The sequence below is a fragment of the Monodelphis domestica genome, chromosome 4 (assembly GCF_027887165.1).
Source record: "Monodelphis domestica isolate mMonDom1 chromosome 4, mMonDom1.pri, whole genome shotgun sequence".
NCBI lineage: Eukaryota > Metazoa > Chordata > Mammalia > Didelphimorphia > Didelphidae > Monodelphis > Monodelphis domestica.
In genome coordinates, this window is record NC_077230.1 from 241,433,460 (window position 1) to 241,505,548 (window position 72,089).

Consider the following 72,089-nt stretch of genomic DNA (forward strand, 5'->3'; position numbering starts at 1 on the left):
CTTTGCTTCTGAGTAATTCAGCTGAACTCCCAGAGCCACTCCTTTCTGTAACTCTCTATGCCAAAATTAGTTGTCCTTTGAATAAATGGCGACCTCTTTTTTGATGCCAGGGTTGTGTTTCCTGAATCTGTCGCCTCTCTTGAGTGACCTTCTCTCTGTGTCCATATCTTTCTAGATATCATGTGTAGACTCTCTCCAATAGCTGACTCCTGCTTGGACCATCCTGAAACAATAACCTCTTGAACTGTTGGATAGAATGCCTCCCCCAATGCCCTCTGGCACAAGCACAGGGGTCACACTGCAAAATTACTCCTATCCTGGATTCACCCAAATTAAACAAACTCTCAGATTATTTATTTGATGTTCTTTTAAGGACTACACAATGGCATGGCCAATCATTTTCCCAGCCAATGGCCAGGATCTATTTGTCATTTAATAGAGGAACGTATTTCCTAAAGGGATCACAGGGCATGGCCAAGTCATTACAATTAGTTTAATACCTATCTTTTACTTTTTGTGATTTCATCTTGGCTTTCTTTATTGTGAACATGTTCAAAGCCCAAATCTCTTGTCTATATATAAAATAACAATTTGAAAAACCAATACCATTTCCTAACACAAAAGTCAAAGGTATTCCTTTATGGAGATGTGCAATTATCTAAAATACAGAGGAAGGTACCAGGAGAGCTACTTTTCTCAATTTATTTTGATAAGAAGAAAAAATGGATGTTGAAGCTGTGGGTTTAGATAAATATTGTCCCATGTTCTGTAGCATGTTGATTCAGTGCTTTGCTTTTTTAAACCCTTACTATCTTTCTTAGAATTGATCATGAATATTGGTTATAAGGCAGAAGAGCAGCATGGGCTAGGAAATCCAGGTTAAGTGTCTTGCCCAGGGACACATAGCTAGGTAGTGTTTAAGGCTAGATTTGAGCCCAGGTCCTCCTGTTTCCAGGGCTGGCACTCTATTTCAGGGTCTCTGCCTCTATTTCAATTTTTTGTTGGCAGCCTGGCATAATGATAATCACCAGAATTTATACAGCATTTACTCTGTACCAGGCACCATACTAAATATTTTATAATTATTATCTCATTTGATCTTCACAATAACCCTGAGAGGTAGGGACTTTTATTTTCCCCATTTTATGGATGAGGAAACAAATAAACGGAGGTTAATTGACTTGTCCAGGATCACACAGCTAGTAAGTTCCTAAAACTGCATTGGAACTCAAGTCTTCCCAACTCCAGGCCCATGGTCTATCCACTGTGCCATCTAGATGCCTTAAAAAGTAATCCTCAGAACCAGGACAATCTGGGTTCAAGTCCTGTCTCTGAAACAAATTACCTATGTGATCCTGGATAAGTAATTTAACCTATCAGTGGTATCTAGACATCTCTATAAGACTATAAATTTTACAAAAGGAATCAACATATCCTGATGGTTTCATTTCTCATTCCTGCCAAGAAATCCCAAATCTAGTATCCATCTTGTCCTTTCTTGGCAGTTATTATGCTTTTAAACAAAACATTTTCCACAAAGAGCAGAACAATTCTATAAGAATAACATCAGAGGTACTAATCATATGTTAGTTACCTAAGCATGAACTGAGGTAAGGAACTAGGTAACAAAGTGAATAGAATGCCAAGCCTGGAGTCAAGAGGACCTGGGTTTGCATCTAGCCTCAAACGTTTTCAATTTCTGTGACTGGGTGATCAGTTCTCCCCAACTGCCTAGCCCTTGTCCTTCTGTCTTAGGGTTGTTACTAAGGCAGAAAATAAAGATTTAAAAAGTTAACTGAGGCTGGAGATGATTGCTGAAGAAAATAAGAAAGGTTTTGGAGGCCATAATGGGAGAAAGTGAAAGATCAAAGGAAGGTAGAAGACTACAGCTTGGACCAGATGGAAAAATGAAAGAAATTAATGTAGAGTCAGCATAACCACTTTTATTACTTTCCATCTGTTTTTTCCACCAAGATAATAAATCTTTAGACCAACAATAATAGAAGAAAAATAATTAACAAGGTATTAAGTATCTCAGCTAAAGATATAATATCCAAGATACAAAGGAAACAGAAAGAAAATAAATATTCAAAATCTATTCTAGTCAAAAAACCATTTGGAGTATTTTTCAAAAGAATTATAAATTAACAACTCTATGAAAATTGCTCCAAATAACTAATTACTAGAGAAACTAAAATTGGGCTTCACCTCACACCCAAAAAAATTGGCATAGATGGCAAAAGATAGAAATACTCAGTGTTGGAGAGGCTGTAGAAAGATACCATATTAACAAAAATGACAGACCATACCATTTGACTCAGAGACTCCCCACTCCTAAGCAATTACCCTAAGAAGATCAATATAAATATTGATAGCAACTCTTCTCATAATAACAAAAAAATATCCTGAAAACAAAGTGAATGCCCATCAATCAGGGAATAGCTAAACAAATTGAGATACGTGGATGTAATGGAATATAAATGCACTATTAGAAACAGAGAATGTGAATATAGAGATGAATTGGAAAGAGATGGTGAGCTAAATTTATTTACTTTTTTTGATGGAGTCACCAGATCAGTACAGTTGACAGAGTCTCTCCCATAATTCCCAGGGAGAATATGGAAGAATGTGAGCCAGAGAGATGATAGTTCAGTTAAATGAGTTGGGAACTGCTTAAGTGATCAGTCACAAAGTAGAGTCAGTGATGAGCTAATGCCAGTTTGAAGGGAGGAGTCTATTTCGTTATTTGTGGAGATCATCCATAAAGGGAAGAGCACTGAGGCTGCACCTGGAAACTGGAGTGAAGCATGGCAGAAGATAGGAACAAACTATTGAATATTCACTGTGGCTCAGTGGGAAGGTACAGGTGTCAGAATTCTTAGTTATAGATCTTGGGGTCACAAAAGTGAAAAGGAAATTGCTCTTATTGCCTTTTATTCATTTATATACTATGAGTGATTCTATTAGAGTAGTTTGATAAGTGGTAACTTATAGTAAGAGATAGTTCCAGTTATTGATTGATTGAATAATTATATAAGAGATAATCAGAAAGAATAACAAAGAAATAATCACAGATAAAGTGTACTGTGTTAGTAATTTCTTAAAAACTTGTACTCTCTGTTTTGGAATCAATACTGTGCAAAAGAAATGATAAGGGCTAGGCAACAGGGGTTAAGTCTGAAGCTAAATTTGAAACCACTGAACTCCCTTCTCTAGGCCTGACTCTCTCCCACTGAGCCATCTAGCTGCCCCCTGTTTCTTTCATTGAAATAAGATTAATGCTCTGGGTACTTTTGACCCTGAGCAGTGTACTCTCAGAATCGCGCCATAGGGTAGAAGGGGCAGTAGGAAAAACTCAGGCATCTTACCCTATGCTTTTTTTAACCCTTACCTTCTGTCTCCATAGCAGTACTGCATATTGATTCCAAAGTAGAAGAGCAGTAAGGGCTAACAATGGGGATTAAGAGGCTGGCCAAGATTCCACAGCTAAGAAATATCTAAGACCAAATTTGAACCCAAATCCTCCTGTCTGTGGATGAAGGGTTCCAGGTATGAACGAATCATGAAAGTATTAAAGATGTATTCAAAAGCTGACTCTGATGAGCAAAGTGTTCATGGACCAGCCTTATAAATATATTTCTGTATTTCACATGATTGATTTCTGGATCCTTTCATTGAATTGGGGGCTCAAATTTTGTGGAACTCAAAACTCTCTCCAAGTCTGCAGTCTTGCAGGCTGGCATACAATTTCTGTAGCTTCATTGTGATGGCAAAGACACTCACTCAGCATTTGTATGAGAGAGTGCTAGACTTATGGAGGAAGTGGGACTTCCAATTTAGCTTCTGGTCTGGGAACTGGCTGGGCCAGTGTGTTGGGTTCCTTTCATTTGTCTTGTTGTTGATTGCAAATATGATGCCACTGTTGCTACCACGCCACCTATTTGATTGACAATCCCATGTCCCCCATTCCTTGAAACCTCCATAAAATTCAGTTCTCCTTTCTGACTCTAGATTCTCTCTCACCATCAGAAGAGGATCTGACAGGCTGGACATGATGCTGTAGAATGCAATGTCTCTGTGTCTATTTTCTCTCTTTATGTCCTTCCTATCTTAATCTTTAACCCTTCCACCCATATTCCCTCAGTCTCCAGCTTCCCGTTCAGGTGCTGAACCCACACAAGAATATCTTATAGCTGCAGAACAGCTACAGTGGACTTAGCTCTCAATCCACTGAGCCACTAGGCATCCCCAACACTATGGTTTTAAAACTCAGTCACTGGCTTTTTGTTACCCAAAAAGGGGAAGCCCCCACAGTGGCCCCCTGATCAAGAAGGGTTGACTCAGGATCTGTTGAACCTGCTCATATCATCACTGCCCTATTCGTCTATTTATGCTGCAAATATCTGTAAGTTGTAAGACTTGGGGTCTCATACCACACTGAGTGTGTCTGCAGACCTCTGACTTGTGTAAGTTTTGCACTCTCATCATAAAGTCAGACTTGCTCAGAAGATCTCTGCCCAATCATTTTTTCCTTTAAACAAGAGTCCATGAGCTATGCACGAAGATGCAGAGAGCACGGTCATTTACATCCCCTGCTTAACCTGTAGGATGATTGTTCCTGCAATATTCTTGTTCTACTCTGTTTTCTCTCAAGCTTTTAGATATATGGAGGAAATACCAACCATCTTTTTTCTTCTTCCAGAAACACTGAGACAATAAGAAGAACCTGGATTCATAGAATGTTAGAGATGAAAAGACCTTAGACATAGTCCAGTCCAAAACTCCAATTTAATGATGAGCAAACTGGATCAGAAAGGTCGTAAAATTATTGAATTTATGAGCTGGAAAGGACATTAGTTATTCCAATCCATTTCTCTCATTTTACAGATGAGGAAACTGAGTCCCAGGAGGGAAAGTATCTTTGCCCAAGATAATAATTAGTGGAAAAACTTAAATAGAATCTGTTTCCTGGGTCCAGTGTGTCTTCCACCATAACCATCTGAAAAAAGCAGTTAGCAGGCAAAATAGAAATATGAACTACTAAGAAGGAAGAAGTACATCTGTTGTTTCAGTGAGGATAGTCAAGACTGTATGGATTATTTGGAAATGCAACCCACCTTGCCATGTCTCTTCACAGTACTTACTAGTGGTGTGTCAATTTCCTCATTTGTAAAATGAGTATAAGAAAAGCACCTTCTTCTCAGGGACGATGTGAGAATCAAATGAAGTAATTTTTCAATTCAATTCAAATTCAAAAATAAATTCAAATTATTTTTCATATACTATATAAATTGAGAGAGACTTTTGTGTATTTCTGGGTCTGGGTTCTGGGTCCTGGGTCAGAGACTCTGCTTTTTACATTTGTTTTGTTTTGAGGAATTCCAAAGGATGTCCTTCTTTTAACAAAATTTGACTAATCTATGAAGAGGACAAGGATTCTTTCGAGCCCCACCAGATGAGGATGGAGTAGTGGATAATTTGATAGGCAACCTTGTCATTAGCTATTTACCAGTAAGAGGATTTTGAATTTGATCCAAGAGATTATGGAGAGCTACTGGAATTTTCTGGGGGGTGGGGGGGGGATAGGGTGACATGTTCAGATGTGTGCTTCAAGAAAATCACTTTAGAAGCTAATTGGAGGGTGGGGGGAGTAGGGAGAGACTTAAGGCAGGTAGACCAACATCACACTATTGCAATAGTCTAGGCATGAGACATAAAACATTCTCTAAAGTGTTGTGTGGATCGTCCATTGCAGTTGAGAAGACCTGAATGTGCCAAATATCAATAGGAAACTACAAGTGATGGGCTTGCCTGTATTTGCAAGCTATATTAAGAACTAGATTTGTGTGTCGACTTGCATTTCAATCACGATAATCTTTCATGTTTAAGTCTACAAAAATGCTCCAATAAAAAACTGACATCTTAAAAAAATAGTCTAGGCATGAGGAGATGTGGGCCTGCACCAGAAGGACGGTAACATCTCGAGGCTCTTGGCAACCAACTGGATTTGGGGAAAGGAGTGAGGAGTCCAGAATAACAACTCAGGCACATGCAGAGAGTTAGCCTTGGCAAACAGAAGGGACAATTCATCCTCAGAGTGTGGAACAAAGGAGAGGAAAATGGAAAATGATTTCAAGGAGCTATTTGATGAAGAGGAGAAGAGGAAACTCATGGGGAATGACCTCTATTTGCTTAATAAAATAAGAAGTAAGGTTCTCAGCTGAGGAGCTTAAGGAGGGAGAGGTATGAGAGGTTTGAGGAGAGAGGAGAAGGCCTGGAATAGTCTCTGATTGGCATAAATGATAGATAATCATTTAGGGAAGAGCCCAGTTAAGACTAGATAACCTAAATCTGACAAGATAGCTCTAATGTGCAGCACATGAGAAGTGGAGGAAGCAGGTGACAGGGGCACTTCCAGGCTGGGGATTAGCAAGACCTAAACAATTATGGGGCAAGGACTTAGAGAAGGGACCACAGGGTAGAACCCACCTGGTTAGCTGGGAAGGGAAGAAAGTGAAGGCAGAGCAAGAATGAGGACTTAAAAAGTTTAGAGGGATGGAAGGTTTAGAGGTAGAATAAGGTTAAGGCATAGGCTTAGGAGTGAGGTATCCAAACTGAAGGACTGATGGGTGATAATTAATCAATTATCCAAGCATTTGCATTAGTAAGAGACAGTCCTTGCTCAGTATAATGGGAGAGACAATGTGTAAACAACCCTGTACTGACAAGAGATAGGGAACCATCTAGGTAGCTCAGTGGAGAGCCAGGTCCAGACAGGAGGTTCTGGGTTCAAATTTGACCTTAGGCACTTCCTAGCAGTGCAATCTTGGGCAAGTCACTGAACCCCATTACCTAGCCCTTGCCATTCTTCTGTCTTGGAACCAATCTACAATATTAATTCTAATATGGAAGGTAAGGGTTTATCAGATATACTAGAGATAACCAACAAAAGGAAGAAAGGAGATTAAAAGGACTTCTAGCAGGAGCTGAATAATAAACTCCTAAAACTCTATTTAGAGATCTGTCTCAGGGGCATTCAGGCTCATTGGTCATTGGAGAGGGCCCATGTCCTATCATTTTATTGGTTATAATGCTAGCCTAATCGATAAACTGATATTCTTACCCCAAATCAGTATCTTCAAATAATTTAAATTATAACAATAATTGGAAAGCACTTAGCACAGGGCCTGGCCCATAATAGATGCTATAGACGTGTTAGATATTATTATCATTAAATGAAATCTATGTAAAGCACTTGGCACAGCATAACACAGCAAACAATATTTGATTATTCTATACCATTGTTCTTGGAACTCTGCTCTGTAGAGAGTATAGGTAGAGTTGGCTCATACTGAATGTCTAGACCCAAAGAATGGGGAATAATTACTACTGCCAAGTCATAGGGAAGTCCCGTTAGAGATCCCCATGTATCTACTTTTTGGTCCTTTGTTGATAATTTGGATGAAGACACTGACATCATACTTATCAAATAGGCAGGTGACACAAAGCTGAGAGGAAGATTTTCCATGGATAATAGTTGGGCCCTTGCTTGGTCTCACCAAGCTAGTATAATGAGCTGGTTCTAACTACATAAAAATAAATAAAGATAAAATCATCAAGACAATTATAGAGAAGGGCAGTCATGACTAAATACAAGGGCATGTGAAAAAAATATCTGGGATGCTTACTGGACTACAAACTCAATGAAGCAACAGTGTAATATAGGAGCCCAAAATGCCACTGCCATTTTGGGACACATTAATATAATCATCATGTCCAGAATTAAGCAGGTGTTCCTTTCTAAGTAGACTACTCTAATCAGAAACCACTTGAAGCACTCTGGTTATGACACTATAATTTAAAAAGAAGGCCAATAAGCTTAGACTATATAAAAAGAAGAACCAAGATGGCAAGAGACAGAAAAATGGATCATGGCAGGATCACTTCAAGTAAGTTTGAAGTTTTAACCTACATAAGAAAATAGGTAAAGGCCAAATATTTCAAGATGGATTAGACAATGTTCTGCCTGGCCCCAGAGGACAGAACTAGGAGCAAAGGGTGAAGACTGGTATTCAGTTAGATTGGGAATAAAATCTTCATAATAATTAGAGATATCCACAAGTAGAATTAGCTTCCTCAAAAAAAAAATAGGTTCCTATCCATAGCAGACTTTGAGTCAAATTTTCATTGACCATCATTGGAGGTGATTTTCATCAGCAAAGTATGAATCTTAAAAACTACTCAGACTGTACTTTAGAAGATTCGATTTAGCTATTTCCTTATTGTAACAATGGAGATACTTGGTCTAACAGAATTAGGAATGTCTTGGGAACTTTACATTACTCTATCCATACGTAGACATACTTTAGGGGAAGATAAAGTTGTAAACTCCTGATTGAACAATGAAAGTACTTAACTCATACCTTATACTGAAGCTAGGACCTTAAGCTAAGTCTATTTTTACATCTAATACAAAAAAGTGTTAAGTACCTGTAAAGGTTAAATTAATCACAAAAAGGTCAAGTAACTCACAAAAGGTAAGCTTAACAAAGAAGTGTGAAGTACTCAGAAGATATAATCTAACCAGAGAAGGTAAGAACTAAAGAATGGTGAGAACTAAGAATGGGCAGTCCTGGGGGAAAAAAGCATCCACTGTGATTGGTAGGTGTGAAAATTTAGGGGAGGTGGCATAAGAGAAAATTTCTTTAAAAGGAGGGGTAAAAAGTCAGTTGAGGCAATTCAGTTTGGAGTGGAATTGGGTTCTGAACTCAGTTCAGGAGACTGAGTTCAGTGGAGGACTGGAACCCAGCTTGAAGACGGTCTCATGGTGAGTGAAAAGACTGACAACCTTTCCCTTAGGCTCAGGGAGGCCACTTTGGCCAAGGCCTTTAACTACTGCCTGGCTCAGCCTGAGCAAGAGCAGTCTCTCTCTCTCTCTCTCTCTCTCTCTCTCTCTCTCTCTCTCTCTCTCTCTCTCTCTCTCTCTCTCTCTCTCTCTCTCTCTCTCTTTTCTTTAATTCCTTCTCTCTATATTAATTAAAATCTCCATAATTCCCAGCTGATTTGGGAATCATCCCTGGTGACCAATTATTAAGATTTAAGTCAAAACACTAAAATTATCCTTACAAAAGGTACTAAAGCGATCATTGTATAATCAACTATTAGAGATATTGTAGAATATAGTCTTTTTCAATTATGGATTGGATATAGTAGCCTTTGAATTTCCTTCTAACTCTTGAGATTATCTGAAATAAATGTGTATTTTGATTAGTATATTTACATAGATATAGATATATTTACAGGTATACACAAAGTCAGCCCTACGTAAAGAAAGCTGTGATCTTTTAGAATTACTTAAGTAACCTGATTTATCAACGAGCATAAAACTACTCCCGCCTCTCTAAATTGGAATTTCTGCCACAAGAAATTTCTGCCATGAGAGTCACTCCTCTTTTTAGGCAACAAATGAAAGGTGTTTAGTCAATAGAAGGCCATAATTAAGATAAATATATGGCCCCTTGAGAGAACTTCTGAGTTCTCATTAGCCCATTATTATGAATTGGTCTGTCCAATTAATTACTAAGGAAGGCATAAGAGAATGTAGCCCTGAGAAAGAATGTGACACAAGACTGGTAATTTTTAATTGCATTTCCAAACCACTAATTATTTGAGAAATTAAAGCTTTGCAAACTCTGAGGTTCAACTTCATATGCATCCAATTGGCAAAGAAAACAAAAAAAATGACAATTGTTGGATAGGTTACAAGAAAACAGATACACTAATACATTTTTGGTGGAGCTGTGAATTGGTCTAACTGTTCTGAAAATCATTTTGGAACTATGCCCCTGAAGTCACCAAACTGCACATATTCTTTGATCCAAATGAAAGAGAGATGCAAAAGACTCATATGTACAAAATTGTTTCTAGTAGTTTGTTTTATAATAGCAAAGAACTGAAAACTAAGGGAATGTATCTAATAGGGAAGAGCTGAACAAATTATGGCATATAAATATAACAGAATATCATTTTGACAAAAGAAATGATGAAAAATATTTTCAGGGAATCTTGGGAAGACTTAAATAAACTAATGCAGAGTTAAATGAGTAACAGGAGAATAATTTATATAATAACAAGAAGGTTACAAAGGAAAAAAAGTTTTGAAAGAATTGAGAACTTTAATCAATGTCTGAATGAAATTCTAGAGGACTGATGTGAAACTTGCTACTTACCTCTTGCCAGAGAAGTGATGGATACAATATATAAAATAAGACATACATTTTCGGGCATGGTCAATGTGGGATTTGGTTTGCTCGACTATTCATATTTGCAACAAGGACTTTGCTTTTCTTGCTTTCTTTTCCAATGGGGGTGGGGAAATGGAGAGAGAGAAGGATGTTAAAAAAATAATAGCAAAAAAGAAAGAGTCACTGATATATCTTGTTTTAAAATATAAAGAAGCAGAAGGAAAGCTAGAACATAGCACAAGTAAGCATTGAAAGCATCAGCTTAAACTTATCAAAAGCTTTTTATATATAAAACAAGATTAATACACATACACACAAATGTTTTGTGGTTGTTCAGTCATTTTCAGTCATGTCCAGCTCTTTATGATCCCATTTGGGGTTTTCTTGATAAAAAATTTGGAATGGTTTGCTATTTCCTTTGCTGGCTCATTTTAAAGATGAGGAAACTGAGGCAAATAGGGCTAAGTAACTTGCCCAGGATCACACAGCTAGTAAGTGTCTGAGGCCAATTTGAACTCAAGGAGATGAATCTTCCTAACTCCAGGCCTGGAACCTATTCACTGCACCACCTCACTGACTAACACATATGCCTATATATATAAAATCTACTATTTTTTCTGCAATCATCTTTTTCTGTTCTGCTTTATATAAAAACCCATTTTATTTGGTAAGTTCAGGATTCTTTTCTTTTAAAAAAACCTTTAAATTAGGCTTGATGGAGAATCAGTAAGCATAGGGGAACACACTGGGGTAGAATAGAAGGGGGCAGGTCAGGATGGGCTACTGCAGTGGACAGGCATGCAAGGGATGCTTCACAATCATGGAATATATGAAGGACCTTTGGCCACGGCTTCTATTTATCTGCACAGAAAAGAAAAGATAAACAGAGGCAGCCTATGTACAGCTGTTCACAAGAAAAAGTCTTAGAGGTGTTAATGGACGGCAAGCATTGAAAAGGAAGTCAAAAAACTCAATAACCTCTTAAGCTACATTAAGACAAGCAGAGCACTTAGAAGTAGGGAAGTCAGAATGCTATTGTACTCAGTGCTATTTAGACCACCATTGTGTCTAGTCATCACATTTATTAAGGACTTTGACAAGGAGGACAACATTCAAAGAATGATGGCTAGAATGGTAAAGGGACTGGACATCGTGCCATATAAAAATCAGTTATAGGAAATGGGGCTGGTTCAGGAGAAGCATAAGAGTTCTCTAAAAGTATTTGAAGTACTACCATACTCAAGAGAAACTATTATAAATTTGTTTTGCTTTTCCCAGAGGTAAAAAATAAGATAAATTAGGGAAGAAATTGTGGAGGAGTAAACATTGACTTGATTTAAAGATGAACTTCCAAGAATTGGAGCTATCCCAAGAGGGAAAGAGCTGCCTGGGAAAGAAGTACATTCTTCATCACTTGGAAGCATTCAAACAGAGCATGGATGGCCATTTGTCTGGAACATCATAGCATGAATTCTTCTGTAACTCAAGCTCCAAAATGCATTGGTATGGGGCTCTCTCCTCATTGATGGAGATCAATGCCCTACATAAGGAGCAGAGACGTATTGATAAGAGCAAGAGAGAAGAAAGATCCTGACTTTTAGGGCTTTTAGGCTTCTAATTTTAGGAGAGAAAATGGCCATTTCAACCTCCCTCCAGATCACTGAAGGAAGAAAAAGATTTTGAAAAGAAAGTGACATAAAAAGAGCTGGCAGTCTATCTTACATCCTTATTGCCAGTTTGAGAGACTTGGGGGAATTTTCCCCTGGGAGAAATTTCTTTCTGTTTCTCTGTCTCTCTCTGTCTCTCTGTCTCTCTCTGTGTCTGTCTCTCAATTCAACTGAGATATCCTGCTCCCAATGGTAGAGATCCTTCAATCTGTATTGTCTGTTATATATATTGTCATATATATACTTTCTCTGATTTTTTGTTTTGCTATAAACTTAGATAAATGTGTTTCTTTGCTATTTGCTATGCTTGTTCATTGTGGAACTGGTATTTGGTGGGAAGGGTATCAAGCCTTGGATATACAGATTGAGGGTTCTTTTTCCCATTTATGAATAGAGATCAAAAGTTTAGCACGAACCTTAAAAGTTACTTCCCCCAGACTAATAATATTTAAGGAAACAGATATAATTCTAGTCCAGTATCCATTTCTCAGTACAGCCTCTGGCTTCATCCTGTCTTGTCTCCTGGCATAAAATAAAATTGTCTAAAAAAGGTCTATTCTTTTTTGAGCCACAACATACAACACCCCAGGATATGTTCATTTAGATACCAATTGGGCTGAAGTCTCTTCCAACTTTGAGTTTATATGATAATTGTGAAATGTTTAAAGTTTGTGTTCAGTCTCATCTCTCTTTTTTCTTTCTTTTTCATCAATGGAATCTAATCCACCCTCTTCAGGCACCCAGTACTTCCTGTTTACTAACTTCTTTATTACATCAAAATATGAAAGACTATTATATCATTTCCACACTGATGGAAATGCATTCATGCTATTGTTGATGGTTCATTCATTTGTTCATTTAACAGATATCTATTGAATGAAAGATGTATGCAAAGTACATTACTAATATCTGGAAGTCAGGGAAAGTCAGGCATTCAAAAACGAATACTACAAATGGTCTTGTTCAGCTCTAGAAGAAAGTATACACTTCTAAAGGGGATAAGACAACATATAACTATCTTGGACATGATGAATTTTAGTTTTGAGAATAAGATCAGACTGTTCACATTATTAGGAAGAATCCATCAGATAACCAAAAAATTAAATAGTCAATAGATCGCAGCATTCAACAAATGTTTATTAAATGTCCAGGGTTCTAGGTGATGTGCTGGTTCAGTTTTTTTAAAAATATGTAAGTTAACTACCTATATTCTATGTGCAAAGCCCTGTGCTGAGTGTTGGGAATACAAAACAAAAAAGAAAAATAAAGCAATCCTGCCTTCAGGAAGTTTACAATATAACTCAGAGAATAAGAAATATCCTTAAAGAATAGAGCTCCAAAATAGGAAAGAAGACGTGCTAACAGATGAAATGTTATAAAAAAATATGAGTTGGGAAAATTCATATTCTGGATGACAACATGAGATGTCAAAAAGAACTTGGATTTCCCTTCAACAGTAAATTCTCTACTTTCATTAGGTATAAAGATGACAACTGTAACTGACTGTCCAGAAGTGGCCTGTACCCCAGAAGTGGACTGTAATTATGCAAGCACTATGAAGAAAGAACTTAGAAATGATGCATACTGCTTAAATGGTAAGTAACCATAGACCTTTTGAGACATGGCCAATATGTGGATTTGTTTTGTGTGACTATATACATTATGGTTTTGTATTTTAGGTAGGGAGAAGAAATAGAGGAATTTAGGACTAGCAATAGTGATAAAGAACTAGAGAGAAAGAAAGACAGAGACAAAGAGAGAGGAAGGGAAAGACAGGAAGGAAGGAAGGAAGGAAGGAAGGAAGGAAGGAAGGAAGGAAGGAAGGAAGGAAGGAAGGAAGGAGAAAGGAAGATAAGGAAGGAAGGAAGATAAGGAAGGAAGGAAGGAAGGAAGGAAGGAAGGAAGGAAGGAAGGAAGGAAGGAAGGAAGGAAGGAAGGAAGGAAGGAAGAGAAGGAAGGAAGGAAGGAAGGAAGGAAGGAAGGAAGGAAGGAAGGAAGGAAGGAAGATAAGGAAGGAAGGAAGGAAGGAAGGAAGGAAGGGAGGAAGGAAGGAAGGGAGGAAGGAAGGAAGGAAGGAAGGAAGGAAGGAAGGAAGGAAGGAAGGAAGGAAGGAAGGAAGGAAGGAAGGAAGGAAGGAAGGAAGGAAGGAAGGAAGGAAGGAAGGAAGGAAGGAAGGAAGGAAGGACCCAACTGATAAGTGGTCAACAGATATGAACTAACTATTTTTGAATAAAGAAATCAAACTTGCTGTATGAAAAAATGTGCTAAATCATGATCAGTTAGAAAACAAATCTGAATTATCATCTTACCTCCATAAGATTAGTTAAAATGATATAAGGGCAAAATGACAAGTGTGGCAGATGTGGAAAAATGGAGACACTAATACACTGTTGATGGAACTATGAACTCATCTAATCATTTTGGAAAGCAATCTGGAATTATACCTAATGAGTTATAAAACTGTGCATACCTTTTGACCCAGTGTCTCTGGGTCTGTTTCCCAAGGAGATCAGAGAAAAAGAAAAAAGAAGGTATATGCTCTAAGATATTCATAGCAGTTCTCTTTGTGGTGACAAAGAATTGGAAATTGAGGAGATGTCCATCAATTGGAGAATGGCTAAACAAGTGGAATACTATTGTGTCATAAGAAATATTTTTTTTCTAAACCTTTACCTTCTGCCTTAGAATCAATATTAAATATTGGTTCCAAGGTAGAAGAGTGATAAGGGCTAGGCAACTGGGGTTAAATGACTTGCCCAGGGTGACACAGCTAGGAAGTGTCTGAAGTCATATTTGAACCCAGGACCTCTCATCTCCAAGTCTGACTCTCTATCCAATGAGCCACCTACCTGCTCTGAGCAGGTGATTTTTTTTTAAATGTGGAAAAACCTACATAAAATTATAAAGAGTGAAACAGCAGAACAAGAGGACATTATATATAGCCAAATAAATATTGTTTGGAGAATGTATGTGTATACGTCCACTTCCAGAGAAAGAACTGACAAAGAGAAATAAATAAGACAGAATTTAATATATACATGTATATTTTTGTTAAATGATGCCATCTTTAGTGCTGGGAGGGAAAAGAGGGTAAATGATACTCTAGGAATTTTAATGTAATAAACAAACAGTTAAAAGAGAAAGAAAGGAAAAAAGAAACGGTCATAGTCAGACTTTTCTTAATACATAGAAAAAGTAGACACACATATAAACAGGACAGCTTTGAAACTACCATGCTAAATATTAAATATAAATATATGCATATATATGTGTGTATATATATATTTAAGGTAAGCTATGAGTCAGAGATTTATGATTTCAAGTATAATTCTTTTTTCCTTCTGTATATATGAAAATGCTTACATTGATGTTTTTCAAGTTGAGAATAAAAAAAATAAAAATGTAGCCCCTCAAAATATCTATTTTAAATCTAAACAAAAGCATTCTATGGAATTCATTCACAACTCTTCTTTTTAATGGATTATTATAGGTATTCTTTGTAACTATACTACCTACCTCATGAGGATTGTCATAAGGTAAATGTTTATAAACTGCATTACATTATAAAATAAAAAGGAAAGAAACAAATATTTATTAAGCATCTGCAATTTGCCAGGCTCTAATTGCTTTACAAATATTATTTCATTTGATCCTTGAAACAATCCTAGGAGGTTGGAGCTATTATTATCCCCATATTACAGTTGAGGAAATTGAGGTAAATAGAAGTTAATTGATTTGACAAATCATACATCTAGTAAATGTCTGAAGTCACATTTGAACTCGTCTTCCTGACTCCATGCCAAGTCTATTTTATCCACTGTTCTTTATAAGGTAACACATTGTTTATTGTACCATAAGAGGGTACAATTGTAAAATATGCAACATTAAGCAAGGTATTATAACTATCCTTTTAGGTGAATCTCATTTACCCCCATCAACTTCTATTATAAAATTGGAGACACAATTTTCTTGAAAAAGTTTATGCCCCTAGAGACTAACTACAATATATAGAATAGAGGAAGGACCTAGGAATTCTTGGTGACAGCAAAATAAAACTACAGAGGAGATCAGCATCCTTAATGAACCCCCTCCAATTTTAAAAAGTTTAAGATCTATTGTTCTTTAGTAAATAAATGACACACAATAAGAAATTTTGGTTTAGAATTCTCTTAGATAAACTGCTATAAAATTGAAAGATATCTATATTTGGAAAGGTAAGTAAAAAGGTGTTCTTGTCATTGCAGCAAAGATTCTACTATCATTCAAGACTGTATAAAAAGCTTTTCATTCCCCGTCTTCTTCTATCCCAGCACTGAGTCATTTATTTTTATTTTTTCCAAATTATTTCTAAAAATAATTTTTAACATTTGTTTTCTAAATTTTTGAATTCCAAATTCTCTCCCTCTCTCCTCTCTCCCCTCATTGAGAAGGCAAGCAATTTGATATAGTTTATACTTATGTAGTCATGTAAAACATTTCCATATTAGTCATTTTGTGAAAGAAAATATAACCCAAAAAGAAAAACAAAAAAAATGTTAAAATATTCTTCAATTTGCATTCAGACTCCATCAGTTCTCCCTCTATAGATGGATAACATTTTTTATTATAAGTTCTTTGTAATTGTCATGGGCCTTTATATTGCTGAGAAGAGCTAAAGTCTTTCATAGTTGATCATTGTACATTATTGCTGTTACTGAGTACAATCTTCTCATGGTTCTGCTCACTTAATTTTGCATCGGTTCATCTAAGTCTTCCCAGGTTTTCTGAAGCCATCTCCTTTGTCATTTCTTAGCACAATATATAATACTATAGTATTCCATCATAATCATATACCACAACTTGTTTAATCATACCTTAATTGATGAGCATCCCCTTAATTTCCAATTCTTTGCCACAACCAAAAAGCCACGTTTAGCCATTGTTTCATAGATATTTCCACTGATCTGCAAATAATCTGAAAATTATTATTTTTAAAAGCCTAGATTTAAATTTCATATCTCAGTTTCCCAAGATTACAGACCTAAGAGTCTCATGGGGGGGGGGGTACATTTGCTTCTCTGGATTAGCTTCCCTAAAATAAAATGTATATAGTTACAGAAGTTATAGGAAATGGAATAGGATGGGGAAAGAAACCAGGAAATGAAAGCATGAATGTGAGTGAAAAAAAGTATCTTTTAATTAAAGATTTAACTTTTTTTCCCTAAACTAGAAAAAAAAATGGTTTTGTTTATCTAAATATTAGCTCTAAACTGGAAAGAGAAAGGAGAAATTGATTATTAGTGCATACCTATATGCCCTTGTCAATTTGTTCAGCCTTAAGGAAAACTGGTTCTCTATGAAACAGATCTTATTTGAGAGGTTGGATTCCTTCCATGGAAGGGATGTGGGCCAAATGGTCTCACTGTCACTCCCACTGTATGAAAATGATGATACTGCAAGGGGTAAGAAAAGAACAGATTATGGGCCAAGTGTCCTTTGTTGCTCTGGAAAAATTTCAACTCTCAAAATCTATCCTATTTAAATTGACTACATGCTATTTGAATGAGGTAGGAGATCCCATACTCTCTGGAGTGCCCAGAAAAACAGAGTCAGGTATTTGGCATTTGTCTTCGGAGGCAGGACATCAACACAGGAAGGAGTATGTAAACAGAGGGACACATTTTTTTCTGATTCCACCTTCAGGACTGCGCTCATAGAACAAGTAGCCATTACTGGGTTTTGATTCTTTAATCAGTCAGGAAGCATTATTAATGACTGCCCCGTGCCAGATATTGCCCTAAACCCTGGGATACAAAGGATAGCAAAAAAGGTTCCTGCTCTCAAGGACCTCTAATGCAAATGGAGGAAACTATACAGTTAATACCTCATTTGATCTTCGTAACAACCCTAAGAGATAGATGCTATTATTATCCTCAGTTTATAGATGGAAAAAAGACAGATAGAAGCTAAGTGACTTGTCTAGGATCACACAGCTGGGAAGCATCTGAAGACATATTTGAACTCTAGTCTTTCTAACTCTAGGCACTCTAACCACTGTACCACCTAACTACCTCTGTGGGCACCAGATATACACAGGGTAAAGAGCAGGTCATCTCAAGTTTGTAACTAGAGGCTGTTATCAATCACTTTGAAAAAAACAAAATCTATGGTCTACTAGTAGATATGATAAATTGCTTTTTCTATGTTGTTTATTTAAAACAGGTAAAACAGCATCGAAGGTTGATAATCCCACATGTTACAACTTGAAAAATTCTCAAAACAAAACTCTCATCTTCTTAGAAGACAAAAGAATGGCTAAATTTGAGGAGATGACTGATAATCAAGTTCCTGGTATGATTTTTGTTTTGTAAAAATCAAGAAAATCATAGCATTGCAAAGGATCTTAGAGATACTTCATCCAAACTCTCATTTTACAAATGCAAATATGACTTTCCTGAAAGAAATGTAAAGTTTTAAGTCCCAAAGACATTAAGTGACTTGCAGAAAGTTAAATATGCACTTAATAGCAGACCTAGCATTAACAATCCAATTGTCATGATTATCAGTTCAGGTATCTTTCTGTTTGGCCACCTTGCCTCCAATGGCCTTTGGTCTTCATATTCTATTTTGTCATTTAAGTCTCAAAGTCCTGCTAGATCTAAACCTAAGAAAAAGAGGCAGGAATAAGTGTAACTTAACCCCATTCCTACCAAACTCCATTTGGGTATCCATTTGTCATTGTAGGATTTGATTATTGATCATCCTGTTGAGGGCTTCATTTGAGAATTTAAAGCTCTCACACATATCCCTTCCCCTATGTAGGAGACATACAGAATAACCCAATCAACTATGTACTGTTGCTTTGGCTCTGGTTGTTTTACAGAGCAATTTCTAATAGTTATACCTATATAATCAAAGAATCTAAAATTGGAAGAGGCCTAAATGTTCATTTAGTTCAACCTTCCATAAGTCTACCTAATACAGGAAGTCCTTCTATTAAAATTCCTTCCTGATGATTATCTCTGCTTGAACACATTCAGTGATAAAGAACTCATTGCTTCATAAGATGGCCTTCTACATTTCCAAATAACTAAGAAGAGAATTACAGAATTTTTACTCAGAAGAAAGCAAGAAGCCACTTAGTCCAACCCAAATCTGACAGGAATCATTATCACATACCCAACAGGTAGTCACATACATTCTCTGCTTGAAAACTTCCAAAGAGAGGGAGCCAGCCATCTCCTTAAGGCAAACCTTTCCACTTGGCATATGCTTTACTTGTGAGGAACTTGCTCCTGGCCTCAAACCAAAATGAACCTTTATTGCAACATTGCAAATTCATTGCTCCTAGTTCTATTCATTAGAACCAAGCAGAAAAAGTGGAAGGAAGGAAGGAAGGAAGGAAGGAAGGAAGGAAGGAAGGAAGGAAGGAAGGAAGGAAGGAAGGAAGGAAGGAAGGAAGGAAGGAAGGAAGGAAGGAAGGAAGGAAGGAAGGAAGGAAGGAAGGAAGGAAGGAAGGAAGGAAGGAAGGGAGGAAGGAAGGGAGGGAGGGAGGGAGGGAGGGAGGGAGGGAGGGAGGGAGGGAGGGAATTCTGAAAAACAGAATTAAGTAAAGAGAATATGCTTTCTGGGCATGATGGATGGCCTGTTTAAAAGCATAAAGTCAGGAAATGGAATGGAATGTATGAGGAACCATAAGAAAGCCAATCTAGCTGCACCAAGAAGTGTGAAAGAGAGTCATGGATAAAAAGCCTACAAAAGCAGATTGGAGATATGTGATAAAGGATTTCGAATGCCAAACAGAAGAGTTCATATCTGCTCTTTTTTTTTTTAATATATTTTATTTGATCATTTCCAAGCATTATTCGTTAAAGACATAGATCATTTTCTTTTCCTCCCCCCCCCACCCCCCATAGCCGACGCGTAAGTCCACTGGGCATTAGATGTTTTCTTGATTTGAACCCATTGCTTTGTTGATAGTATTTGCATTAGAGTGTTCATTTAGAGTCTATCCTCTGTCATGTCCCCTCAACCTCTGTATTCAGGCAGTTGCTTTTTCTCGGTGTTTCCACTCCCATAGTTTATCCTTTGCTTATGAATGGTGTTTTTTTCTCCTGGATCCCTGTAAGTTGTTCAGGGACATTACACCGCCACTAATGGAGAAGTCCATTACGTTCGATTATACCACAGTGTATTAGTCTCTGTGTACAATGTTCTCCTGGTTCTGCTCCTCTCGCTCTGCATCACTTCCTGGAGGTTGTTCCAGTCTCCATGGAACTTCTCCACTTTATTATTCCTTTTAGCACAATAGTACTCCATCACCAACATATACCACAGTTTGTTCAGCCATTCCCCAATTGATGGGCATCCCCTCATTTTCCAGTTTTGGGCCACCACAAAGAGCGCAGCTATGAATATTTTTGTACAAGTCTTTGTGTCCATTATCTCTTTGGGGTACAGACCCAGCAGTGCTATGGCTGGGTCAAAGGGTAGATATTCTTTTAGCACCCTTTGGGCATAGTTCCAAATTGCCCTCCAGAATGGTTGGATCAGTTCACAGCTCCACCAGCAATGAATTAATGTCCCTATTTTGCCACATCCCCTCCAGCATTCATTACTTTCCTTTGCTGTTATGTTAGCCAATCTGCTAGGTGTGAGGTGATACCTCAGAGTTGTTTTGATTTGCATCTCTCTGATTATAAGAGATGTAGAACACTTCTTCATGTGCTTGTTAATAGTTTTGATTTCTTTATCTGAGAACTGCCTATCCTTCATATCTGCTCTTAACAGTAATAGGAAGCCACTGGAATTAACTGATAACGTAAAAGAAATGGATTATTCCTATAAGGGTTAAAAAAAGTTACGGTTTGACTAAATATATGAGAATGTGGTTAACAAAATTAATATATCTCAAGTCAAATGACTTTTTAGCAGCTTTATTTATAAAATAGAGGGAAAGGATGAAAGTAGAGAAATGAGAAAGAGAGTAGATAATGAGCTAGATATCTGCTCTGGCACCTGGCTTTGCTCCATCAGAGCTCCAGAAGCCCAGCCTGAGGGCCCAGAGATAAATGAGGTATCACCCACACAGCCTCTGAGAGAGAGAGGCCTATCTGGTGTTAATCTCTCCAGAATTCAGGAAAGGAAGGTCACTCACCCATATGGTAGTCCAAAGGGAAAATCCAAGAGCAATCTTACCAGAAACAATTCAAGGTCACAAGCCAGAGCTCCTCCAATGCCAAGTTTGAAAGAGAAAGAGCTGGTCACAGAAGTTGCAACTACTTTTAAAGACCCTTCTTTGCATCACTTCCTGTGCCTTCCTTCCACTTTATGTGGACCAATCACAGTTTGAGAATTTTCTCAAAACTGCCCTGTCAGTTGTATCTGAGTTGCCATCCAGTTTAGCACATGGGTTGCAGACCTCCCTTTACTTAAGGAAATGTGGGGATATATATGCTTCTGGTGATTAAATCTAAAAGTGGGCAGGGGAGAGTTAATCCCATCTTCACAATCTCCCCTGTGATCCTTTGGGAGGTTGATCTCCCCAGGTGATCATTTGACATAATCATCTTGTACCCCTAAAAAATCTTCTAATTACAGGTGCATACAATGTTGTACCTTCTAAGAGGAAACTACAATAGTTTGAGCTAAGAGGGAAATAAGAGGGAGAGAAAGCAAAACCAATGTTTGCTAGGCACATTGACAAAAAGCCAATGAGGGAGCAGTCCCCTGTGGCATAAGAGTGTACATTCAAAATAAATGTGTTCAACCCCCTTCAGTTCAATCAATTTCACCCCAAAGTTGATTCTGGATTTTTGGATGCAATGTAGGTTTTTATAGGCATCTTTCTCCAAACAGTTCATCTGGATTCAAGGGGTTAGCAAGCTTCTTTCCCTGAAATTTTCCTCAAACAAACATTTTAAATCATAGAAAAAGACAATTCCCCTGAGGAGGGTATTGACTATCACCCAGATCAATGATACGTGGTTGAGTTATAGGATGTATAAGTCAATGATCAAAAGAAAAACCAAAAACATAAAAAGAAAAACAAATAGAAAAAAATTTAACTTTTGGAGAAAGAAAAAATTCAAAATCAGAATCAAAATATCAAAAATCTATGTATATAAAATTTTCTGAGTAAATGAGAATAAATTCATAATAGGCTCTTGTATTAGGTCCAATTAAAGTAATTTCTACCCCACAAGTCTGTAGGACAAAATGCAGTAATATTGCCCTTACTTGTTATCAGCCAGGACTACAGGAAGCTGCCATTTTATAAGAAAGAAAAAAGGACTAGATTTTTGTGTAAAAGGGAAATGCATTTCCCTGGTCTGATTTTACCATCACATTTGGGGATAGGGAGCCAAGATGGTAGCCAAACTTTGGTATTTATCCAAATGTGGTATGGGGAAGACATGCATCTGATGTATGTCAAAAAACCGCAACCTCAAATCTCAAACAAGTCCTCTGTCTTGGCACAGAATCTCATCAATTCCACGGAGATTGGTTGGTCTCCTTGAACTTGTGCTTCTTGGCACTGTATGATGACTCATTTGTTCCCTTCTCCTGGAATCAGATATGATCATTAATCATAGTCCCATAACATTTATCAATAAATGGCATATTTCCATAATCTAAAGCTGTTGGGTATGCATTAATATTAGAGCACATATATTTTTTAACTTATGTTACTGCAAAATCAAAAAAAGATTAATATTGATTATTATGTACTTTAGTACAAGAAATAAAGGGAAGAAATAATCAAATATTCTATTTAAAATAAAAATAAAAGCAATAATGAAATAAAATTTCAGGAATTCAATGTGTTCCCAAAAACAGTGTCCACTTGTCTAGGGACTTTTAGATCCAAAGCATGTGACAGGATACAGTCAGTACATTTCAATAGAAGGTACTCTCTTTACATGTGAACAATGAATCCAAGAGTCCTTTTCTCCAATTTTTATAGCTGTTAGAGTGGTTAACAATATTTGAAATGGACCTTCCCAGGCAGGCTGAGTTGCTCCAGTATGATGGAAATTTTTTATGTATACCTTGTTTCCTGGGTTCAGGTCATGAAGTGAAAAGTCTATAAGTCCTACTTGTACTGCAGCTCCAGATTCATGGAGTTCACACAATTTGTTCTGCAATTCCTGTATATAGGAAGCAATAGAAGTACATACACACCCCAATAGTAATGTATATGCAGGAGAAAAAGGGTAGGAATATCATTTTAGCAGCTGTTTGCAAGCTGGACTGTAAAAGAGAGACATTTATGTTTATATAAGAGAAACATATGTTATATATGAGAGACAGTTATGAAGCTATTATCTAGGGGTACCTGGGTGGCACAGTGGATAGAGAGCCAGGCCTGTAGTCAGGAGGACCTGGATTTAAATCTGGCCTCAGACACTTCCTACCTATGTGAACCTGGACAAATTACTTAACCCCAATTGCCTAATCTTTGTCCTTTTGTCTTACAGTTGTTACTAAGACAGAAAGGGAGGGGGGAGGGGAGGAGGAGGAGGAGGAAGAGGAGGAGGAGGAGGAGGAGAAAAAAGGGAGAGGAGAAAGAAGAGGGGAAGCAGGGCAAAGAAGGAGAAGAGGGAGAGGAGAAGAAGAGGTGGGGAGGAGGAGGACAACAAGGACAAGGAGGATGAGAAGGATGAGGAGGAGCCTCCATTATTCAATACTTGAATTATTACAAAAGCCTCAAGCCTTTACCTACTCCAATATATCCAGTCAGCTAAGTGGTTTTACTAAAACACAGGTCTGGTCATGTCACATATACCCCCATCTCTCCATTCAATAAACTCCAATTACTTCCTATTGCTTCCAAGAGCAAATACAAAATTCTCTGGCATTCCTAGTCCTTCATAACCTAGCCTCCTCCTACCTTTCCAGTCTTCTTATACCTTCCCCTTCATTCTACCTCACTTGTTTTATATCTTTCTCCCCACCAAGTACTCTTTGATCCAATGACACTGGCCTCTAAGCCATACCACAAATAAGACATTCCACTTCTCCAGTCCAAGCATTTTCTCTGGCTATCCTCCATGCCTGGAATACTCCCCCTCTTCCTCTCATTCTGCTGACTTCCCTAACATATTTTAAATCCCAACTAAGATCTCATTGTCAACAGGAAGCCTTCCTTGACCTCTTCATTCTAATGTCTCCCATATGTTAATTATCTCTCATTTATCCTATATCTAGCTTACTTTGTATGTATTTGTTTGTATGTTGTCTCCTCTGCTGGACTGTAAATATCTTGAGGGCAAGAACTATCTCTTTCCTTTTTTTAATATCCCCAGTGCTTAGCATAGTGCCTGGCACATAGTAGGCACTTAATGAATGTTTACTGATTGACAATTCAGGCAAAAGATGATACAGGTCTATATTAGAGGAAGATCATGTTGAGTGAGTAGAAGACGAGAGTTGTAAGGGAGAGTTGTAAGCTGTAGAATCAGCAAGACATACAATTGTTAAATATTACTATGGTCAGAATTCTCCTAGTATAGTAATCTAGTTATCCTAGTCAAAAAATTAGTTTAACATATTTCTTCTAAGTAAACCCATGCTAGTATCCTAGATATGATTGTTTTCATAGTAAACACTTAGTCAATGTTTCCCCATTCATTTATTCATTCTAAAATAGCTAGTTACTCTCATAACAATAGCCTTACCTATATTGATCTTTAATTCCAACTTAATTATAATTTTTTATCTCTTATTTCTAATCCAAAGATCCTTCTCCTTAGAGAAGAGATAAAGCAAAATTCTCCATGTCAAGATCTTACTGTGGCTTTCCACCAGGCCCTTCATTCCCTCTGTGTCCCCATCAATATACAGTATTTTCTACAGAATTTTCAAAACAGCCAAACAGAAGTGCAAAATTACCGCAGATGGTTCTTTGCCTTCAACTAGAATTTTAAAATGTCTCAAAAAAAAAATCTACCTCCTGAGCTTTCTACTCTACAAATTCTGGTTTACAGGGAGAGTGACAGATACCCTGACTATGCTTACTTCAAAAAAATACTTCAAATTGTGTCTCAACAAGAAAAACTATGAAATGCAAGTATCACATAAAAGTTCTGACTTTGGAAGTAAAGCAGAGGCCAAGGTCAAATTGTTATGGTTAGAAAGCATCGTGGATAGACTGTAAAAATTTTTGTATGCATACTGAATGACATGTTAAAAAGTGTGAAATAGACATGCAAGATAAATATAATCTTCTAATCCACCTCAGATATAAAGATCCAATGTAAGATCAAGAAAAAAAGGTTACTGTTAGGACTTAGTAATTATCTTTAAATATTCAGTTTGAAGAATAAAACCTTTTCTACTCAATATAATTCTAATTTTTAAATGTTTAATTTCAGGAAATGAACCCTGGACTCAATTTATGATAAAGAGTTATTCTCGTTTTAAACTAAACCTAGTAGCCATCTATGTGAAGGGTAAATCCAACAATTACATTTTATCCTGTGAAAGCAATAAAAAACTTCAATTTAAGGTAAGCCTCTTAAATTCTTATTTTCATTTCTAGAAAAACAGAAATAACTCTGAGTTCCCGAGTCTAAGACCAATGTCCAGAGAATAACGAACAAGAAACAAAGAATTATAATAATGGAAGACAACCAGTACTTGTCAAAGCCAGTAAATGATACGCACCTGCCTTTTACTGTGATTTTCATGGGGCGGGCCTAACACTATCAAAATGCAGGTCATCATGATAATCAACTGGCCCAACCATAATGACTTATAACCTATAACTGTGTTGGTGAATCTATGGCTCACTTGCTGAAAAGGGCTGCTCCCTCCATCTCTCCATGCATGCCTGAGGACATTTCTTACCCTTCTGCCCCAGCAGCCCAATGGGAGTGCTTCCTCCCTCCCCTGACTGGGGTAAGGCAGGGAGCTCATATGCAGCATGAGAGTTTCAGTTTGGGCACTGTGACAAAAATTTATCACACCAACTCAGTAATCTAAGCTAAAGAATAGATATATTGAGAGGAGGCCCACCTCACAATAAAGTCAGACCCTGGTCCCATCAGAACCAGAGACCCCGAGCCATTTTTTATGCCAAGAAACCACACTGACAGCAAATAGAATCAATAAATGGGCAGGTCTTAATTAATGATGCAAGTGCTGATTAAGCTAGAAAGTGTAAAAAAAAAATCACTATGGGTGGTAACATGTTTATTATTATAGCTGACCTTTCCTAGGCCTCTGCAATAAGGGATTGGGGGCTAGTTGTTCTTCTGCTGACAAGTATTATGAAATGCTAGGAGTCAGCCCTTGAGTGACTATCTTGTCATGCAAAAAAGAGTAGTCCTCCACCCCTTGTCCCAATATCTGGTTATATAAAAAAAGTATTCCACCATCCCCAGTCTGACTATATTATTATATGAAAAAAGGGAGTGTGGTGAGCCAAGTGGAAACTCTTGGGTTATATAGGCTTAGGGTCAAGATGTAAACAAAATTTGCTACCACCCTAAAATGTAATTTTCTTAGCTAATGTTTATGATTTTTATAAAGCAAACTATATTATTTGACTCAACTCAAAACTAAGGATTATGTTATTAAAATAATCATAAAGGCTAATATATTATAATCATAAAGGGGGTTAGGGGGTTTCACACTCATAGCACTTAGTCACTAAAAGGTTCGCCATCACTGTCCTATAAAGTGAGTTGCCCTATTAGTCTGCAGAGAGAATGAGAACATAGGTTGTTTTTTTTTTAGGAATGAATCTTGTTTTCAAGTTAATTTTCAATGAATTGAGTTAAATAAAAGATAATTAGCAAGGCAGATATACTAAAGGAAAAAAAGGTAGCACAAGGTATCTCAAAGGGTTGCATAACATCACAGAGATAATAGCACACACATATACAAATATTTTAAAACACAATTTGAATGTATATACATAAATATGTATACATGTACATATGCTGCATGTATGTGCTGTGTATATGTCTATGCATGTACATTGTGTGTGTGCTGTTAACACTGTGATATACACATGTATAAATAAATATATTCCCACTCATATTCTAAGGTGAGTTTCTAGCTCCTTATAATGTAAATTCATGTTTTTTTTTTCCCATTTGGGCTGTCTATTTTGTTGTCATTATTCAGCTGTTTCAGCTGTGTTTGACTCTTCGTGAGCCCATTTGGAGTTTTCATAGCAAAGATACTAGACTGGTTTGCCATGCCCTTCTCCAGCTCATTTTACAGATGAGGAACATGAGGCAAACAGGGTCACCCAGCTAGTAAGTGTCAGAGGTCAAGTTTGAACGCAGGTCTTCCCGCCTCCAGGCCAGGTGTTCTATACACTGTGCCACCTAGCTCACTTCTAAGGATGTCGATAGGCCAACACTATATCTGGGATGTTTTTCCTTTCTTCTTTCCTATAGGATGGTGAACCTCCAGAAAAGATTGAAGACAAGGACAAGGACATCTGGTTCATAAGGAAAAACCCAGAAGGCTCTCGAAAGACACAATTCGAGTCTTTTGTGTATAGAGAACACTACCTGGCGTGTGACAACAACAATGAGCTGGTTTTAAAGGAGCTCGACAGTGACATAACATCTACAACGTTCACTATGAATAAGTGTGGGATAAAGAAATATGTCCAGGGCTTTAGACCTAGATGAGACCTTAAAAATAATGGTACCTCATTGTGGTTCTTAACAACCAAAAACCAAATCAAATAACATTTAGTTAAAAAAAATATTATTCAATAAAAAACCTTCTAAGGAAAGTGGGTCACAATAAATGGAATATATGTTAAGATCTCTATAAAAGAACCATAAGATGTATTTAATTACAATAAATGTAGCAACTAACTAGCTTTGAATTTATCTTCTTTGATGTAATAGTGATATTTTGAGCCATAAAAATCTAATGAAAGGATTTACAAATATAAATCTAATACATCTGAGCTGAAGATTTGAATTGTGAAGGGCTCTGAAGGTTAGCTTGAAAGTACTAGCTGGGGAGTGATGGTATATTAAGGATTCAGTTCAATTCAGTAAGCATTATTAAATGACCACTGTGTGCCAGGTACTGTGTTAAATACAGGAAATACAAAGACAAAATAGTACCTGCCCTCAGGGAGCTTCCATTTTACAGCAATTTGGAATATGAAAGGTACCTGGGATGGCTGAAAAAGATGACATTCAACATCAAGCCTAGGAGAATGGCAGAGCCTACAACATTTTACCTGTTCTCTGGGTCTTTAGGGCCAAAGTATTTGTCACTTTCTTTTTTTTTTCTTTTTTTTGGTACCCTTGCCTTCCATCTTAGAATCAATACTGAGTGGTAAGGGTTAGGCAATGGGGGTTAAGTGACTTGGCCAGGGTCATACAGCTAGGAAGTGTCTGAGGTCAGATTTGAACCCAGGACTTCCCATCTCTGGGCCTGACTCAATCCACCAAGCCACCCAGCTGCCCCTATTTGTCCACTTTCTGACCATCTTGTCCACAATAAGTGTTCCATACTTAGCAAAGACAGTCTCAGACAGTAGATCGAATGTCTCTGGGATTACACTCAAAACCATGATAGTTTGGTAGAATCTACCAGAACTTATATTGTATGGACACAGTCCTTGAGAATTCATGATTATCTCTACCTCATAATCAATTGATGAAATAATAAACTTTTATTAAGTGCCTACTATATACAGGGGCAGCGAGGTGGCTTAGTAGATGGAGTGCCAGGAGTTGGGAGGTCCTGGATTCAGATCTGGCCTTAGACATTTACCAGCTGTGGGACCCTGGCCAAGCTGCTTAATTGCTTCAGATTCCTCATCTATAACATGAGCTAGAGAAGTAAATGGCAAGTCACTCCAGGATCTCTGCCAAGAAAATCCCAAATGGGGTCACGACGAATCTCAGGCATGATTGAAACAACAGAGTACCAGGTAACACACCAGGTAAACTCTAAGAATAGCAAGTCAAAAGTAAAATAGTCTCTGCCCGCAAGGACCTTACAATCTAACAAAGAAGTTGACATTTCAATGAGGCATCAGTCATACTTCAAACAACATAATTAAGAGTTCATATATACACATACATAGATACATACATAGACCTGCATACAGCCTTATGGTTTACAAGGTACTTTTGTCACAACAATCCTCTAAGACAGGTCAAAATATATATTATTATATTCATTTTACAAATGAAGAAACTAAGGCTTCAAAAAAGTAATGAAACTTGTCCATGGTAACAGAACTAGTCAGAATCACAGTTAAGTCTTTAATATTTGTCTTATGTGTAAAAATCCAATGGTCTTCCACTCCAATATCCCTCTTCCCTTTCCTAAAGCATAATGTGCTCCATAATGGAGCATGAGCTCAAACCCATTGTATGACAATTATGAAAATTATCTACTTTTCGATCTGCTTAGTAACAGCATCAAATGCTTATCCTTCGGGGTTTTTTGAACCTTTTAATTTAAAAGTATAGCCAGAGTACTGGGATCTTATTGATCCCTATTACTCAGTCATAGTAACAGTAACTAGATTCATTACTGTACAATTCTCTTTTTTTTTTCATAAAAATTCTCTGTTCTAGTCTCAAACCTCAAGTCTGTCTCCTTTATCTTGCTATTGTTTTATCCAACCCAAAAATGGCATGTGTCCTTTCAAGGAGCCTGCCCACTGGCCTTGGCTTTGAACAGCTTTAGGGTTTTCATTTTAGACTGGGGATAGATTTATGATCAGTGTTATCCCCTTTAGCAAACTGGAAGGCCAAGCCAAAACCAACAGCTTGGCCAGGGCATTCTTCCCCATAAACTATAAAAATCCAAACAAACAACTAAATAATAGCAATCATAAAAACTAGAAGAAATGCAACAGTATATTCATTTTAACTGTGGCAGGAAGATACATTCTTTACTATTGAAGCAAAAGAAGAAATTATCAGAATCCATGCTAACCTATTGAATTATGGAAATATTTTAACTTTTGTGTCTTCCCAACAATAAAACAATGTAGTTGGGGCAACTAGGTAGTTCAGTGGTACTCTCCTCCCCCTCTCCACTGCACCTGATAACATTATTTCACATCCCCCACCCCTCTGACCAGTAGCCAATGGGAGTGCACAAGGGGTAAGGTGGTCTGCTCACAGGTGGCAGAGCTGGAAGGGAGAAGAGCACTTGGGCCACCCCCCTTCCTATCTCTACACTCGATGAGAACATTCCTCTGCCCTCTGCTCTCCCCTCTACCCAGCAGCCCAATGGGAACACTTCCTCCCTCCCTAGTGTGGCATAAAGGACAGGACATGCCTCCCATTTGGTGGAGGGAAGGGGCTGGCACAAGGTCTGGGGTGAGGTGAGCACAGCACTGGGTCATTGGGATGGGGTCTGACTCTCCTCTAAAAGGTTTGCTGTGGAGGGTTTAGAGCTTGTTTAGACATCAAAGAAGCTAAGGTCATCCACTGCATCCTGGGCCATTACCAGTCTTCTTGACTGCTCTAGGCAAATCATATAACCCCAATTGCCTAGCCTTTATCACTCTTCTGCCTTAGGCTCAACAATTAGTATTACAGAAAGTCAGTATGAGTCTGCAATTCCTCAAAACCATAGTTTACAACCCCCCACTGATGTATTTACCTTTACTAGTCAACTAGAAGACGTCACTAGTTCAAAGAAAAAAGAACTAATCCAGCAAATTTCCTATAAACTAATTTCCCAGAAATACACATATCATTAAATGGGAACAGAAAACATAAGCAGACCATTAATGTATAGGGCTATTCATGACGGATACAAAAGTATCTCAAACAAGGACAACTATAAAGTCTATTCAAAAAATTTTAAATTTTATTTGAAGTTTAAAATATATCAAGTTTAAAAAAAGAACTCCAATTGAACTCCTTCATTTGCTTAGATTTTTGAGGCTCAAAAGAACATATAAAGTTTGTTATTTGCTGTACCTATACTACTAGTGTGCACAGACTGTGTGAGGTGTTCAGGGAAGACTATACCTCTTGGTTGTGAGTGTTTGCCAAGCCCTTCTCGGAGCTGCTTTCCTCTTTTGGTGTACACTTGCCACTCAATTCTCCTTTGTGGCTCCAAGAAATTGTAGCATGCTCAGTGGTCACACTTGGCTAAACCGTCTCAGCAGGGGGTAACCAACAGCCTCAAACCCATCAGTGAATTAAGGGGGTCCAGGCATGTGAAGACTTCCCCAGATGGAAGGGGTGGATAAGACAATGTGTTCCAACAGCCATGAAGGAAGCTGAAGCAAGTGCCATGGAGGGTTTAGAGCTTGTTTAGAAATCAAAGAAGCTAAGATCATCCACTGCATCCTGGGCCATCACCAGTCTTCTTGACTTTTGTCTTGCCATTGGGCTTGAATGACTCTGGAAGAGAAAGCAAGGCTGACAACTCTGTGCAACTCTGCTTCATTTAAATATAATTTACATACAAGTCATCAGCCGGTGATGTCATTGGTCCTCTTCAAAAAAAAAAAAGAACAAACAACAACCTATCCTGATGTTTATGTTTAATTTTTATTGTAAAGTTGATTTAATACCCAATCAATAAAAGTCTGTCATCTCTTTTGGAAATTATCACTGAATAAATGTAAAGATGCAGACAAGTGGAAAATTTCAAGTAAACTAGAAATTGAACAAAGACTTTACTTTATTTGGCAAGAGCTGTAGCAAATACATATACTACACATGTAGCAAACTCAAAGTAGGGAAGCCTTTTAGTACCTTTCTCAATAGCCGATGGATATAGATCTACTTATCTGATCATCTAAGTGAGTCAGAGTACCTAGCTCTTATCTAAAAGAAAATATGTCTGGTATAATTCTACCATTAAAACACCAAGATATTCCCTGAAAACAGGGGGGGGGGAACAAATGGGGGGGGGGAGACAGAGAGACAGAGAGACAGAGAGAGACAGAGAGACAGAGAGATAGAGATAGAGAGAGAGAGAGAGAGAGAGAGAGAGAGAGAGAGAGAGAAAGACAGACAGAGAGACACAGAGAGACACAGAGGGAGAGGGGGGGGGGGAGAGAGAGAGAGATTGCATTTGGGTACTTGTTCCTAACACAGCATTTGAGATCATGAAGTAGTGAGCAAGAAAACTGAACATCCCTCAAGAACCTAAGGGATGTTTCTATGATTGCTACTGATTGAAGGTAGAAGTTTTAGTAGAGAAGAGTAGATTCACAGTTAAGAATCAATTAAGAAAATGGTATCCAAGAATAAGATTTTGATTTTGGGTCAGGACTTAAAATAGAGGAATGATGGATTCTTGGCCCAATAGAGACTATATATAAAAACCCCTGGGAAAGATGTATTTGAATGGAGATTTGTCAGATATCACAGAGAATAGTAAGTATGAACTACACAAGAGATGCTAGTGAAGAGGCCCAAAAAAATCACAGGAAATCATATATAAGAAGTGAGACAACAAAAGCAACTATATTCATGGCCATGTCTATATGCAAAAGGGAAGATTTATTTTTTTAAATCCTTACCTTGTCTCTTAGAATTGATACTAAGTATTGGTTCCAAGACAGAAAAGCAGTAAGGACAAGGCAATTGTGGTTAAGTGACATAGCTAGGAAATGTCTGAGGCTAGATTTGAATCCTGGATCTCCCCTTTCCAGGCCTGGCTTTCTATCCACTGAACCACTTAATTGCTCCAAAAGGGCAGATTTATTAAGAAGAATGTGAACAAGTGATATTGAGGGAAGGGGAAAAAATTTAGAGCTATACCAGGGTTTGGTCAGCTGTGGCTTATAACTGAAATATTTTTATGAAAGAGCTTATCTCATTCAAAAGAAACAAAATTTGATAAAGGGGAAAATAGAATATCATTGTCTATTGAGACAACATTTTCCCATGAGGGGATTTACAAAATAGGAGATAAATCTTGGAGAGAACACTTGGATGAGAACAATGGAAGCTCACCAAAGTGATAACATGATGAGAGGATACCTGGACAAATGACGTAAATAGATGATAAGATCCATAAACAATGAATCAAACAGCAAGTATTTTATTATACACCAATATATTTTGGCACTATGCTAGGAGGTAGAAATACAGATACAAAAGAGAGATAGTCCATGCTTTCCAAAAACTGGCATTCTCCTAGGAGATACAACACATTCACAAATAAATAAATACAGAATTCATAGGAAAAGTCATACAAAATAAATACACAGTGAATGGGATTGGAGAGTGGTAGACAAAAGTATACTGACAACCACAGAAGATCAAGAAAAAAACTACTGAAGAAAATGTCACTAGAGGTGAGACTTGAAGGCTTGAAAGGAACCAGGGCTTTCCAAGAGGTAAAAAAGAGGAGGAAGAATATTCCAGGCACCAAGGTTGTTGTTGTTTTATCCTTTTCGGTGGCTGATTAAGAACTAGTTTAAGCATATTGACCTCCTTTCCTTTCTAGTTGAGGTTGTAAGATTATATTATCATGGTGATATTATCAGGTTCTGTATATTATCTCTATGCAGATGATTTCAGAATCCCTACAGAATTTCTCTCTCACATTATCAAAGGTAATTGAACCTAGTGTAAAGGTTAAATTAATGGTTGGACAATGATTATATGAAATTATGTGATCACCAGTAGTTATTATATCTTGAGTCAGAAAATATATTTACAAATATTTACAAATGGAGAGAAAACAATAAAGAATAGAAATGTGAGGGGAAAGGAGAAATTATCTATCCTATCAACCTAAATGGCTTACTCCAAGTCTGCTTAATCCAGGCAGAGATTGATTAGCTCTCAACCAGAAAGGCTGGTAGTGTAACAGTTAAAATTTGGGGGAAACTGAGGCAGGTAGAAATTAGTTTCTCTCTGGAAGTAGTATTATAATTTTTAGAGTTTTATTTAAGTTAAGGAATTTAAGAAAATACAAGTAAGAAAAGCACGTGCTAGGTGGGCCAAAAGGCCCACCCATTCAACCTCACCTACATCATGAGACGGGTCTTCTTGGAAGCGGGAATAGGAAAGAAGAGAGGCCCCGCCGTAGGCGGAAACCCTTTAAATAATAATTTGCTCTCAGCCCAGGTGAGAATTCAGTGAGATTACAAAGCATTCTAGGGAAGTGGAGCAAGGAATTCTGGGGATTGGAGTCCTGGATTCAAATCTCCATTTTTACAGTAGTGAGTAACCACAAGGCCTCCTCCAAGATGGGAGCTAGTTTCTCCAGAAGCTAGGAAAGGGGTCAGCCTTTCACTCACCCAAAAAAAGTAATCCAAGAGTCAGAGTCAAGGTAGAAACCAAGCTCCAAGCCCATTATCTAAGCCATAGTCTCCAGAGAAGCTCCCTCGAAGACTATCCAAGACTATCACTAGAAGACAATCTCTTTAGACTATCTTCTCCAAGACAATACCCTCCAAAGGATTTTGGGGCTTGCTTTTATAGTGACTTCTTGTCCCTTCCCCCCTTCACAGGGGCCAATCACAGTTTCCAAATTGTCCAGCCCCAGGGGCAGTGTCTGTGGGATTGACTTCTCACCTTCAGAAGGTTAGGTTCTCAACAAAAAGATTCACATATTCCTGGCTGATTGAATCAAAAAGGTTCACAGTTTCTTGACTGATTGATTGCTAGCTTCTTATCTAATACTAAGTAGGGTGTTTAATCTTTTGTTGATTCAATTTAAAAGTAAATAAAGGGGAGTTAATCCTGTCTTCAGTCTAGTGAGTTACTAAACAGGGGTACTTAAGTTAGTGTTAACTCAGGATAGACAATAGAGTAAAGAATTCTCTTTCACCATCCCCCATTTGATCCTTTGGGAAACTAGGCTCCCCCAGTGGATAATTTTAACATAATCAGAAGCAAGTTAGAGATAAATTAGAGCTAAGAGAGAAATAAAAGAGATAGGAGAGAGAAAGAGAGAGAGAGAGAGAGAGAGAGAGAGAGAGAGAGAGAGAGAGAGAGAGAGAGAGAGAGAGAGAGAGAGAGAAACCAATGTTTGCTAGATGCATTGACAATAAGTCAATTAGGGAGTAATCCCCTTTGGCATGCAGGTTTACATTCAAAATGCTTGTGTCAACCTCCCATAGTTCAATCAGTTATACTCCAAAGTTCATACTGGATTTTCTGATGGTGTGTAGGTTTTCTTCAGGCATCCTCATGATGTCTTCTTCAAACAGTTCATTAAATTCTGGATTTTTTTTGACACTAGCACACTGAATGTTCATCCCATAAGCATCTCAAATTGAATATGTTTAAAACAGGAATCATTTTCTATCTCTACCATTCCTCCAAATTCCCTATTTCTCTCTTTTTTAAGCTTTATCTTCTATCCTAGAATCAATGCCATGTATTGGTTTCAAGCAGAAAAGCAGTAAGAGTTAAGCAGTTGGGTTTGGTGATTTGCCCAGAGTCACACTTAGGAATGAGGGTTAAGTATAGGCCACACAAACCCAGGATCTCCTATCTTCAAGCATGTTTTTTTTTATCTACTGAGTTGCCTAGCTGCCTCCTCCCCCATTTCTCTTGAAGACACTACCATTCTTCCCAGAAGTCATCCTTCACTCTTTCCCTTTCCTTCCTTGCCCATATCCTGCCAATTTCCAGGTGTTATCTATTTTACCTCTACAACATCTCTTATATCTATCACTTTATATATATTTCCCACCCACCCTAGTTTAAGCACTCATCACCTTAAGTATGGACTAATATTATTGCCTCCTACTTAGATTCCTACCTACCAGTCTTTCCTTTTCTGTGCTGCCAAAATTGTTGTTGTTCAGTCATTCAGTTCAGTCAAATCCAGTTCTTTGTGACCAATGGACCATAGCCTACCAATTGTCCATGAGGTTTTCTTGGTAAAGATACTGGAGTAGTTTGCCATTTCTTGCTCCAATATTTTGCTGCCAAAAAATATTCATCCTAAATCACAAATATGACCATGTCATTCTCCCTAGTAAGGAGGAAAGGAAGAAAAGAACTACTTACATGGCACCTACAATGTGCCAGGCATTGTCCTAAGCACTTTACAAATATTATCTCATTTGATCCTCACAACAACTCTGGGAGGTCGGTGCTGTAATTAGCTCCATTTTACAATTGAAGAAACTGAGATTAAGTGACCTTCTCAGGATTATATAGTTATTAAGTATTCAAGGCTAGATTTAAAAAGAGCCTTCCCTTTTCCAGTAGCTTTCCCTATCTATTACCTCTAGTTTACAATGTAAACACTTTATATTGACCCTACCTTTCTAGGCTTATTCCACAAAATTCCCTTCATATATTCTTTTTTTTTAAATTCTTACCTTTTGTTTTTAAAATCAACACTGCATATTGCTCCTCAGGCAAAGGAGTGGTATGGGCTAGGCAATGGGGGTTAAGTGACTTGACCAGGGTCACACAACTAGGAAGTGTCTGGGGCCAGATTTGAACCCAGGGCTTCCTGTCTCTAAGATTGGCTCTCTGAGCCACGCAGCTTCACCCCACCTCCCCTTGATATTTTCATTATCAGAGCACCCTCTTTTCGTTTTCCAAACTAGATAAAATATAATTTGGAAATACATACCAAAGTAAATAAATAAAAATACAATAGAATATAAATGCTAATATATGGCTTTCTAGGTCAATATAAGGGCTTTATGTATGGTTTAGTGGTCCTGCTTTTATCTGAGTATTCTAGTCAAATCAGCCTGCTTGTCGTTCCCTGAATGTGGCATCGGATCTCATCTGATCTCCTGCCTTTCTGCCTCTGCCTGGAGCATTCATATGCTGCCTCCTAAGTAGTTAGCACTCGCTTACTCCTCAAAAGATGAGTTTCTGTGTTATAATCCCTCAGAAGAATGTGAGCTCCATGAGAAAATGGACTGATTTGTCATAGAAGCCCAAGTACTTTGTATGTTGTGCTTAATTAACAATTGCTTCTTGGATTGGATTGGAAGCTATCAGATACACTGCAAGGGTGAGCTCCTTCCCTTTTCTTTTGTGCTGGTGTTCATGGGTCTCTGTCCACTTTATTCCCAGCTGAAGTCACCAGTGCTGCCTTTTGTTGGAAGTTCAAAGCTTCCCAGCCACAGCTGAGATCAGGACTAAAAGCCAGGACTCAAGGTGGCTAAGTCCCAGGTGTATAGGGGTATTCTTGCTGTGGTCTTTCTTTTGCTATGAATAACTTGTATTTAGGTAAACCCCAGGAGTGTAACAACTTATTTGCTATCGTAAATAGAACATAACATAAATAGGAAAAGACCCCAATATCACACTACCAATGGAGAAAGGTAGAAGTAAGACTTACTACATGGAACAGTAGATAGAGCTCCTGGCCTGAAGTCAGAAAGACTTCAGTTCAAATCTAGCCCGGTGACCCTGGGCAAGTCACTTAACCCTGTTTGCTCAGTTTCTTCATCTGTAAAATGAGCTAGACAAGGAAATGGCAACCTATTCCAGTATCTCAAATAAGAAAATCTCAAATGGGGTCATATAGAAAGAGATGTGACTGAAAGACAACACAACAACAAAATAAGCTGGAGAAGGAAATGCCAAAGCCACCCCAAAGAGGGTCACAAAGAGTCAGATGTGACTGAACAACAAACAATAGAAATAAGGTTGGGACTGAACCAGCAGCTCCAATTATTCCAGTTTACAGAGAGTTTGTAGGAGGATTTCAGCTGACACAAAGATAGAGAATCTGGGAATCTCTGGGAATTCTGGGAAAATCTGGGAAAATCTGGGAAATCCCTCTGGGAATCAAGGAAGAAGACACAGAAAAGCACTTGGGAGCATGGGTCCAGGCCAGGGCTGGGCAGCAGTGACAGGTGGGAGCAGAGGAAGGAGAAAGTCACGATGCTGTAGAGACCCAGAAGGGGTGACAGCGGGAAAGAGAATGAGGGAGAAGAAAAGCAGGCAGAGTACACCAGACTCATTCACTGACTGCCTTTGTAGCAGCCCCAGCAGCACTGCTGTCAGGGAAGGAAAAGAATGAGACACAGAATCACAGAATGTCACAGCTGGAAGGAACCTCACAGGCCACCCAGTATTACCCCTTCCAGAGCAGGAATTCCCCACTGCAACGTGTCCAACACGAGGTCATCTGGCATTCATTTGAAGACTTCTGGAGAATCGAAACCCATACCCCTCCTGAGACAGTCCACTGCATCAAATGAGAAAATAAAATAAACCCGAAAGCACTGCACAAATGCTAGCGTTATTACATGACATTTCGGCTTTTGTTCAGATTATTAATGAAAATGTTGAATAGCATAGGTCCAAATTTAGATTCCTGGATTTGGGGACACTCTACTAGAAACTTCATTTCAAGTGGACATCAGAGAGTAAATAATTACTCTTTTGGTATAGCTATAACCCAACCCCATTTAATCAGTTGTTGTTGGGGGGGGGGGGTTGTTTGTTTTGTTTTAAACCCTCACCTTCAATTTTAGAATCAATACTGTATATTGGTTCCAAGGCAGAAGAGCAGTAAGGGCTAGGCAAAGGGGGTTAAGTGACTTGCCCAGGGTCACACACTTCCATCTCTTGGCCTAGTTCTCCATCAACTGAGTCACTTAGCTGCCCCCCCTCCCATTTTACTAGTTTTTAATCCACCTAATTGTAGCCATACTACCCAAAGGAATAGCAGGTGCTTTCCCAAAAGCTAAATAAACTATATATATATATATATATATATATATATATATATATATATATATATATATATATATATATATATATATAGTATTGCCCTGATTGACCAGTCTGGAAATTCTGCCAGAAAAGGAAACTAGAAAAAAGAATCTATTTTTTTCATTAAATATTTTTATGTATTTTTGTTATTCTTAACTTGGAAAATAGTCATAAATGAATTTTTCTGCATGCAAAGGAAACAGAAAAAAGAGAATTGCATATGAAAACTTGCATCTCCATTATGTACATCTTGCATTTCTTTTCAAATTTATATCACAAATCCCACATTAGTTTCAAAGTTATTCTGCTTTTCTATGACCTTCAGTTCTCTCCAGTTCATTTTTTCAGTGCCCCACTTTTATTTGTTTTTATCGGTTGCTAATTTCCCTTCCTCCTGAATTCAAACCCCCAACTTTAAAAAGCAAAAACAAAAAGCTAAGCAAAGCAAATCTACACAATGATTTCATGATCTATTCTTCATAAAACTCTGCAATTGTCTCTATGATCATGACTTCCTTTTCTTCAGGTTGACTAGTCATCTCTTTAATAATACACTATAGAATTTGGAGAGGAATCCAAGTCATGGCTTCTGGCCTAGACTTTACAACTCAATTATTCTTTTTTGAAAATATGTCATTTTCCCTTCACCAGTCCTATGGTTTGATTTCTGTTCTACAGAGTCTCAGCAATTGTTCCGCCCACTCTTTCAGTTCCCTGGGATGTAGTTCATCTGGGCCTGTGACTTGAACTCATCAATGGCAGCTGGATGCCTGCTTACTGTTGCCCTGTTTGACTTGAGTATAAGCTCCCCATTAGTCATTTTTGATCTGTTCTTTCCAGTTCAAAGGTCTTTTACTATGGCAAAGAAAACAGAAGGGAATTAAGAAACAAGAAGCTAAGCCTTGTCCCCATTATTAACCCTTTCATATCTTCCTTCTTTAATGTTTCTTTTTCTTGAGTGAAGCTAAAAATAAAAGTTGTCACCCAGTAGCACCCAAATCAAATTATACTCTCAAAACTTATTACACAAGACTGTAATCTCTATATTATAATTTGTACAGTACCAAATATCTTTCAAAAACAAACACCACCCTTGATAAAATCAGACACAGAAGGCATTTGGACTTGCTCCAAGAATCTAAGGGAGCTACTATGGCTTCTTCTCTGTCCCTAGATCACACATTACCAGGAAGGATTTTTTTCTTTGATTTTTTTCAGAGGTTAAGATGTAGATCTATGTCCCACACCACCAATAAAAGCATGAAAGATAAAGGTTCTTCCTGCCACAGCAGGTTTTCTTTTCAGAGTATGAAGTCATTGATCCAGCTCTCAGGGAAGACTTCTTAATAGGAAGAAATACAAAGTGTGTGGGGAAAGGAAGAAGGAGAGCTGGGAAAGGAGGGGAAATGCATCAGGGGACAGAAGATTTTTCTTTAAAAAAAAAAAAAGTCCAGAAATTTTACTTTATGACTTCCCACGTCTTCTTATGAACAATATCTTAAGTTAACAGAGGGAAACCGAAGACCCTTTTTTTAAAGCTATAGTAAATTAAGTCAAGCAGGAGTATTTTGACAGATTTCATAGGGAATAGCTAGTATTTATATATCATTTTAAGGTTTGCAAAGCACTTTACAAATACTGTCTCATTTTATCCTCAAAACATCCTTGGAAAATGGGTGTTAGATGAGAAAACTGAGGTGCTCAAGAGTCAAATCCTTTGCCCAGATCACATATCTAGGTCTAAGGCCAGGGATAATAGTCAGCTGTAGTAGGAAAGGGGGTGGGGGGAGCACAAGCCTAGCATCAGCTGAAGATGTAGCAAGGGGGAGGAGTGGAACAAAATAAGAGGTATTCAGGTTAGGAGGGATATCTGATAAAGAAACTGGAGAAACCGTAAGTGCCAACCTAACAAGATTCCAAGTGTGCCAGACCACTGGCAAGGCTGTTTGTCCCTTTTCTTGGAATGTTCGCCCTCTAAAGCTCTACTCTTTTAACATAAGGATTCCCTGTGTTGGAAAATTAGGATAAAATTGCAGTATGACCTTAACTAATCCCTGGAATTTAGCTTCTGACACTTTAGTTCCTTGTCTCTGAAGCGCCAAATAAGTAAATGGACAGAGTAAGTATGAGAAGAAAGTTTTTGACCCATTACCTTAATATGAAGTGGCAACTCACCCGGATTGCAAGCCCAGGCCTGTCAGCTCACCTTCAACCCCGAAACCCGCATCTTCCTCCTGGGTGATCAAAGAGGGAAGTTCCACATTCGGCGCCAATATGTAGAGATCCGCTCTACATCTATTTCTCCCGCCAGTTTGAATCACCTGCAGAGGGAAGCTGAAGCTGGAAAGTAAAGGGTTAAATGTATAGGCTAGAGAGAATGAGCCATAGAAGGAGCAGAGAGAGACAAGGAATACAGGGACAAAACTTCAGTGTGGTCTCAGCATGTCAGCTCCTCCTCAGATGGTCAGAGAGAAAGAGTGAGTGAGCTGAACTGATTTTATTGAGGCTTGTAGGAATGGGGGTTGCAAGATGCCAATCAAATAGTGGGCACATCAGAAGTTTTAACATAGCAGTGACAACCAAAAGGCACCAAATGGCAACACAATAGCCCTGCCAGTTGCTCAGGACAGTATACTCATTTGTCATAAAAACATTAAAAACCATCAGAATAAGTGGAACTTTCCTCAAAGAGATAAATGGCATCTATATAAAACTATCAGCAAGCATATCTGTGTTGGGGATAAACTAAAATCCCACCCCCAGTAAGATCAGGTGTAAAGCAAGGATACCCATTATCATCACTATTATTTTAATATTTTACTAAAAATGCTCACTATAGCAATAAGAGCAGAAAAAAGAAATTGAAGGATGTAGAATAGGCAGTGAAGAAACTAAGTTATTTTTGTCATCTTTGCAGATGACATCATAGTATATCTAGAGAATCCTACAGAATCAAAAAATAACAAATAGTTAACAACTTCTCCAGTCACAGGATACAAAATAAACTCAAATAAATCATTAGCAATTCTATTTACCAACAACAAAACTCAACAGTAAGAGATAAAAAAGAAAATTCCATTCAAAATAACTCTAGACCACATGAAAAACGTGGGGTTATACCTACCAAAACAAACCCAGCAATGAGATGAACACAATTACAAAACACTTCACACAAATAAAGTTTGACCTAAATAACTGGAAAAACATAAATTTCTCATGGCTAAGTTGAGCCAATATAGTGAAAATGAAAATCCTACCTAAATGAATTTTCCTATTCAGTGTCATATAAAACTACCCAAAAAATATTTCATAGAACTAGAAGAAAAAAATGCATATGGAAGAACAAAAGACCAACAATATCAAGAGAATTAGTGAAAATATATAAATAAAGGAAAGAGGCCTTGCCTTTACTAGATATCATACTATATTATATAGAGCCATAATCATCAAAACAATCTGGTACTGGCTAAGAAATAGAATTATCAGTGGAATAGATTAGGTAATCAACACATGGCAATTAATCTCCATAGCAATTTAGTGTTTGATAAACCCAAATATCTAAGTTTTGGGGGAAAGAATTCACTATTTGAAAAAAACTGCTGGGAAAACTGAAAAGCAGTATGGCACAGATGAGACATGAACCAATCGCTCACACCATACACCAAGCTAAATTCAAAATGGATAGTTGATCTAGAAATAGTAACACCACAAATAAATTAGAGAAATATGGAAAAGTTTACCTGTCAGACTTATGGATAAGGGAAGAATTTATGACCAAATAAGACATGGAAAACATTACCAAAAATAAAATAGGTAATTTTAATTACATTAAATTTAAAAGGTTTTGCACAATTACATCAATGCAACCAAGGTTAGAAGGGAAACAACAAATATGAGGGAAATGGTATGGCAAGTATCTCTAAAAAAGCCTCATTTCTCAAATATATAAAGAACTGAGTCAAATTTATAGAATATAAAACATTCCTCAATTGAGAAATGGTCAAAGGATATGAACAAGCAGTTCATATGATTAAATTTGATAGATTAAATCTATCCATAGTCATATGAAAAAATGCTCCATATCACTATTGATTAGAGAAATTAATATTAAAACAATTCTGAAATACCATCTCATACCTATCAGGTTGACTAACATGACCAGAAAGAAAATGAAGAATATTGGAGGGGATATGGGGAAATGGGACACTAATACACTGATAGTGGAATTGTGAACTGATATAATCATTCCAGAGAGCAATATGAAACCAGGCATAAAGGGCCATAAAACTATTCATACCTTTTGACCTAGCAATACCACTACTGAATCTGTATCCCAAAGAGATCAAGGATTAGGGAAAAGGACCAAGCTGTACAAAAAAGATTTTTAGTAGTTCATTTTGTAATGGCAAAAAATTGGAAACTGAAGGGTTGTCCATCACTTAGGGAATGGATAAATAAGTTGTAATGGTTTTAATGGAAGACTATTGCACCATAAAAAATGATGAACAGTATGAATTCATAAAAACCTAGAAAGTCTTATATGAACTGATGCAAAGTGAAGAGAGCAGAACCAGGAGAACAATATATACAGTAAGAGAAATATTATATAATGATCAACTGTGAAAGACTAAACCATTATCAGCAAAGCAAGTCTTCAAGATAACTACAAGTGATTCGTAATGAAAATGACACTCATAGCCAAAGAAGGAACTATTGGAATCTAAGTGCAGATCAAAGCATATCATCTTCTACTATATATCCTTCATAAGATGTCTATTTTAGGTGTTATGTGTGTCTTCTATCATGACATGAGCAATATAGAAATATGTATTACATAAAAGTATGGGTATGACCTATATCAGACTGCTCTGTCAGGGAGGGAAGGGAGGGAGAAAAATGTGAATTTTAAAATGTCAAAAAATTGTCAGAAATGGTTTCTACATGTAACTGAAAAAAGAAAGGTCTAAAAAGAAAAGAAAAAGAAAAACCAGAGAACAAAAGGGTGGAACAGGACTGGAGAAGAAGGCAAAAGCAAATTAAGTCCTAATTTTTTAAAAAGGTAGCTAGATTCTACAACTTTTAGATCATTGGAATTTTAGATTCATTGGAATTTTATTCCAAGCAAAAATCTAAAGCATATTTAAACAAGAGCCATTTATAAAGAGATAATGGGAACATGAAGTGTCAATCTGATAGGTCAAGTACAGACTATCCTTGGTTCCTTTTTTTATTTGTTTCCCCAGAGAATGGTTAGATCAGGGGAATTCCATAGACATAATATGCTTGGATTTCAATGAGTCATTTGGCATAGTCTCTCGTGATATCATTTTTTACTATAGCTATAGAGATGAGGCCTCAGGGTTAGTACAAAAAGGTGAATTTAGAACTGGTTGAACAATTGAATACATTGATAATGAGCAGAGTCAGTATGAAAGGTAGTTTCTAGTCAGTGCCCTATAGATCTGCCTCTATTCTGTTCATCATCTTTAAAAATTAATCTGCAAAACTGGCATGAGATCATAATGCTGGAAGAAGTATTTCAACATGCTAGAATGCCATGTTGAGTCTAATTAAATGATATTTGACAGAGAGAAAAAGTCATATTTTTAAAAATTCAAAAGTTCAAAAAAATCAGCTTTGAAAGTATAAATGTCCTGGGTTCAAATTTGACCTCAGACACTTCCTAGCTGTGTCATCCTAGGCAAATCACTTAACCACCTTTACCTAGCCCTTACTACTCTTCTGCCTTGGAACCAATACACAATATTGATTCTCAGACAGAAGGTAAGGTTTTTTTTTAGTATAGAATGGGACAGATACAGATACTAGAAAACTGGTCATTAGAAAAAGATCTGGGAATTTGAGTGGCCTTCAAACTCAGTGTGAGATAATAGTGAAACATAGAATCCAATAAGATTAATGTTATCTTAGGCTGCATTTACAGAAACATAGTATACAGAATGAGGAAAGTAATAGTCCTTCTGTACTCTGGCCTCTTCAGATCCCATTTATGGAATTACACTGGGTCTTTGGTACCACATTTTAGGAAATATATGAACAAAATTAATATACTCAGAGGAAGACAGGCAATATGAATGAATGAACAAACGAATAAATGAATGAAACTATTTAAGTACTTACAATATGCCAAAACACTGTGCTTTAAATGCTGAGGATACAAATACAAAAATGAGTCAGAGTCCCTGTCCTTAGGGGGTTTATATTCACATTGAGGGGACAAAACTTATAGTTTCATTGGTGGCCACAAAGGGATGTTTTGATTTAGAAAGTTACATGAAAAGTGGTTGAGGCATGAGGGGGTTGACTGACATCCTCTTCCAGTAACAATGCAAGTAGACCTTATGGAAAAGGAGGTATAATCTTGCATCATACTGCAACTTGCAGGCACTCCCTCTAACTATCTTCCAGCAAAATGGATCATTCTATTTATATTCCATGGTTAATTATCTGCTTCTCACTAGGTCCTCCTTCCATATTTTTCAAGGTCAGAACCTGGATTGCAGACTTCTTTTCTGTGTTATTTACTGTCCTTACATTAGAGATCATGGCATATATGGAATTGCCTTTCAAAATAACTCTAGCCTCCTAGTTCATCAGTCTTCTCACCTCCTATGATATAACCCTTTATTCCATCTCAAATCACATAGAGATCAATTTCCTCATCACCCACAAATATTCCATTTCCAAGATCAAGATTGTTGAAATTCTTAGATACAGACAAACCATTCACCATTCGATCTCTTCCTATGACTTACTCTCTCAGCCTATTTTCATTCCCTCCTTATTTCCAGTTGCTATCTCATTCAAGAATCTCCCAAGCCATTAACCCCATTCTGGCTTCATTTTCTTCTCTCCCAATCTTGATCCTGCAGATAGCAAGTCCAAGCTTATATTTTTTTCTTCTTTATCTCATTCTCTATACTAGCTGTTTTAATTCTTCCCTTAAGCCTCCAAAACCATCCCTTCTCCCTTCCTATTCAGTAGATACCTTCACCCTATACTTCACTGAGAAAATAGAAGCCATCTGCCTTGAGCTTCCTTTCCTCTCCTACCTCTCAAAATCTGTTGACAATATTCATCATTCTCTCTTCCTTACTCCAGACTCTGAGGAAGAAGAAATCTTTTTCTTCAAAAAGTATAATCTCTCTCCACATACACTCAGTTCTGTGTCTCTTTCTCTCTTTCTGCAGGTAAAGACTATGGGGTGGGGGAAAAGAATTATTTCTTTTGTTCACAAGTAGTAAACTTGTTCTGCTGGGCTCCAAAGGGAAGAACTAGGAACTATTAGTAGAAGTAGCAAGAGAACATATTTTATTATTATTTTCTTAAAACCTTTACTTTCTGTAAGATAGAAGGGGGGTAAGGTCTAGGTCATTGAAGTCAAATATCTTGCTCAAGATCATGCAGCTAAGAAATATTTGAGTCCAGATTTGAACCCAGGTTCTCCCAACTCCAGGTTGACCCTATCCACTATGCTACCTAGCTGTTCCCCATATTTTCATTCAATACAAAGCAAACCTTGATACCTAACCAGAAGAGAGAAAACAGAGAAAGAAAACTACAGACCAAACTCCCTAATAAATATTGATTCAAAAGTTTTAAATAATATTTAGAAAAAAAACATTTAGAAAAAAATACTAGAAATTACATTATAACAATATACACAGTGATATATTACAAGGATCATACACTATGACTAGGTGGGTTTTACATCAGTAATGTAGTAATGGTTCAATACTAGGAAATCAAAAACAAAACCAACAGAAACCATATGATTATCTCAATGGATGCAAAAAAAAATAGCTTTTGACAAAATACAACACTCATTCCTATTAAAAACACTAGAGAACACTGGAATAAATGGAACACTCCTTAAAATGAAAACTATCATCCATCTAAAACCATCAGAAAGCATTATCTATAATGGATAAAACTAGAAGCCTTCCCAATGAGATCAGAAGTGAAGCAAGGATGCCCATTATCACCATTACTATTCAGTGTTGGAATAGAAATGCTAACAATAGCAATAAGGGAACAAGAGATTGAAAGAATTAGAATAGGCAATGACTCTGCAGAGATGATGATATACTTAGAGAAACAAACAAAAAACTAACCAAAACATTTACAACTTTAGCAAAGTTACAAGATACAAAATAAACCCATATCATCAACACTTCTTTATACTACCAATAAAGTCCAACAGGAAGAGATAGAAAGAGAAAGCCCATTTAAAATAAATATAGACAATATAAAATATCTGGGAGTTTACCTGCCATATGATCACAACTACAAAACACTTTTCACACAAATAAAATCAGATCTAAATAATAAAAAACCACATAAATTAATTGCTCATGGCTAATCCAAAATGACCACAATTATAATTATACCCAAACTTACCTATTCAGTGCTATACCAATCAAACTACCTAAAATTATTTCATTGAGCCAAAAAAAGTAATAATAACATTTATATAGAACAAAAGCCAAGAATATTGTGAGAATTAATTTTAAAAATATATGAAGGAAGGTGGATTAGCCGATGGGATCTCGAACTGTATAATAAAATGGCAACCACCAAAACAATGTAGGACTGGCTAAGAAATAAAGTATTGATCCAATAGAATAGATTAGATACTCAACACACAGTAGAAATTTGACAAACCAAAGATCTAAGCTTCTGTAAGAAAGACTCATTCATCAGCAAAAATTGCTGGAAAAACTGTAAAATAGTGTGGCAGAAACTAGACATAGACCAACACCTCACAGTGTAAACCACGGTAAAGTCAAAATGAATATATAATTTAGAAATAAATAGTGGATATTACAAACAAAATAGGGGGCATAAGATAGTGTACCTGTCAGATCTATGGATAAGGAAAGAACTAATGACCAAACAAGAAATGATGAACATTATGAGATATGAAATAGATCATTTGAACTGCATTAAATTTAAAAGGTTTTGCACCAACAAAACCAATGCAACCAAGATGAGAAGGGGAAACAAAAACTAAGGGGAAATTTTTATAGCAAATTTCTCTAACAGGGATCTCATTTCTCAAATATATAGAGAACTGAGTCAAATTTATAAGAATACAAAACATTCCCCAGTTGATAAATGGTCAAGGTTATAAACAAGCAATTCTCAGGTGAAGAAATTAAAACTATCTGTAGTCATTTGAAAAAACATTCCAAATCACAATTAAATACCACATCATATTTATCAGACTGAATAATATGACAAAAATGGAAAATGATAAATGTTGGAGGAGATGTGAAAAGACAAATGCACTGTTGATGAAACTATGAAATGATGCAACCATTCTGGAAATCAATTTGGAACCATGTCCAAAGGGCCATAGAATTGTGCATGCCCTTTGTCATAGGTATTCCACTGCTAGGTCTGTATCCTAAAGACATCAGAGTTGGGGGGGGGAAGGACATATTTGTACAAAAATATTTATAGCAGCTTTTTTTATGGTGTCAAGGAACTGGAAACTGAAGGGAAGTCCATCAATTGGAGAATGACTGAATAAGTTGTGGTATGTGATTAATGGAATATTGTTGTGCCATAAGAAATAATGAACAAGATGATTACAAAAAAAAAACATGGAAAGACATATGAAGTGATGCAAAGTGAAGTGAACAGAACCAGGAGAATGTTATAAACAGTAACAGTATTAAAGTATGATAGTCAACTGTTAATGACTTAACTATTATCAGCAATGCAAGGATCCAGGACAACTACAAAAGACTCATGACAAGAAAGGCTATCCATCACCACTGAAAGAACTCATGGAGTCTGAATGTAGATTGAAGCATACTATTCTTCACTTTATTTCCTCTATAAATTTTTCTGTAGTATAAGAAATATGTATGTTCTTTTAGAGCATGACAAATACACAATTATGTATATGATAGCACATGTACAATTTGTATCATATTACACTCAGCCTTGGGGAGGACAGAGGGGTGGGAGAGAAGGAGAGAATGTGGATCACAAAATATCAAAAAACAATTATTAAAATTGTATCTACATGAAATCTGAAAAAATATAAAAAATCAAACATGCATTATCCAAAAAATAATAGCAACAAAGCAATCCTCATGACAATAAGAGCTAGTCAAAATGGAATGGAACATCTTGAGAACTGTTTTGTTCTAACTCATGCTTATAACTGGAAGATTTGGATTTTGCGTCAGCACAATATTGACTCTGTAAAGACAGAAATATGCCAGATCATTTAAGATATTTCTTTCTCTCTTGGTTTTGGTTTTCCTTTAATTATCTCTCATTGATAGGGTGGAAGGATTGAAATAAAGACTCTTCCTTGTGGGAGGTTGACCCATCCATTTGCCTAATTATATACATAGATTTCATAATACTATCTTCCTCCCACTTCATTAGGCACATTTAAATTCTCTACAGAAGTTAGGTCATAACTTGTAGAGAAGCCTGGAGGAAGACAAGAAGCCCTGAAGGCACACTTGGCAACTGGAAGAAAGACATCTGGAAAAAGGTAGGGACCAACAATTCAATATTTAGTGGGTCTCAGTGGGAAGGTGCATGTGGCAACATACTGAGCTAGAGATACCAAAATCACAAGTCCATGAATGTGCACTAAGATATGGAGGACTCAGTCGTCTTCATGCTCCCCTGAACTTGCTATCAGTAATCTATTCCTTCAAGATTCTTGTCCTACTCACTGTTCCTGCCAAACTCTTGAGTCTACCTAGGAAATACTATTTTCCTCCTCTCTTCTAGAAATACTAAGATGGTTAAGGGTGGAAAGTATCTGAAAGGCCAAATCTCTGATTTCATGGATGAATCAACATGGTCAGAGATCCCATAAGATCAGAGGATCTAGAGCTGGAAGGGACATTAGAGATTAAGGTTATCTAGTCCAATGCCTTCATTTTACATATAAAGAAACAGATTCAGAGAGACAAACTTTCCAAGAGTCAAAAATTCATCTTTCCTGATTTACAGGCCTGTGTGCATTCTGCTATAACCCACTAGGGGGGTAAAATTTACCAGTTAAGATGGAAATTTGGAACTCATTGGGTGCTTGAAATATTCCCCAGGACAGTCAAGGCTATTTAGATCTTTTGGAAATAAGTGCTTCTTCATTCCTTGTCCATTCCCAAATTCTTCCAAAGCAACTCAAGGCTACATGACTTTGTGGGAAGTTACCAAGTCAGCATTAATATTGAATCCTTTTAGAACTTTCTTCTGAGACCCCCAAAAACCCCCTTCCAGAAAAAGGAGTTTCTGCCCAGCTCAGGAGCAATCATGGGGGGGGGGGGGAATGGCAACAGAAATCTATTTCATACAATTGCAGGTACCAACTTGTTTCAGAATGGCAAGGTTACATCACTACAATTCTAGCTAAGCCATACACTAGAGATTATTGAAGATGATTCTAGGAGAGGAGATGAAAGAACCCAAATTCAACTGAGGTAGGATTCTCTCTGGGTCTTTGACCCCAGATTTTTCCCATTAGATGAAAGACCTGCAGTTCCCATTTTGAACTGTTACATTTATTTTGATGGTTGATATTGTTTTGATTTTTCATCATGAGATACACCCTCTCTATACCAAAACAATGTACTATTTTGGGGAAATGCCACAGGAGTTCTGGAGTCCTTCAGGATGAGGGAAAGCCGCATCTAGCAATCACCACCAGGAAAGGTAGAGTAGGACCTTAATCTTTATATCTTATTTAGATACTGACTAACTTATCGAACAATAAGATAATTGTTTCTTCTCAGAAGAATTGAGGTTAGGTCAGTCACGTGCACGCTCACACACACGCACACACACATGCACACACACACACGCACGCACACACACACACACCTTTTGATCCCTAGGGCAAGGTAAACAATGGAAGAAAAACAACTTAAAACAGATCCCTGATGTTCACTGGGATTGACCTGAACCTCTGTGGTGCTTTAGAATGGACCTTTGATACTTCAAACTCAAGAGATACAGAATCAAATTCATCCTCTTATGCAGGACCAACTCTGGTAAAATTTGTAAAAGAAGCAACATTAGTCTCAGCATCTCCAGCCTCCTCTTCCTGTGATATTTCACCTCCTTTGTTACCCCAAGGATACTTCTTCCCTCAGTATCTTCCATGCTACTAGTGTTTCCCAAGGAAAATAGTTACTGAATTAATTCATACCAAGGTATGGGAGTCTTTAATTTAGAAACTTCATTGCTCTTCCCTCAAATATTTCAAATCCAGCCTCAGACACTGAGTAAGTCAATAAGCTGGGTGACCCTGGGCAAGTCACTTAAATCTGTTTGCCTCAGTTCCTTGTCTATAAAATGAGGAGAAGGAAAGGGCAAATCACTCCAGTATATATGCCAAGAAAATCTCATGTACAATGTCCAGAGAGTCAGACAAGACTCAACAACAAGAAATGGGGGCAGCAAGGTGGCTCTATGGATAAAGTTCCTGCCCTAAAGTCAGACAGACTCATCTTGCTGAGTTCAAAGGCTTCAGACATTTACTATTCATGTGATCCTGGGCAAGTCACTTCACCCTGTTTGCCTCGGTTTCCTCATCTATAAAATGAAATGGAGAAGGAAAGGGCAAACTACTCCAGTATCTTTACCAAGAAAACCCTAAATGGGGTCATGAAGAGTCAGATGTGACTGAAAACTACTGAACAACTACATAAGGCCCTGCCTACTAAAAGAAATCATTCTCCTACCATCAGCCCATGGCACCACCACCCTTTTCCTCCTCTCAAGCCAGAAACCTTTGCCATAAGAGTCACTCCCCTGGGTTACACAACAAAAGTTGGGATACTCATTAGCCTCTAGTTAGATAAACAAAGCCACATTAATGTGCTAATGAGAGCAAACTAAAAAAAATTCTTTCTTGGGAATTAACTTATTGGTTACACATTTCCTTGGGCAAGGGGAAAGAACATATGGTAGTATTCTGCCTTGAATCGAGTACATGTTGGTAGTAGCATAGAATAAAATGTACAGGAAGAGATTTTCTACTTCACAAGAACCTAAAAACAGTAGAATTACCTAGAAGATTGAAAAGAGGACAGCCTAAATAATATGGTATAGTAGCCCCCAAAGCCCAAGAGAGCTGGTAGGGAGAATCTGAGCAAGGAAAGACTTCAGGGATTGGGGGACTTCACACTTGCTAATTTTTTTCACCTCCAAAATGAAATCCACACAGAGGCATAATAGGTTATAAACTACATCAAACTATATACTACATCCATGTCTATAGATTAGCTACCCTCTTGCCTCCTCTTCCCCTTTTAAGTAGGAAAGCTAATACTAGACAAAAGAGCAATATGTAATTTCTATTGCTAGTGATTCTGACCAGGCTTTTCCCAGCCTTGGTGACACCTGTGTTCAAAAAGTGTGCCAGCATAGTGTCAGATATCATGGCACCTGGCAACAAGGATTGGTTTGGGAAAAAATGGGCATAGGACAGCATCACCATGAAGTAACAATCCTGGCTTTGGTACTGTATTCTTAGTTTTTCTGACCCTCACTTTGTTCTTTCTGTTGCTTTCTTTGAATTATTCCCCTAACTGCTCCTATTGACTTAATATCTTCAGATTGCCTTCTTTGTGCTTAATTAACAATGAACCTGATTGTTATGGATTCATCCCTATGAATGAATTTAATAATTATGGTAAAAAGTGCTCCGTCCAGTTTTTGGAGAATGAGAGCACATTGGTATTGCACAAGCCTGGTTATTATTGTGGTGAAAGCAACTTGACATAGGAAGAAGGGGATGAAGGGAGAAGTGAGGAGACAACCCCCAAAACCAGTTATAGGACAACTCTGCACATAATAATGGGAGCATTGAAGCAAAAGAGCGACTCTAGGAGGATCCTATAAATGGAGCTTTCCTGGGGTCACTTGAAGAAGAAATCCTAGTCTTGGCCATACTCAAGACCAGTCAAAATGACCACACCATTCAGGAGGGCAAATGTAGAGCTTCACCATTACTGCCACCCCAAAATTAAACAGTGCAGTTTATAAGATGAACAAACCAAAGGAAACACCAAATTCTATGAGGAAATACCTTGTACTGAGAAATGCCCCTGAGGTATATCAAAAGTAGAGAAAGACTCTACAACATTTCTTTGGAGAAAAAGTAATCCTAGCCAAAGGGAATACATGAGCATCTGGAAGAAATGAAACCAGAAACACGAAATTAAATCTCTAGGACTAGGGAGGAAAGAATAGCAATGAGAATTGATACAAAACTTCACCTAAGAGCTGAATATCCTGAAAAGATAAAAAAAGATGTTAAGAGCCTGAATAGAACTTTAGAAAAATAAGAAAAGATAGATTTATGGTGATTATTAAATGGGAATAGAAAGAAATTTACATGCCTCTCAGTTGTTTATGACACCTTTAGAAAATTGATCACGTACTGGAAAATAAAGACCTCACCAAAATAAGGAGAAAAAAAAAGGCATCCTGAATATACCTCTTATTGATCAAAATGAATAAAATTATATTCAGTAAAAGGCCCTTGAAGAACAAATTTAAAAGTAAATGAAATATAAATAGTTCTAAGGAACTAGAGATGAGGGTCAAAATACAAGCTATAGAAGCAACACAAATTTTCATTTAAAATTATAATAATGAATCAATGCAACAAAATGTAAATGCAGCTAAAGAAATTCTTAGAGGAAATTTTATATCATTCTCATCAACAAAAAAATTTTTAACTCAATAAATTGGTTGCAAAACTAAAAAAAAAAAGCAAAGTATTCCATGAAAACTAAGCAACAAAGTAGAAAACATGAAGTTTAAATAAAACATTAACAAAATTGAAATTAAAAACAATGAACTGATAATAAAAGTAGAAGGTAGTGTCTTTTTTATTATTAAATAGATAAGTTGGTTTTCAAGAAGAAAAGACACCAAATTGTTCATATCAAAAATGAAAAAGGAGAATTCATGATTGAAGAGAAAACAAAGGAAAATATCAGAAGTTGTTTGCCTAATGATATGCTAACAAAACTAATAACTTGGAGATGAATGAATATTTACAAGATATTAATGCCCATATTTTCAAAAAGAAAAATACATTATTTAAATCATCTGAAATCCCAAAAAGAAATAGAGCAAGCCATAAAGGAATCCCCAAAAAATAAAACTTCAAGTCTAGATGGATTTGTAAGTGGTTTCTATTAATATTCAAAGAATAATTAATTCTATTATTTTGTAAAGTGTTTACAATAATAAAGAAAGAAGGTACCCTTACAATCTTTTCCTATTATATAAATATGGTCTTGATACCAGCAATAGGAAGAGTCACAATAGAGGAAGAAATCCATAGACCAATATCAAAAATAAACATTAATAAAAATAAATTTTAACTAAATCATTAGCAAAATAAATACAGCATATTAGAAATGTTATCCCTATGACCAGGTTGGATGACCAGGAATACAGGGATAATTCAACATATAGAAGAAAATAAACATAATATATCATAGAAAAGATGGAAACCAAATGATTTTATTAATTAATACTGAAAAGGCTATTGACAAAATATAGTCAACATCCACTTCTGTTAAAATTCTAAAAAGTATAGGAAATACTTTAGGTCCTTTCCTTAATATGGTAAATATTATCGACCAAAGACCAAGAACAAATTGTTACATGTAACAAAAAACAAGGGAAAAGTAAGAATATGTGTTATAACCAATACTATTTAACATTGTCCTAGTATTATATATTATATAGCTAATATTTATATGGCACTTTAAGGTTTGCAAAGCACTTGATGAATATTGTCTCATTTTATCCTTACAATAGCCCTAAGAAAATGATTCTATTATTATTCCTTCTTTATAAATGGAGAAACTGAAGTAGACAGCAGTTTAATGACTTAGGTCACAGACCTAATAAGAATTTGAGGTGGGAGTTGAATTCAGTGCTTCCTGACTCTAGAGTCATCACTCCATCCACTATGACACGTAGTTATCTGTAGAAATAGAGTACTTCTTATAATAATGAGACAAACTGAGCAAAAAAGAATAGGGAAAGAAGAAAAAATTATTTTTTGTAGATGATATAATGATTTAATTAGAGAACCCTACAGTCAACAAAAAAATTTAATTTAAACAATAAATTCAGCAGAATTTTAAGATATAAAATAAATCCACATGTCATCAGTATTCCTGTATATTACCAACAAAATCCATCAGGAAGACCTAGAAAGAGAAATTTAATTCAAAATAATTACTGAAGGCATAAAGTATTTGAGAGCATATTTACCAACTATGTGGTACGAACAAGTGCTATATCTGAAATCAGGAAGTCTTAAATTCAAACCTCACCTCAGACTCTTAATCTTATATGACCCTGGGCAAGTCATTTAACCCCTATTTAACATAATTTCCTCTTTAAAATGCGGATAATAATAGCACCCACCTCCCAGGGCTGTTGTAACAATCAGATGAGATAAGAATCATAAACCACTTAGCAGTGTCTGGCACATGGTAATCAAGATAGATCAATATATGTTAGCTATTATTATTATCTATCACTGTTATTACCAAGATATTTGCAGGAATTAAGTATATGAATGCACCTATAAATCACTCTTAGTATAAATAGAGGCAGACCTACATAATGGGAAGAATATTATTATGAGTAGTTTGAATAATTATAGTAAAAATTACATTATCTTAACTAATTTTCTTATTTGATGTCATACCTATCATACTACCAAAAGGCAATTTTGTAGAATTAGAAAGAAATTATATCAAAGAACATAAAAAATATCAAGGCTAATAATGAAAATATTTAATAAATAAACTTTATGCTTCTTCAACTGGCCAGAATAACAGAGAAACAATTTTGCCCAATAAGATTGCTGTGAGGGCCAGAAGAAGAGCTAGCAGAGCAGTTTTGTCCAACGTACGATACATTGTACACATTGTTTCACAAAAAGATCAAGTATGTCAAGGTCTGTAGGACCTCAGAGTAGTGAGTTATTCCAAGTATATGGATTTTCCTTCTTACATGAGGCAATACTACTAGTTTTCAGTGTGTGTCCATCTACGTGTGCATTGGTGAGTGAACGTGAATTTATTAGTGATTTGTTACAGTTTAATAATTTCTGTTTTTATCTTCTATTGAGAAAATATTATTTTTATCATTTAATAAATGATTCATGTTTAAGAATTAATGGTGTCATTGTGGCTAGTTTTATATAGGGGTTCAGAAACTTTAGCAGAAAACAGTAAGAATATATTTCCTCTGGCTCCCACCAATATTACCCTGGGAACCTGAGATTTTTACAGTTAACTATGTGGTATCCTCTCTAGGTAACTACCCCTACCTGCTGAAGTGGGAATAAGTAGGATGAGCAAGTCAGCCTCAACCCAAGGAGAGACAGCTGATGCCAGACCCACAATACACTATGAATGTGTATTTTCCTTTCTTCTAAATTGTGTGATAAGCCAATATTTACCTTACTAGAAGAATGCCTCTAATCAGGAATTTAGACAAATCAATCACTCAGAACATTCAGCAAGTATCTGTTGAATGCCTACAGTAGTGTTTAGGTGATATGTCAGTTTCAATTCGATTTTTTAAAACATTTATTTTATTTTTTAAAAAGAGAAGAAAGGATAAATGATATCATTTCTGTCCTCAAGGAACTTACTATATAACCGAGGGCAAAAGGAAAATAAGCCATCCTCAGAAAAAAATATGATATGAGATACAATGTAATGAGGAGAAAGGTAGAAGTCTAAACAAAATAGGGGGAAGGAGAGAATTAAGAGGCAGTACAAGCTATCAATGAAACCTTATTTGTCTTTTAACAATTTGGTCTCTGCTTCCATTAGGTGTTAAGATGGCAACTGCATCTGACTACTCTGAAGCACTCTGTGCCTCAGAAATAGACTATGACCTAGATCTTCATTCTATTGAAATCGTGGACCTCGAGTTTAAAGATGATACCCTTTATTTAATAGGTAAGTATCTCCACACGTCTATTGTCTGTCTAAACAGAAATAACAGAATAGATCCACAGCTGTAAATAAACAGGTTAGATAAATTAAAATGGTTTTTCTAAGTATCTTTAATATTTGAGATTTTAGACTTGACATTTTGGAGCTAGCAAAGTCCTTGCGGTTATCAAGTCCAATGTCCTTGTTAGGAAACAGGCTCAGAAAGATGAAGTGATTTACACAGTATCACACAGCAAACGAATACCTGAGGTAGAATTAGAACCCTGATCTTCCTGACTCCAAGTCTTCCTGAATCTCTCATCTATACCATGCTATCTGTCTTGTACTATTCATCTCACAAGCTTGCTATGAGGAAAATGATTCATAAACCATCAGGACAATGTGATGTGAATTATCATCATCATCATCATCTTCATCATCATCACATGACAACATGATGTAGTGGTAGAGACCCGGCTTTGGAGTCAGGAAGACCTCAGTTCAAGTCCTGCCTCTGGCATATATATTGAGTTAGGACTCTAATAAATCATTTACAGAGGGGGTCCTGGTAGATGGAATTTCCTTACTGGGAGCTCCCAATACCAATGAAAGTACAAGTTCAGTCTCTATCCTACCATTTTCTCATGCAGAGTATTCTTGACTTTCCACTGATTCCCATTATAATATTGAATATATATTCTTGAAAAAAAGTCTAGTCCTAGAAGTGAAGTATACACAATACTTACTATAAGATATAGGAATTGATTCTGACTCACTTATAGCAGTACTTATCAAAGTGGTAGACTCACATCATACAATACACAAATTGCAAAAGACTTTAGAGGTTCTGCTTCTTGGGGAACTGGTGACATACCATGAATTCCTTGGTCTAGATTTCCCTTAAGTGACTTTGTGTTCAATGAGGATTACCTGTTTATGAAATACTTTGGCAAGTTAATAAGTTATTCTTTTGATTACCCCAGAGAATCCACTTCCACTTAAGTTTCTATGACCAGATTTTCATTTCCTATCCCTCTCTTCCTCCTTCCCTCCTCCATGGAAGTATCTCCATTTAAAAAACAAAATCAGGGGGCAGCTGGGTAGCTCAGTGAATTGAGAGCCAGGCCTAGAGATAGGAGGTCCTAGGTTCAAATCCGGCCTCAGACACTTCCCAGCTATGTGACCCTGGGCAAGTCACTTGACCCCCATTGCCTAGCCCTTACCACTCTTCTGCCTTGGAGCCGATACTCAGTATTGACTCCAAGATGGAAGGTAAGGGTTTTAAAATAAAATAATTTTTAAAATAAAAAATAATAAATGATAAAAATTAAAAAACAAAATCAATTCAATATCTAAAAATAGTTCTATGGGAAACATGAAAGTTGGAATTTACAAAATCTAGATTTAATATTTCACATTTCAGTTTCCTCAGATGTCAATTTTTTTTTTAAATATCCTTACCTTCCATCTTAGAACAATACTTTGTATTGGTTCCAAGGCAGAAGAGTGAGAAGGGCTAGGCAATGGGGGTTACGTGACTTGCCCAGGGTCACACAATTAGATGGTCTCTGAGGCCAAATTTGAACCTAGGACCTCCCTTCTCTAGTCTGGCTCTCAATCCAATCGGATGTCAATCTTAAATGAAATCCTTTTGGTTCTCTGGGAAATGGTTTCCTAAATGAGACTGTATTCAGCTATAGAAGCTATTGAAAATGGTGGGGAAAGAAGGGAGAGGAGGAGGATAAAAGAAGAAAAGAACTAAAAAGAAATGAAAATATACTTCTTTTGTTTAAAGAATTTAATGGAATTTTTCTTCTTTTTTTTTCCCCTTAAGCTGGAGAGAAAGGTAAAGAGTTTCATTTTTTTTTCTACTTGGTTCTATCTAATTCTATCTAAGCTTGGGGGAAGTTGCTTGGCAGCAGAGAACCACATGCCTTTGCCAACATACTTAGTATTGAAAGATATTGTCTCTACTTGGTGCAGATCTGGTTTGGGAAGGTGGATTCCTTCCCTGAAAAGGGTGTGAATCATATCCCTTTAGTGTCACTCCCATTGGGACCACTGCAATAAAGGAGAAGTCAGGCCAAGACAACAAACATTTATTAAGTGGTTACTATATGCCAGGCACTGTGTTAAGCACCAGGGATATATACAAATAAAGACAAAAGGAATCTCTGTTCTCAAGGAGTTCACGGTCTAATAGGGGAGAAAACATGCAAACAACTATGTACAAGCAAGATACACACACACACACACACACACACACACACACACACACACACAAAACCATACACAAAGTGGAGAAAATCACAGAGGGAAGATATTAATATTAAGGGAGCCTAGGAAATACTTTGGGCAGAAAGTGGACTTTTAGCTATGACTTGAAAGAAAGCCAGGGAAGTCAGGAAATAGAACAAAGTGGGGAGAAAGGAGACTGTGGCAAAGTGTTTAATATTGCTCTGGAAACACTCTGGCTCTCAGAATCTACCCTATGTAAGTGAAAAACCTTTAAATAGGGCTTAACCCAAGCAGAAAGTTATGATTCTCAGGAGTACACAGGAAAATGAGGCAGATCTGGAGACGGGTCTGAGAATCCAACATAGGGGAATATGGAGAAATGCCTAAAAATAAGAAAGCAAATTCTCCCTAAATTTGGAGATGAGAAACATCATTTCTGTTCAGTTCTTTAACCAGTAAATCCCTATAAGAGAGCTATATACATAGCAGATAGTCCCTTTGGCAGAAGGGAATGATTGCTTCTTTGTTCAATCTTGGTTCCACCACTAGGCCCTTTATGCTATTAAATGTCAATAGTTTCTCAGTTTTCTTAAGTGTTTTTTTTTCTTAACATAATTCATGATCAAGGGCCCAAAATTGTTTGCTTACACAGACAGCCCCCCAAATGACTCTCCTTTTAATCTGTTTTACCCTTACTCAAAGTTTTCCTTTAGAAACCTCAAAATATTGCTCAGAAAATAATTTGTATCTAGGTCTGTAGAGATCTAAGTTAAAGGGTTGTAAGATTAAATTAATGTCCAACAACTCCAAATATATATATACATATATGTATATATATATATTTTATAAAGTTTATTAATAATCACTTGAAATAGAAAGAAAATAAACTAAAAGAAATAGAAGTTCAAACCTAATTAACAAAAATTAAATAAGTAAGTTCTCCTGACTACCTAAAAGCCCACATCTGCAGCTGCAATCAAGGGAAAAAAGAGAGAGAGAGAGGCGGGGCTACACAAAACATATCCTCCCTACTTAGCACATTAAGTGAAAAGGAACATGGAATGCTGGGAGAGACTCCTAGGGAGCAGATTCTAATTACACAGTCTTAAAGCACAAAAGGTAATAACATATATCAGGCATGGAGCCATCTTTATTTCACAGAATGCAGAAAATCTATAAAGGATTCATGGGAGCCCACACAATGGCTCCCTCCTGCTCCAGTGAAACTCACCATCCTCTCAAGGATATGTATAGCCCCCCCCCCCTCATATTACTATCAGTGGATTAGATTTCTCTTAGAAGAAAAATAAATTTGGAGTTGCTAAAGAGATAACCCCCCATATTCCAGTGAGTTCCACTTTCTACTTCAGTGATAAATATAGTCCTTTAGCTTTATAATAACACTATCCTAAAGTCCAGAGTTCCCTCAGATGGAGAAAAAAAAAACTAACTAACTTGGAATTTCTAGAAAGTAATTCTATTCCCAATGAACCTGTACTGCCCCAATAATTCATGGTAACTGAAAAGAATCATTTGTTCACCTATATCATGCTTCAAGCCCTTGGTACAAAAGGACTTCAGTCATAATCCCTATATCTTCTGGCAAGGCTGGAGCTGCCCAGAACTCCCTTTTCTCTCCTCTCTAGGAGGTCATGGTTTAGTAATACACACCATTTGGCCAAGTAACCCCCCTCTCACAGGGCTACCTAGTTGAAAGCATATACAACTGATATTGTCTTCCACTGCCTCTCTAGGTCTGTATTCAGGAACCATTACTAGGTCAACATTTCTCTACTTCCTTCTCTATTTTTCTCTATTTCTCTACTCATTTTCTACAATTATTAAGCCAAGAGACATCATCTCTGAAGCTGGGGGGAGGGGGTCAGGTTTCAGTCCCTGAAAGGTCTTACCAATGTGCAAGCGTGGACCAAAGTTGGTCCTCAAATCTCTAATATGCTCAGTTCTCTCTAGACCTCTCCGAAAAAGGAAAAAGATACAAAAGTTATATTTTGCAATGAAAACTCCTTTTTCTAAGCCCATCACAAGGGGGTGGACATAATCTACAATAGTCCAAACCAACCTATTCATCCCCTATCACTGATCACTCATCATCTACATATTAGGAATGAGTCTATGGTCTTTTCAATATCCTTTATAGGAAGAGGCAATCAAAGCTCCAAATAAAATAAAAGGTTACTTCCCAATAAGCTCATCAAGTTGATCAAGAAATTTCCCCCATTGACCCCTTATTCTCTCAATTTAATTCAATTCAACAAGCCTTTAGAAAGTAGATATTAGTGCAAAACATTATGACAAAATTTTCCAATGGTACCATTCTCAAGAAGCTTACATTTTTTAGATAAGAAAAAGCTTCTTATTTTCTGTTGAGGCACTCGTTCAGATTCCCTAAAGACACTTTTGTCTACATATTTCATTTCTCTTTTTTGTGGACTAAAAATGAAAACTTGCTTTATCATAGACTCTTCTGAAACAAAAGGTTGCCATTAATTGCTCTGGAGAGCTGAAATTTAGGACAGGTTTGTTGAAAGATATGAAACTCTCTTACCTCTGTGTGTACTTAATGTATATTTGTTTAAAACAGCTAAACAGGAATTCAGCAAGCTTAAAGAAACCAAGTGTACCATCTTACGGAATAAGAAGAACAGAGTTCTTGTATTAGTAGAAGAAAAAGGAAAGGAAAAGGCTGTATTTGAGGAGATACCTGATAAAGAAATTCCAAGTATGTTTTTATTTTTATTTGAACAACCAATGTAAAAATCGGAGACTTATAGAATTGGAAACAACTTTCGAGATCTTATTCTCACTTTCTGGAGGAGAAAAATCCTTCCTTAGAAAATATTGTACAAAGTCAAGGATCATATAACTAGCAGAACTGGGATTGAAAATCTACATATGCTGAGACTCTTGGATAAATGATCTCTTCACTATCTAACTGCTCCCCTTTTTCCCCTTTGTTCCAAGTCACCATTTACTTCTCTTGGCCTTGCTAGCCTTAAGCCTAAAAAGAAGTGAGAATTTAGCTCAACTCCCTTAATAACAGACCACAAAAGAGAACATCCATTTCTGTGGTTATTATGGTAGATTTTGATTACTGAGCGAGCACACTGCACATAAATCAGTCCTTATCTACTGTAAAGGAAAAACAGTTGTAATCTGATCCACCATATATCCTTAGTATGGATTCCCATTTGCCAAATAGAACTCTTTGCAATAATGAAATCAATTAAGTCAAAGTACAGTTGTGTTCCTATATTCACTGATTTGGTATCCACTGATTCAGTTACCTATGGTTAACCATGAGGGGTGGGGGGGGGGGAAGGAGAGTGAAAAATTGGGAAAATTCAAGAAAATAAAAAAATGGGGCCAAGGAGGTAGCACAGTAGAAATAGAACCATAACTAGAGCCAGGAGGACTTGGGTTCAAATTTGACTTCAGACACTTTCTAGCTTTTTTAAAAGAAAGGGAAAAAAATTAATAGTTTTTAAAAAAGAAAATAAAAAAATAAATAGTTCACAAGTTTCAAACTGCCCAACAAACAAGTACAGGCTGTAATATGGTGAAGACCACTACTGTCATGGCACTCCATCTCTAAAAGGTCCACCATCACTGCCCTATTGAAACTTTTTTATATCTTTTTTTTTAATACTTACCTTCTGTCTTAGAATCAATACTAAGTATCAGTTCCAAAGCAGAAGAATGGGATTAAGTGGGGTTAAGTGACTTTCGCAGGGTCATACAAACTAGCAAGCGTCTGAGCCCCGGTTTGAACCCAGGACCTCCCATCTCCAGGCCTGGCACAATATTCACTGAGCCATCTAGCTGCCCCAACATTTTTATGTCTTAATTATGTTATCAAAGATAACCACTATCCCTCTGAACTTTGAGGCATCAAGGTAGAAAGAGTTCTCTCATCCAGGAGTTCCCTATCCCAATGAATTCACAAAGCCAATTCCTCTGCTAATCCTAGCCCCTCCTACCTCCCCAAATCAGTATAATTTGGAATGACTTCTAAGTGAACCCTAATTCCTAGCTATCTCTGCTTTCCTAAGTGCTGAAAAAAACTAAGCCATTAGATGATTTTGTTGGAGAACAGATGCCAAGCTTACCAGACTGTTGTTTCCAGAATATGCCTTTATCCCAGATCTCAAAGTCAGCTTATTAATTTGAACAAATCACACAAAAATCAGTATTTTTATAGTCCCTTCTGTGACTATACCTTAAAGATTATCTTTTTTAAAACCTTTAAAAAGCTGCAAAAGATTCTTCAGAAGAGAGCTCTAACTCATATGTGTTTATCCGCAGAAAATGCACCTCGGACTCAATTTATAATACAATATTATAAAGAAACTGTGCCTACAGGGTTCGTTGTAGCCATCTCTGTGAAGACGGAGAAAAAGATTTACACAATGTCCTGCAAGGACAAAAAACTGCATTTTAAGGTAAGATTGAGCCTGTTTATTCTTAGTTTCATTTTTAGGAAAACCTTAGAAATAGATTATTCCTTCATGCAAAGCCCAAATTCAGTCCCTAGAGGCAAAGTAGAAAAAGGCAAAGGACCATTAAAGTAGAGAGTCATCCACAACTTTCTCAATCAGTGCACAGCATCAGCTATGTGCTATAATCATAACACAGGTCTAGACCCAGCACCTGTTCCAAAATCCAGATCATCCATAAAATTAGCCAAAACATATATCATGGAATAGGATCGCTAGAACTGAAAGGGACCTTAAAGGTCATCAAATTTAGTGTCCCACCTCCCTGTTTATTTTACAGAAGAAAAAACTGAGACCCAGAGTGGTGTGAAATAACATTCCAAGATAAACAATAGAAATAGCCAGGACTTCTGACTTCACATCGAATGCTTTTGTCATCTCACCACTACTAGGGTAGCAAGCAACAGCAACCCTAGGCCAGCTCACAAAGCCCCTAGTAATGTCATTCATGGATAGACCTCAAGTTTGCTTCCCATCAATGTCAGACAGTACCCACATCCCTAAAGAACATATATGACTTTCTTACTCTGGAAAATCATAAGCATAGACCATGACCCTTTCAAGAATGAATTTCCATACATTCAATTTTTAAATTATTCACACACCCATTGTGTGCTCCAAATACCAATCAGTCAACCTACAAACATTTATTTAGCACCTACTATTTACTAGATTCAATTCTAATCACTGGAGATGCAGAAACAAAAGTCAAGATGACTGAAGATGGCTTGGGATTCAGTGGATGACTTTAACAATTTCCATGTCAGAGCTGCTTCCACTGTTTTCATGGCTATTTGTTCTCATCCAACCATTCAACCAAGGGGAGTCTTCACATGCCTATTGGTTACCCTCAACCTGGTTTAACCCACCTGCCAAGACAGTTTAGTAAGATATGGCCACTGCACATCCTACAGCTTCTTGGAGCCATGGGTAAGAACTAGATGGCAGTTGGATCCCAAAAGAGGAGAGTAGCCCTGAAAAGGGCACAGTAAGCTCTCACATCAGAGGTACTGGTCTTTTCTGGACACCTGTACTCCCCAATAGCTATGTTGCACATTGGATAGAACACTGGACCTAGTAAGGGATGCATCTTGAATTAAAATCCAATCTCAGTCAGTTACTAGCTTTGTACTCCTGAACAAGTCATGTAACCCTGCTTACCTCAATTTCCTCATCTGTAAAATAAGTTGGAGGAGGAGACAATAAATCCCTGGAGTATCTTTGCAAAATAAAAAACTCAAATGTAGTCATGAAGAGTTGGACATGAGTGAACAACAACAACAATAGCACAGAGAATAGACTACAAAGACTACATGACCTCATGCAGGTGACTCATATATATGGAGACTTTCCCTTCATATTCTAGTAGTTTCTAGTCCATGGTGATCTCTGTGAAAGAACTCTCCTCAATCAGGCTCTCTGTGGTCTAGCATAATAACATCTAGGATGTTTTCTTATTCTTTTATAGGAAGGTGAAGCCCCCCAGAAAATCAAAGACAAAGAAAAGGATGTCCTATTCTATGAAGAGAATATTAAAGGCCAAGATAAAAGGCGATTTAAATCTGTATTGTACCCAGAATACTACCTGGCGAGTAAGCCAGAAAAGAAAAATTTTAAACTGATTTTAAAGAAAGGGTGCCAAGATAAGGAAGGGTCTGCAGACTTCATTGTACAAACCTGTTCAAAAAAAGATTAATAGAATGATAGTTTTAATCTTAGAATATATCTTAAAGATAAGAGTAAATCACTGGGGTCTTAAGCCTCAAAAGGTTAAAAATTAGAGATATATTTATTCACAGAGGGATTATCTAATTGACACTTGTGGGAATATTGGTTATAAAAAACATATATTTAAGCCTATGTCTAAATTCAAGAAACTATAAGTTAGGATTAGTTTAAAATACTAGTAATGATGATGATGGAAAACTTTGAATTTGTGATTCTCTCATATATTATTATTATAAAGTATAAATGTAACAGAACAGAATTATTGTTCATAAATCCAATGAATCCAATAATATAAGCCTAAATTACAATTGAGTCATAAAGTGATTCTGAGTGCATTCCCTGAGGGAACAGTGTTCCTTATGCTAGGATTTAGTGAGTTATCAAGATTGGCTGAAGAAGATACCTTGCTACACAACACCTAATCTCTTAATAATCAAAGCCTCAACAACAGTGATACTGAGGATATTTTAATGTGGTTCATAGGTATTCACAGTCAAAGAATACATTGTCTTCTGGCTAACCTTCTTATATTTTTCAGCCTCTCCATAATTAGCTGGGCTAGTCCTCAGATGGTAGATGCACACTGACTCTAGCACTGTATTTAAAGTTATTTTTAGCCTGGTAGAACCTGCTGGCATTGCCTTTGAAAATCCATTATCTTCTATACATCTCTACTAGAGAATGAGGTCAATAACTCTTCCTCACTTAAACCCAATTGACACACAAGTCAAGATATTGCCCCATGATGCCATTGGTCCTCTTCAAAAATAAAAGACCAACTATACAACACACATCACCTCTATACACTGAGGTATCAACGCAATAGTTAAGGCAGATAGACGTGCCTTGGGTTTGCGTCCCCCAATTCTCATTGCTGTGTGATCTCTGACAAGTTCTTTAACCTTTCTGAGGCCTCAAAGAGAGGGAGAGAGACAAAGACAGACAGATATGTCTTGAGTATGTCTCCTGATTCCCATTAGCTGTATGACCATTAGCAAGTTCTTTAATCTTTCTGAGGTCTCAGAGAGAGAGAGAAAGAGAAAAAGAAACAGAGACTGAGAGACAGAGACAGGCAGAGAGATTATTGAAATAGGGTTGAGATAGAGATAAAGGTAGAAATAGCACTCACCTCATAACCTTGTGAGTTGTCTTATTACACAAAGTTGTATCATTACAAAAAAGGAATGTGAGTCCTCAGAAAAGTTAAGGAATTTGCCAGTGATCACACAGTTAATGAGAATCAGGGGATTTAAATCAAAGGCATTTAACACCCATCTGATTCCCATGCTCTTTCCACTCTAACAGCTTGCTTCTACCAAAACATCAGGCTCTTGCATATACCTCGAGTATTCATTTTAGCTCCCCCACTGGATGGTGATCCAAAATTAGTTACATAACAAACAATTGCACACATGACTTGCTTTTTGATCTGCCTAGGGATGACAAAAGCATCAAGGGATTATCTTTAAGGGAATTTCCTGAAGCATTCCACCAAGGGGACAGCTGAAGCCTTGCAAACCTTGAGAACACATTCCATATCCCTGCCAATTCCATAACTAGAACAGCTTGACCCTTCTCTCACTGCTCTCGCTATTCTGGCTTAAAGCCCTGATCAGTCCTTAATTTCCTGTATGGCACCCCACTCTTTATTTTGACGTTCCAATCTCATCATCTAGTCTACATTTGTGAACCAAACACCAAACGAATGAATTTAAGTTGCTATTTTATTTAGAAGGGAAAGGTAAAATTATATAATGGTACAGGCAAATACTAAGTAATAACAAAATTACCTGTTCAAGGATACTCTCACATTTCATTGTGAATTACTTGGTTGCTCTCCAGTAAGATTTTTTTGCTCCATCTGGTTTCCCTGGGTATGTTAGCCCAACCTTGGCATCAAGCATGCTGTTAATATGTGGCTTGAAGTCCACCACCTGTTTCCACGTTTTCTTATACCCAACACCAAGGGGCATCTGTACTTCTCACAACCCAATCCACTGGACTTGGCTCTGTCAAGCTTCCAGCTCCCTGGACTTAGACCCTTGCTAAATGTATAAGCAGTGCATCTTTGCCTTTGTGCAATTAGAAAATCACTCCAATGGTGATAGTTCCCTCTGGGCATTTCTCCCATTACACTCTAAATTATCCAAGGAAATTCCAAGGGAAAGGAACTAAAATTTGTATAAAAGTCTAAAAGAAATGTAGTGAGATACCTTTTTTTTTCACTGTGACAAAGCAGAGACAAGATTAATTCAATTATGTAAAAACTAAAAACTTTCATACCACAAATGATAAGATTAAGATAAAAAGAAAATATCCTGATAAATATGACAAATGAGTATTTGGTTCCACATTTTATAGGTAATACAATATAAGTCTGTCAGGGTAGCACCCAGTCACCAAGGTACAAAAATAGTCAAAAGATTTATAAAGACAATTAACCAAAGAAGGAGAGATAAATAACAAATTGGGGAAATGATCAAATATTAAAACAAGTTCAAATTTAAACAGTTAGGGAAGATCAGTGATAGTCCTCTCTCTTATCACGTTAAATTAACAAAGAAAGAGAGAGACAGACAGAGACTATACATTCCATTATTAGTAGAATGTGGGGAAGAATGTACATTCAAATGCTGCTGGTGGCAACATACAAGAGGGAAATCTTTTTGGAGAGCTATTGGTCAATTCACAATAAGAATCACCAGTCTGAGCTTACCCTTTGCCTTTACCCCATTACTAGGAATGTATTAGAGGGAAATTACTCAAAATACAAATCAATCTGCTTATACAGATAAGATATTTATATGAGAAAAAAAATTACCTAGAAGTCCAAAGTTTAGAGATTACCAGGAAAGGCTGGGCTATATTAATGAAATTGAGCATCCTATTAGTATTAAGAATGAAAAACATGGAGTCTATGCAGAAATTAGGAAAAGTCTATGTAAAGTCAAAACAAAATGAGATAAATCAAAATGAAATGGATGTATTTGCTTATAACTATGGGTAATCGTGATTTAAAAGTTACAAAGCACTATGCTTCATTGTTGTTGTTTCAGTGTTTGTTACCACATATTTAGTTGAATGTTCAATCCACAAAAATCTCTTCCTCCCCCCACATACACACAGACACCCCAAATCAGTAAATTCCTTGGAATTAATTTTTATTGAATTAATATGGAATGAACAGACATAGACAAGGGAAAAGAAATTGAGCAGGGATTTTTCATTATATGGCAATAAAAACTAGATCATGAGGAGAGCATTTTCTCCAGAAGGCTACTATTAAAGTCCACATATTGGGCAGCTATTATCATGGGATGTGTCAGTGAATAGAAAGTCAAGCGGTCCTGGGTTCAAATATGACCTTAGATACTTCAAAGTTGTGTGACTCTGGGCAGTCACTTAATCCCCATTGCCTAACCCTTACTGTTCTTCTGCCTTAGAACCAATACTTAGTATCAAAAAATCCACTTATGCTACCTAGAAGAGACTTTTAGCCCCCTTTTTTTATTAGATGGTGCAAATATTTATCAGAGTATTTCATTATTCTCCATGATGACAAAGAGAACCTCATTCTAAAGGAATGGACATGGGGGCAGCTGGGTATCTCAGTGGATGGAGAGCCAGACCTAGAGATGGGAGGTCCTAGGTTCAAATCTGGCCTCAGACACTTCCCAGCTGTGTGACCCTGGGCAAGTCACTTGACCCTCATTGCCTAGCCCTTACCACTCTTCTGCCTTGGAGCTATTGACTCCAAGATGGAAGGTAAGGGTTTTTAATAAATAAATGAATGAATGAATGAATGAATGAATAAATGAATAAAATGAATGAATGAATGAATGAATGGATAAATAAATAAATGAATAAATGAATGAATGAATGGATGGATAAATAAATAAATAAATGAAGGGATGGACAGGACAAAGGCCAAGTACAATGCCCCCCCCCAATTTAAATGGTAATCCAGCAATTCAGGAAATTCAAAACAAAAACAAAAAACAGAACATCCTGAAGAAACTGGATTATATTTTCAAGGTTCTTGTTAACAACACAGCTTTGGGGGATTAGAAAGCATTGGAGATGAGAGGTTCAAAGGGAGGGAATGAATTCCTCAGTGTCCTGAGTTGGATTTTTCATCATCATTGCCCTTCAGAAGAGAAAAGCAGAAATTGGCAAGTAAGCAACTGATTAAAAAGATGGTATACTGGGGCATCTAGGTAGTGCTATGGATAGAGTGCCAGACCTGAAGTCAGGAAGACCTGGGTTCATATTAGGTCTCAGGCACTTCCTAGCTGTGTAACCCTGAGCGAATCACTTAACCCAGATTACCTTCTGTTTTAGAATTGATACAAGACAGAAGGGAGGAGAGAGGAAGGGAGGGGGGGAGGAAGGGGAAGGAGAGAAGGGAGACACTACAAAGCTGATGTAAAGGCATATGTAAGGGGGGGGGGGGGCTAGGCTCTCCAAATATCTGGCATTCTTTCTCCTAAAAGTAAAGCTGCTGAAAAATTCTCATCTTCTCTTAGTGGTTTCATTTTTCAAAAGTTGGAAGAAGCAAAAAGGGAAATAGAATTCTAGATTTGAGTTTTACCAGTAAGAAGGAGCCAGCTCTTGAAGTAGAAATGACAGGAATCTTGGGTAGAAAAGTCTACTAGGTCTTGGAATTAATGAACAACATTCACTTGGGATATTGGTATTTGGTTTGATCTCACTGGTGCTGTCACATAATGGAGGTGAGGGAGGGACAGGGGATCCTATTCAAAGGATTTGAATTAATTCAGAATTTAAATCTATTGTTCCTCCCTTTTCACCACACAAGCACAGAAATCTTATAACAGGAAAGAAGAAAAAGGGGTGTAGGTGGGGAGAGGAGATGCAGAGAATTGAATTAAACATTTATATACACCATGTTCTATAAACTAGGCACTGTGCTAAGTGCTTTACAAATATTATTTTGCTTTATTTTATTTATTTCAATCTATAATATCCTTCCTGGATACCAAAGGTAACACAAAATCCCCAAAACCCTAGTTGCTGCCCTAAAATGATTCAGATTTCACATTTGGGCTTAAAAAACAGCTTCTCCTTTCTGAAATGCTACTGATCACCAAGACATAATCTAGGACATTAAATTAAATATTAAAATATTGATGTTAATTTTTTTTCAAGAAAAGTCATTTATCCAAATCAATAGCAAACAGAAATCAGAGAAGGTATACATTGGAGAATATGCTGAACACACCTAGCTCAACAGAGAGTTCCAGATCTTACCCAAGGGGCAGTTCCCCAAAGTCCCTAAGGTAGCAAGCTGGGAATAAGGACATGATAGAGATTGTCAACTCCTTTCAGATTGGCTTCTTCCCAGAGTATTTTCTTTCAACCTGAAGTGGGGCTGGCCTCATCAATCTTTCTTCTGGAGGCTAGAAGCCAAGGCAAAATGAAGCTTGACTTGAAGAAAACTGAAGATATAACCTTTCTCACACTCACCATCTTCACCCCACTCCACCACAGGGAATGATTATCAGTGAAAGTATAGACCCTTAAGTGTACAGTGATCATGCTGGTCAATCCACACCAACTACCAGCTCTGGCATAGGAGCAGAAAAAACTATTAGTGACAAGAGAACTAACCAGTCAGTAGGAACCAATACACAGTATTGATTCCAAGACGAAAAGTAAGGGTTTTAAAAGAAAACAAACAACCTTACCTTCCATCATAGAATCAATACTAAGTATTGATTCCAAGGTAGAAGGAAAGTAAGGGCTAGGCAGTGGGATTATGTGACTTGTCCAAGGTCACACAGCTAGGAAGAGTATGAGATCAGATTTGAACCCAGCTCCTCCAATCTCTAAGTCTGGCTCTCTATCCACTGAGCCTCTCAGTTGCCCCTGTTCTCATACTGATTCAGTTGCCCAGCAATGTTTCAGCTTTATTGTACAAACAATAAAATAAAAGGAAAAGAAGCAGGGTCTCCTCCCCTTGTAGAGACATGGTTGTTATTAACTAGCAAATGCTTCCTCCCTCTTCTCTCTCAGATCTTCCTGAGGGATAGGAAAAGTCCCTGCGGTCTCAAACCAGAGGTTCAAAAGGAGTGGAAGAGGTAGGAAGGAAGAAGCATTTATTCCATTTCTGCATCATCAGTGAGTCAGGAACAGCATTTATAAAAGTTTGCCATCCTTAGCAGATTCTGGACAAAGATGACTTCTCCCATGCTGTTCAGCTAAGCCCCAGCTGCTTCATTCACCCAGCTCCTTCTGGGTGGAAAATGGTCCACTGGATGGCATTCATGGCTTCTTGACTCCCAACATATCTTATTCCCTGACTTGAGAGAAGTTCGAATGAAAGGAAGAGGCCACAAAGGATAATTTTTTTTCTCTTTTAATTCATTCTCTATGAGGCAGATAAATTAGTGTGAAGCTACAGGAAACCTTATTTCCTGTAACTGCAGGTGTTCTTAATGTTTTTTGCGTCAAAGACCACTTTGGCAGTCTGGTGAAGCTTCTGGATTCCTTCCTTCTCAGAATGTTTTTAAATATAGAAAGTAGAGTGCAGAGGTACAAAGGCAACAAATATGTTGAATATAATCATCAAAATATTCTTTTAAATTCGTGTATTCTCTGCCCACTCTGAATCATTACTGACTCATGAAAAGGTTCCATGAATCAGACAAAATTAGGCAGAGTTCTATTGAGTTATATTTATAGATAAGGAGAGGATAGTCAGGAATAATCTGCCACACACTCAACTTTGAAACAGCGTATTTTAAAGGTTCCAGAGAAAATGCAGGTAGGATGCCATCGTCTAAAACTTCAGAGGGAGAGTTAGGCCATAAAGTATGAGAAGCTCCTATGAATATAATTCTGTTTTCATAAATGCACATTTTACCAGTGAGAAAGCAGAGAAGGAGATCTTTAGGGACTGATGTGGACTCACTGGCCAGCTCTGATTTTTAAATGAGATATACAGAAGATGAAAGCAAAAGATGACAATAACTAAGGCTCAATTAAAAAAAAAAGAATAATACAGTCTTTTTAGAATGATGTCAGGAACACAAAAGACCAGAGCAATTAATGTTAAAGACAAGCAAGAGGC

The 72,089-nt window shown here is 37.1% G+C and overlaps 1 protein-coding gene and 1 long non-coding RNA gene across 3 annotated transcripts; both read left to right on the top strand.

Moving 5' to 3' along the window:
• The first annotated feature begins 7,857 nt into the window (after window positions 1-7,857).
• Window positions 7,858-27,725, top strand: LOC103101192 (interleukin-18-like). 2 transcript variants are annotated; one of them, XM_056794394.1, is made up of 5 exons: window positions 7,858-7,949; window positions 13,390-13,506; window positions 18,113-18,241; window positions 25,267-25,400; window positions 27,304-27,725. In XM_056794394.1, the coding sequence occupies exons 1-5, from the start codon at window positions 7,907-7,909 to the stop codon at window positions 27,541-27,543; spliced, it is 663 nt and encodes a 220-aa protein (XP_056650372.1). In that variant the 5' UTR covers window positions 7,858-7,906; the 3' UTR covers window positions 27,544-27,725. The 2 variants fall into 2 exon arrangements, with proteins under 2 accessions (XP_056650372.1, XP_056650373.1); XM_056794395.1 differs by lacking the exon at window positions 7,858-7,949 and adding an exon at window positions 8,724-8,827.
• Window positions 27,726-61,163: 33,438 nt separating this feature from the next.
• Window positions 61,164-68,114, top strand: LOC103101367 (uncharacterized). The gene is made up of 3 exons (XR_008911305.1): window positions 61,164-61,494; window positions 63,078-63,214; window positions 64,737-68,114. It is a non-coding gene; the product is annotated as an uncharacterized LOC103101367 (long non-coding RNA).
• Window positions 68,115-72,089: the final 3,975 nt, after the last annotated feature.

Excerpts from the sequence above, each read along its gene's own strand:
- LOC103101192 (XM_056794394.1), top strand. The coding sequence starts at position 7,907 with ATGGCAAGAGACAGAAAAATGGATCATGGCAGGATCACTTCAA. Across the intron at positions 7,950-13,389 it reads TCATGGCAGGATCACTTCAA|GTATAAAGATGACAACTGTA; the intron begins GTAAGTTTGAAG and ends TACTTTCATTAG. Across the intron at positions 25,401-27,303 it reads ATAAAAAACTTCAATTTAAG|GATGGTGAACCTCCAGAAAA; the intron begins GTAAGCCTCTTA and ends TCTTTCCTATAG.